This window comes from Cervus canadensis, chromosome 7 (genome assembly GCF_019320065.1).
Source record: "Cervus canadensis isolate Bull #8, Minnesota chromosome 7, ASM1932006v1, whole genome shotgun sequence".
NCBI lineage: Eukaryota > Metazoa > Chordata > Mammalia > Artiodactyla > Cervidae > Cervus > Cervus canadensis.
Window position 1 is genome coordinate 48332186 of NC_057392.1, and position 71519 is coordinate 48403704.

The 71519-nt window shown below is 46.9% G+C and overlaps 1 protein-coding gene and 1 long non-coding RNA gene across 4 annotated transcripts; one reads left to right on the plus strand and one right to left on the minus strand.

Moving 5' to 3' along the window:
- Nucleotides 1-10803: 10803 nt before the first annotated feature.
- BDH1 (3-hydroxybutyrate dehydrogenase 1) lies at nt 10804-46061 on the minus strand. 2 transcript variants are annotated; one of them, XM_043473306.1, is made up of 7 exons: nt 45687-46061; nt 38632-38758; nt 33134-33206; nt 32345-32455; nt 21448-21589; nt 13209-13361; nt 10804-11842 (listed from the first exon to the last, which is right to left on the minus strand). In XM_043473306.1, the coding sequence occupies exons 2-7, from the start codon at nt 38712-38714 to the stop codon at nt 11370-11372; spliced, it is 1035 nt and encodes a 344-aa protein (XP_043329241.1). In that variant the 5' UTR covers nt 38715-38758; nt 45687-46061; the 3' UTR covers nt 10804-11369. The 2 variants fall into 2 exon arrangements, with proteins under 2 accessions (XP_043329241.1, XP_043329240.1); XM_043473305.1 differs by having other exon boundaries at nt 45541-45724.
- On the plus strand, nt 45812-47289 carry LOC122444692. Of its 2 annotated transcripts, XR_006270336.1 has the most exons (3): nt 45959-46099; nt 46498-46538; nt 46734-47289. It is a non-coding gene; the product is annotated as an uncharacterized LOC122444692 (long non-coding RNA). The 2 variants fall into 2 exon arrangements; XR_006270337.1 differs by having other exon boundaries at nt 45812-46099; nt 46498-47289.
- Nucleotides 47290-71519: the final 24230 nt, after the last annotated feature.

Below are 71519 nucleotides of genomic sequence, written 5' to 3' on the forward strand. Positions count from 1 at the left end.
TGGAGGAGGGCGGAACGCACCCCAGCTGCCGGGCCGGGAGGCGGGGAAGGACGGGGTCTCAAGGCGACAGGAGGAGCAGCAAGGAGCCAAGGGGGCGACCGGGGCCAGCGCGGCGAGCCCACCCGGACGCCCCGCCTCCTGCTCCGGGCGAGTCCACGTGCCCGCTTGGCTGGGAGCTGCTGGGCGGACGCCGGGGCGCCGGGCCGCGGCCAGAGCGCCTCCCTCGCCCGCACAGACAGCAGAACGCCGCTGCTCTGGGCCTGCCCGCAGGAACTGGCTGCCTCTCTTCCTCTGTTCTAGGGGTGGGTGTTGCCCCTAGTTTAAAGCGGAGATGCTTTCTGAAAGGACCTGAGGTTAAGCAGAAGGCCCCAGCTTTTCTAGGAGGAGATTTTGCTCACCTGGAAAAACAGGCCCTTCTGGGGGGTTAATCACCCGGCAGGATAGCTCCCGGACAGGTGTTTATCAAGCCCTTAATCCCAGTGTCAGCTGGCAGAGGGCACGGCACCCTGCCTTCCCAATCCCAGTGACTCCTGGTCAAGAGAAACTCAGAATGTTCCAAGGAGAGGGACCCTTAGAGACTAGAGCTCTGGAGTTGTATGGTTTGCACACTGTTCTAGGTGGAAAGCGAGGACCCCAGGGTAGTGCATGGGAGGTGGTAGGGGTGAGAGATTAGAGGGCACCCCCAACCCCCTTCCTCTTTCATTTTTGCTGCATTAAAACTGCAGGAGACATCATTTGGAGAGTGTAACTAAGCACTAGTTTGAGGCCCTCTTTCAAATCTGTTGTTCTCTTATTTTTATTTTGTTGTGCGTGACCTGGGGCAACTTAAAAACCTGAGTCTCAGGTTCTTCACAGGTAAAACAAGAGTAAGAATAGTACTGCCTCCTTAACTAGGTTGTTGTAAGGATTAAGCGAATTAATGCATGTAGTGCAGTTTATAACCTGTCTTGCCTGGGTCACAGTGTTTAGGGGTTGCTATTAATATTATTGCTATCCTTACTATTATTTTTTAAATGAGGCTCAGAACAGAGAAGGGACTTGACCAGGTGACAAAGGAACTTGGTTGTAAAGTGAGAAGCAGTACTAAGCTTTCCTGTCTAGATGGAGTTCTTGATGTTTTAGACATTTTGAGATTGATGCTCCATGGAAATGTTTGAAAGTAAACAAAAGTCCATTTGGGGGAGGCCACACTGTATAAGGGGCCTCTGGCACAATCTCCTGGAGAAGGAAATGGCAACCCGCTCCAGTGTTCTTGTCTAGAGAATCCTGTGGACAGAGGAGCCTGCTGGGCTGCTGTTCATAGGGTCACACAGAGTCGGACACGACTGAAACGACTTAGCATGCATGCGTGCATTGGAGAAGGAAATGGCAACCCACTCCAGTATTCTTGCCTGGAGAATCCCAGGGACGGAGGAGCCAGGTGGGCTGCCATCTATGGGGTCTCACAGAGTCGGACACGACTGAAGCAACGCAGCAGCAGCAGCGGCAAGCACAATCTCCATGATCCTCAGGAAGTAAAGGAGGAGAGGGAGTGCAGAGAAAAGGAGGGAGATGAGAGGAGGAAGAAAAGAGAAAGGTGGGGAGAGGAGGAGGAGGTGGAAGAAGAGGTGTCTGGAGCCTTCTGAGCTCAGCTACTAGATAGGAGATGTCTTACCTCTGCTACTATAGCAAGATACCACAGACGGGTGGCTTATAAACAACAGAAATTTATTTCTAATAGTTCTGGAGGCTGAGAAGTCCAAGATCAAGGTGCCAGTAAGGTCAAGCAAGGGAGGGTCCTCTCCCTGGTTCATTGTTGGTTCACCAGCTGAGGACGCCATTCCTGAGGACTCCACCCTCATGACTTAAGCAACTCCCAAAGACCCCATTGTCCAACATACCATCATCTTTGGGGGTTAGGATGTCAGCATACAAATTTGGTGGCACACAAACATTCAGACTATAGCAGATAATCACATTGGGGGTGCTCTTGAGGGGACACCCTCATTAGGTGGAGGGACTAGACCTCAAAAAAATTTAGTCTGACTTTTGTTTGGAGAATACAGTCTAGAGTTTGGGTTGCTCAGGGTCTCAGCCTGATTTATGGTCACTTTTAGTTCAGTCACAGATTCATGAGTCTCTCCTCTCAATCTAAGCTGAGCCCAGCTTGAGAGGGACCCTGCTTAAAGCCTGAGAAACAGTCAGGGCTTGCGTCCAGCAGTTAAAGAGAATCTGGTTCTGAATCCTGTCACTTTCTGACTGACTGGGCAAGGATTTTAACCTAAGCCTCAGTTTAATCATCTATAAAATTGGGATTATAAATCTTGCCTCATAGTATCATCGGGAGGATCAAATGGGATAAGGCATATAAAGTGCTTAACCCAGGGCTTGGCACTAGGAAGTGTTCAATAAATGCTCATGACTATTATCATTAAATGTGTCTGCCTGCCCCCATATGTGCTCAATGACTTCCTCATCTTCTGTCTAGCTGTGGCCTACATTACTCAGAATTTGGTTTGCCTCCAAAGAAATAATCCCAAAGTACATAATTTAGTAGTAATGTAGAAAAGACAGAAGTTTATTTCTTCTCACATAAAATTTGAGTAGCTGATCAAGTGTGGAAAGTAATAGTTCCCTTGTATCTGGGATTCAGACATTATCTTATAATGCCATAAATGGCCTTGACCCCACGGTCTAAGATGGCAGTATCCAAGTTCCAGGCAGCAGAATGACAGAATGAAGGAGCCAAAGGGTGCTTGTAGGCTCTCTCATAAGAAAGGTTCCTGAAAGCTGTTGTACTACCATGTCTGCTCAAATGTCATTGGCTAGAACATAGTCACATGATCACCTATAGCTGCAAAGGAAGTTGGGACATGTAGTCTTTCTTATGGGCAGCCACGTGTCCTGCTAAACATTGATGGGTATAGTGCTATAGAAAGGGAGAATGTATAATATATATCAGAAACCTGTAGCAGGCTCTGCCCCAAGCCTCTGGCTTGTGTAGGAGAGCTAGGGAGCTTGAAGTCAGGTCTCAGACCACTAAAAAACAGGAATGGGAGCATGTTGCTTCTCCTCAGCTTTCCCTGGTGACTCAATCTGCAATGAGAATGTGGAACTCAGGTGTCCTGCTGTGGGTCAGAGAAAGTCCTTTCCTGTTCAACTACCTCCTGGGCCTTCCCAGGCCTCAACTCTAAAGGCAGGAAGAAAACTGGAGAGGCAGCTGATGCCCCCTCCTGGCCAAAGAGAGGACACTGAACGACACAGAGTTCCGAGGGGGCAGAGTGACATAGAAGGTGGGCTTGGCACAGCCTAATGGACTCTTCCCTGGTAGGATACACACCTGAAAATTGTGGGGAGGCTGGGCCCCCACTAGTACCACAATCCAGATGCCTAACTGGACAGACAGATCTGCACTGGGCCTTCCACCTTTCTTTTCCTAACAGGAACACTCCAGCTGGCCACCTGGCCTCTTCCAGGGCTCAGGCAATACCTTTCCTTCTCCTTCCTTCACCCCACAAAGGTCTCTGAAAAGGGGGGAGAGTTCACCAGCATCTCCCTACCCTGGTGCTTCTAAAACAAGCCCTCAGAAGACTTCCCTGGTGGTCCAATAGCTAAGATTCTGCACTGACAATGCAAACCCAAACACAGACAGCCTGGGGTGGGGGAGGAGTGGTGATGCGCTCCCAACGCAGACTCCCAACACAGACAGCCCAAGGTAGGGGGGTGAGGGAGGTGGGAGGAACCAGTCCGTCCTCCCCAAAGCCGAATGAATGGACTGATCTCCCTGGACAGTTTCAAAGGTTTGTGCTGGAGAAAATACCTCCTTCTTTGCCAGGGATGCACTTGTTATCCAAGGCTTTGAGGGCTGAAGTCCTTCTGGCAGATAATTTCTTAGCCCACCTGACATCCTCTTCAGGGGTTTCTGGCGAGGAGGTGATGTAGGGCTGTAGAGCTTGTTCTGCATTTAGTAATCAGAAAGAAGCACCTGGAGGAAGAAATTACCTCCTCTGTCCCAGGTCCCTGGAAGGAGCAGGGTGAGCGGTGAGGTGGGCTCTGGCTGCGAGGGTTCAACTATGAGTGTTTTCTGACTTCTGTTTCTGCCTCTGAACACCCTTGGAGTAAAAGCTGTGTATTTCTCTGAAAGGTTGAGGTGGCGTCGGCTGGGGAGGGGAGAGAGTTACTTAGGCCTGGCCTATACTAGCCAGGAGCCTCCTGAGTCCCTTCCCTGTGCTAGATGCTAGGGACCTTACACACCTAACAACCCTGCAAGGGACTCATTGTTACCCCCATTTTAGACATACAGAAACTGAGGCTTGGAGAGACTGGATTACTTGACATCATTGTGTTATCAGAAGGATGCAGAACAAGATTCAAAGTCAGGTCTGTCTGACTCCAGAGCTTCTGTTCTTTCTACCTAACCTTGCCCAGAATATTTCCAGCAAAGACTGTTTCTTTCCGCTCTTCAGTCTGGCTGCAGGCTCTCTGAGGTCCTTGCATCTCTAACAGGGCATCACTGAAGGGCTGTCTTCCCCAAAGGCTGTCCACTCTGGGGCCCCAGATTTGCCCCTTCTTTCTCTGCTGCATGAAAACAAGAGCTTCCCCGAGAGTATCTTCTTAGTGTTCTGCTGCATTTTTTTGTTGTACACTTAACCTCACACAAAGTTGACCCCCAAAACTGAAAACTCCAATTCATCACGTTCCTCGAGGTGGCATGCACCCCTCCTTGTCTGCCCTCAGCCTAAGCGTCTGGTCAGCCTCTACCTTCAGCCTCCAGATCAGTTGTCATAGCACTGTTGTCTTGGCCACTTCCTGTTGTTGGCATCTGGACAAGGCCCAGCAGTGTTCTTCCAGGGACACTCACTCTTTATTTTTCCTCTGAGAAAGTCAGGTGACTCCACAAGTAGAAAAAGACCCCTGCCCATTCCTGCCCCCTCACATCTGCTGTCACCTGGGTGCTGAGACTGTAAAAGGAAGAAGGCAATTTAGGTTGTGTGTAGACTGAAAATGACCAATACGGTAATTCGTTGCTGATAGAATAGGGCATTTAGTTCCTCCCCCAGATCATGGTATCTGTCAATGAAGTTTCCTAGGAGAGCAGTGAGTTGCCTGCCACTGGATGCCCTCTGCCCAGTACAGCACTTGACAAAGATGCAAATAATAAAGGTGGCAGAGAGGGAGCAGATGCTATTAAGCACACAAGTCCCAGGGGCACCTCTGAAGGTGGGAACTCGAAGGGCAAGTGTCTTATCCTCAGCTTGCTCCTCTATTCCCATCAGTTCAGTTCTATTGTTCAGTTGTGTCTGACCCCACGAACTACAGCACGCCAGGCCTCCCTGTCCATCACCAAATCCCGGAGTTTACCCAGACTCATGTCCATTGAGTCAGTGATGCCATCCAACAATCTCTTCCTCGGTCGTCCCCTTCTCCTCCTACCCTCAATCCATTCCCATCAAAGGCCCTGAAATCACATCATGCCTTCCACCGGTTTCTTCCACTGCAACAAGTCAATCCTGCCAGCCCTCAGGGAAGTTTATGGTGCCTTCATAATGTCACAGACCTTTCACCAATCCGTAGGGGCCTGCTGCTATTTACTTGTTTCCTTGAAGGTGCCCTTGAGTTTCCATAACATGTGTGTTTTCTCATCCAGCACCATTTTCTTTCCTTGTCTTTTAAGGCTTGTCCTGCACTACTTTGCACACTTTGGGTCAGACATTAGGAGCCAAAATATTTAGTCAGATAACAATATAAGTAGGAGAGAGAGGGGCCCTGGCAGAATAAACAACTCAGCAATTGAACAGAGATGGCCCAGCAGATCACATGCAGGCCCAGCCAGGTGGTGGTCAGGACAGGAGCATGCCTGACGCGTCCTGGCATATAGTTTCTTCTGAAATCTGAGAGTGGAGTTTAACAGCACTGAGATCTGGAAACAGTGGGCACTTCCTCCTGAAACCCAGGTGACCACAGCTGAAGCTGAGAAGAGCAATCAGCCCACTGCTATTTCTGAAGGCGCCCAGTGTGGTTACTCAGTGAACTGTAATTAAGCTCAATTTATAATTTGATAAGTGGGAGCAGCCTCGCATTTTATAGAGTAATTAAGTCTCATTGAGAGAACAGCACAAGGAGTTTCTGGACTCCAGCATCCCCAGAGGTCAGTCCCCATTCACACCCTCTCTCCTCTCATGCATGTCATCGGTGTTGAGTCCGGGATGGTCCCCAGCCACAGCCCTGGGAATACCTCCTGGCCCTGATCTCTCCACCTCAGGCCCTCTCTCAGAGTCCAGACCAGGGGCAGATCCAGGCGCAGTGGACACACTTGCAGTGACAAATGGGAAAGGTTTGGCCTCCCTCCCCCCACTGCTATCTTCAAAACTGGGCTGGGAGAGAGTTGAGTTTAATGCTCCCCACCCATCACTCCTTCACAGGTTATATGACCAGCCTTTGAGTGAGTGGTCCAGCCCAGCTCCAGGTCCTTGATAAGAGAAGCTGAGGCAGCCTGGGCATAAAGGAAGGGGTCCTAGAGATGGATGCCAGGCCTGGATTTCTGTCTTGGCTCTCCCACTTCCTGGCTTTGTGATTTTATGCAAAACATTCCACCTCCCTGAGGCTCAGTTTCCTTATCTGTAAAGTGGGAACAATAGCCTTGCCATTTATGAGGATCAGAGGAGAGATGAGTTGTGAGGGGGCATGTGTGGGTAAGAAATTGTCAGCATCTCAACAGATGTATTAAAACCTGCCTCAGATTTCTTGCTGCTTGGGGGGACTTAGGTGACCATTCAGCCTGCTGTGTGTCATCAAGAATGGGAGGCGGAATAACCACAGCTGGAACCTTCTGCTCAGACAGCGAGGAGTATGGAAACCTTATTAAGTGAGGGACCTTGGCTCTTGAACCTGACTTGGCCATTTCCAACCTAGTGTTTTGTGCAGTTCTGGGTCATGGCCAAGTGTCAAAGGACTTATGTCACAGATGGTAGATTTCAGCTCAGTCTTCAGGTAAATTTTCCCTAACCAATGAAATGCTGTCTTAGGAAGTAAGGAGATATTTGTCACTGAAAGGCTTCAAAGCCTGGCCAGCTGCCTGGAGGCTGGGAGTCATGCTGGATGATGGTTGAGTCTCTTTTCCTTCTCTGAGGTTCCCAGGGTCCTAGCAGCCTTCCCATTCCTAAGCCCAGGCTGTGGACCCAAGCCAGTAGGTGTTCACCCTAGACTTCTGAAGCCACAGACTTCACAAACCACCTTCCTTAGTGCCTACACACAAGACGGGCCTAGATGCTCTGGGTTTGCTTGGTCTACACCAGAGCACCGGAGCCCCACAGCCCTCCCTGACGCAGATCCGTATCTGAGGGTGCTCAAGCCTTGTGTTCACACCACCTCAAGCCCTCTGAAGGCAGCTCCTGAATGTGTTTCTGTTCAAGGTTAGGTGTTGGTGTTCTTGGAGCACATCCTCAGAAACGCCCAGGATGGGGCACCACTGTGAGCTAGGCCAGGCAGATTCCCTCGAAGGGTCACTGAGGGCTCCTCCAGCACAACCTTTCCAGAGAGCAGTGCCCGGAGCCTGGGAGCGGGAAGATGGGGGAGGGAAGGAGGAGATGGCTCATGGGGCAGCACTTGCAGTTGTACCGTGCATATGCCTACAGATCTTTCTCACTGTTACGTAATTGAGGTATTTTTTCCCCTCCTTATTTTAGATCTGGGTGCCATCTGCCCTGCTTTCCATGCATCACTAACTCCGGGCTGGAGGTTAGATCTGACTTGGCCGCCTGGTTCTATCCCTCCCTTGGTGAGAGGCTTGGGGTAGTCTGTTGCCTCATGTGTAAAATGAGATAATAACCCCACCCTGCCTACCTCCCAATGCTGCTGTGAGAATCAGAGGAGGGGAGGGGCTGAGCTGGCTGTGCACGGGGCTGGCACCACACAGATGGGCCTGCTTGTTCTGACAGCCCGGGCCTGGCTCTACCCAAGCTGAGGGAGCCTCTGCTTGCTCGCGTCCACACCTGCACCAGAAGAGCTTGGTTCAAGTTTGCAGAGCCAGGCCCCACTTGAAGTACAAGAAGTGAGCAAAGTGAGCAGGCCCCCTGCCCTGGGCAGCAGAGGCACTCCGAGCAGCTCATGGCAGGCGGGGCCAGGCCGGTCTGTCACCTGCTTGCACAGCCCTTGGCCCTGGGTGGAATGTTAAGCACAGCCCTTGCTCCATAATAAGGCGCTGTCAGGAGCATCTTGCAGAGAGCCCTCACCCAGTCTCCAGCCATCAAGGGAGGGGCAGTTGAAGGCACAGGCAAAGCCCAGTCAACACCCTGCTCCCTAGGGCCAGGCTTTGTCTGCAGCTTCCCCTCCTCTTGCCTCAGGCCCTCACTAAGGCTCGGGACCCAGAGCTACTACTGGCTCAAGGTTACACCATGGGATTGGGGTGCAGGACTTGCCCCCTTGCCCATACCTCACACCCCTTGAGGAAGATCCACTGAGACAAGAATGCCTGGTTCCTGGCCCAGGGCTCTGTGTGGGTCCCTGCACTGGTGACCAGTCCCTGCTGCTTGGGAGGTGGGACTATACTCCAAGAGGACCAGGACCAGAGCTTCGGGCCTGAACAGACAACTGGAGACACGTCCTCAGGCCTCACCGACTGAGCACCCCTTCCAAGAAGAGGGTGCCAGAGACAATGCTCCTATCCAAGGCAGCATTGGCAGACGTCATTAGTCCTCAGCAGCCCTGGAGAGCGGGAGCAGGTGGCAGCCCCACACCCCCAACCCCACAAGAAGGGGCAGCTCTGCTGACAGGCAGTGGGAGTCTAGGTGCCAGGTGCCCCTGACCTGCCCACCTAGTTCCCAGGCCCCTGGGGTCACAGGGTGAGGTGATGATGAACAGCACCGCTCAGGAGACTTCTGTGCTGGCCCTGGATCTGCTCAGACCACTGTGATACTGGGCGAGTCACTTCCCCTCTCTGGGTCTCTAATGTCATTTGTAAAAGGGGAACAGACCTCTATTCTGCCCACCTCAGCTGTCTCTTGTAAAGGATCAAAACTAGACCTGCCCCCAAGGAGGCACTCAGCCGCCAGAAGGTGAATGGTAATTGTGAGGTTTTAATTCAGTTCAGTCGCTCAGTCATGTCCGACTCTTTGCGACCCCACGGACTGCAGCACGCCAGGCTTCCCTGTCCATCACCAACTCCCGGAGTTTATTCAAACTCATGTCCATCGAGTCAGTGATGCCATCCAGCCATCTCATGCTCTGTCATCCTCTTCTCCTCCTGCCTTCAATCTTTCCTAGCATCAGGGTCTTTCCCAATGAGTCAGTTCTTTGCATCAGGTTTTAATTAGCTTTGAGATCTGGAGGAAAGTTGTTCTGTGTTTTTCAATCACTAGGATAAAAATTAAAAATCAGGGCGGCCTGCAGGGCAGCCTAGCAGTTCTGACATACCCCTGGGGGTCCCAGGTGCAGACGTGCTTCTCCAGTGACCGGTTTACTGCTGATCCTGACCCACAGAGTGTGACCATCACCCTTTCCCTCCAGTTCCCAGGCATCCATGCACACGAACAACTGCGGCATACATTTTTCCTTGATAAAATTAAGCATGGACACAAAATCTCCCAAGATATAAAAAATGAGACTCTGAAAAGCAAGTTCTGTGACTCAAAAAGCTCTTCTTGTTGTGGAAAGACAATGGCCATCAAGTGTCCCTCCCAGGGTTTCTGGAGGTGGTTTCAGCCTCCCTGCCCACCTGTCACCCACACAGGCCCTCTGGGCCTCACTCTGCACACAGTGAGCTGGGCAGGGCATCCCTGATTGACAGCAGAGGGCATGACTCCCTAACAGGTAAGCTGAATTCAAAGGCTGTGAGACCCCCTCTTCTTTGGCTTTGCCTGAGCCCTGTGGCAGGTTCCAGCTGCCCAGGTTCTGCCTTCTTCTGGAACCAGATTCCATGTTTAATCCAGGAAACTACTAGAAGAGCAGGAACATTGTTTCTAAAGTGGCTTTGTGTCTTTGTGCTTCCTAGGTGGGGAGCACCAGCCCTCTGAGACCTCAGGCTTGGGTGGAAGCTCCCAAATCGGGAGCTGAGGCCACTCCGGCTGTGAAGGAGGCAGGCCGCCCTCTAGCGGCAGGCCTGGCCCTTTCAGGGCGAGGCAGAAGGGCCGGTTTGATTTGCAGGGCTGGAACTCAGGGCCCTGTCTCAAGGTATGCAGCTACCTAGAGAAGGGTGTTGCCTGGTTCTGGTCCAAACATGCAGGTTCTGGACAATTTCAAGGATACTGTGAGTTTAGCCTTCAAAGCCAAACCCAAGAAGTGATAAGACAAACTACTTATCAGTGGCCTGGCTTAATTAAAAATAAGGCCATAGCAGGAAGGTGAGCTGTCAATGAAGGCCACGCTGGAGTGCCATAGAACAGGTGTGTGTGTGTGTGCAAGCACCACATGAGACAGACAGGGAACCTGGACCCACCCAGGGGAGAAGATGCCACAGTGCCTGTCCTATATATCACAGCTCCTGCCAAGGATGCCCCATCAACATGCATCCCGCCCTGGGCAGAACCAAGCGGATCCAAGCTAGAAACAAACTACCTCTTAGCCATTGGGCACCTCCACACATTTGTCCTAAAACAGGTTGGAGAAATCTCAAATGTAAATCTCCAGAATGTTGCCACCCCCTTCACTCAGCTCTGAATTGCCTGCTGCAGGCTGCACATAGCAACACCAAGGGCCTGCAGAGAGGCGCACGGTGGGCACGTGGTGTGCACGGCTCAGGCAAGGAGGGCACAGAGCTCATCACGGATCCTCCAGTGACTGGCCCCAGAGCCGCCCCGGAACATAAAACGTGAAACATTTCTACAGCAGTGGCAGGAACTTGGACCTTTATATTTTATAGAAATCAATATAAGCAAAATTGACTTATAAGCAATAAAAGGGCAATTCACGTATCTTCTTTGGGCCAAAAATGCTTCATGTACAAAAGAAAAAAAAAAAAAAACGTCCTTTTAACTTAGGAGGCTGGTTTAAGGCTCAAATGAGATATATTTTTTCAACTTGTGTTTGGCTTTAAAATATAAAGGATTTGTATTCTATTTGATAATAAATCTGTTGTTAACATAAAGATATCTACCTAAAATCTTTGTATAAAATCAACTCCAGAAAGACAGAGGCACCATGTTTATCCTGAGGTTTGGGGGCCCTGCCCACCATTCTGCACCCCAACTGAGAAGGCCTGAGCCATTCACTGGGTATGCAAATTGGGCTGGGCTACCTGCTCTAGTTAATGCTCAGACTGGTGGTGGGTCCTCCTGGGATGGGGCTAATCCACCAGTGAGACACCAGGAGGTGATGGCACAAGCCCCTCCCCCTCCCTCCCTCCATCCTCTTCCCCCACACCCAGGGCTCCCCAGCAGAGGCCAGCGCGAAACTTGTCAGTGAATATAGATCCTGTCGGAGATGGCTCCGGGGAAGTGGGTCATGATCTGCATCCGCAGCCACCAGTAGTAGTCCATGGGGTGGTAGCGAGTGTAGGGAGTGGCGGCGGTCAGGGCGTGGGTCACAGCCTTGATGACGGGAGAGGTGTCTGTGGAGCCGCTGGTGCAGTAGCTCTCCATCCTGGCGACCTTCTCATCAAAGTACTTCCTGCCGTAGTCCTGGCGCACCACCTCGGGCAGCTCCTCCCACATCTTGTTGGCGATGGCCTGGATGCGCTCAGTGCCGCCATAGAGGCTGGTGGCGGCGATGAAGTTGCCGGGTTCCACCACGCTGACCTTCACTCCCAGCGGGTGCATCTCATAGCGCAGGCAGTCAGAGAAAGCCTCCACCCCGAACTTGGTGATGCAGTATGGGGAACGGGCCACGTTGGCCATGCGGCCCATCATGCTGCTGATGTTAACAACGCGGCCTGCAGAGGAAGACGGCAAACACCTGCTCACGGGGCCCTGCCTGCAGGGGACCTGGGGCCTGGCATGTTTCTGGAGGCCTGGTTAGAACCCAGCCTCTTGGCCCGAGACCTCTTTTGCAGCCTGCGTGGCTGGGGCTCAGCCTTCTGAACCACCCAGTGTTGGGGGGTTTCTCATTTACAGTGGAGGCCAGCTCAGGTCCACACATTAGCATCAGCATCCCTGGTATTTCCTGGCTAGCCAGGTGGGTCCAAGCAGGATAGGGAAGGAGAAAAGAGAAGTAGGCTTGCAGAGCAGGAGGGCACAACATAAAGGACAACAGCTCTGTCTTGCCTGCCATGTTCTCTTATTGCCAGTAACTCCAAACTGTTGTTACCTGGCCTGGCTCTGTTGCCAAGCAGGCAGGGGCAGGGTTCCGAACATGCCTTCAGGTCTAATACAATAACCTGAGCGGAGTCTCAGGCACTAGGGGAGAGTGGGGGCCTAGAGGAGCTCTCCCACAGGCCCAGCCTGGGGACGCTAGGAGTTAGCACAGCCTCTCCCTGCCCTGGATCAGTGGGTAGAGGAGCCCATCCAGCCTTCCCCGGAAGGCCAGGCAGACCACAGGCCCCCTTGCCCTGGGTGTGCCCCCAGTAAGTCAAGGCATGGCCACACCAGGGCACTAGGGAGAGACACCTTCCAGAAACCTCCAACTTGGAAGTTGCTGAAAGGTTGGCGTTTTCTTCAAAAACCCCACAGCTGCTCTCTGGGTCCCTCTTGTCACTGCTGGGTCACTGGGACGTAGAGTATGGACCTTCCCTTTTTTGCCATATTGTTTGCTACTCTAGGGAGAAAATATGAGCCCAGGTCTTCTTAGGTGGTTTGCTTACATTTGGCTACCTAACCTGGTTTGGGCATTTTGTCTGTTTTGCCAATTTCTAATCTTGATTCTTATTATTTTCAACTACTACCACAATTGTCTCATTTTTAAACTATGGCATAGTAACCCATAGGATGGATATACAAACATTTACTTAAGCACACCTCTGTTAGCACGTGATGTATACACAAAGCTCTGTGCACAAGGGTGGTTATTTGTCTAGATTAAGTTCTCAGACTAGGATTACTGCTATAATCTTTTAGCCTTTGGTGTAGAATGCTGACCTCTTACCTGCTCTACTGTCTGAAAACCACACATCCCTTTCCACCCTCTGCCCAGGGCACCCCCATTGGCCACGATCCACAGGCCCTGTGTCACCCCTGGGGCTTATGGGCTCAGCCAGTGATGGTGGTGGGTAGTGGGTCTGCTGAGACCTATTACCATTCTGAGCGAAGATGAAAAGGTAGAGCAGGTCCAGGGGGCAGGAAGAAGGTCCCCTTCCACCTTACCTTTTGCCCTCCGGATGAGGGGGAGAAAGGCTTTCGTCACCCGAACGGTGCCCCAGAGGTTCACTTCCGCCACCTCCTTGTAGGTCTCCATGCTGGTGAACTCCACGTCTCCAAACGTCGAGATGCCCGCATTGTTAACCAGGCCCCACAAGCCTGCACCGGAAGAAAGAACTGGGTCACCGCGGGGCTCAGCCTCAGGCATCACCCAACAGCCTGCAGCCCATCCTCCTACCCACTTTCATTCCTTTCCCCCATAACTTGGCAGCTTCTTGTCCAAGTCTCTCAAGACATGTTCTAGAGACACCCAGGAATAACCAGAGATGGAGAGGTCTAAAGTGCCAGCTGTGACCTCCCTTCAGTCTCCAGTTTCCAATTCTCATCTCGCTTCTGCCTGCAGCCACTCTCTGATCCATCACGACCCAGCCCTGCTGGCGCCCCCAGTCTGGAGCCCCCCCTCACCTTACTCATTTCTACCCTCCAGTCTCACCCTGCACTCTGCACCTGTTTATTCGTTCCTACCTCTGAGCCTTTGCTTGTATTCTCCCTCTTGCCAGAAACCAGGGGAACCTCAGGAATCTTCCAGGCCAAGTCCTCTCTGGAGAACCAGAGAGGGGACACAGCAGCCAAGGTCACACAGCAAGTAAGAGACTCAGCCAAGCCTTGATGTTGGGTCATGCCCCAGTCCGACTCCACTGAGATGCTAACAACCCCTCCATCCTCTGATCTCCCCTCTGAACCACGCACTATGGGCAGGATATCATGTGGTCAACCATCAGCATGTCATCAGTCATCAATATGAACACTGAACACACCTGGTCCTTGCAGGTAGCAAAGACCCCTCAGCCTTGTGTGATCCCATGGGCCTTAGTAAATGATCAGAGCAAACTCTCCGAGTGTACTTGGGTTGTGTTTCCTGCAAGACCAACTTGAAGGATCATCCGAGTCCACTTAGTCTGATAATTACTCTCATGGGTAGGGAGACATGAGAGGGAAGCCTGGCTTCAGCAGGACCAGTGAGGCCGGGCAGAGCTGAACTGGGATGAGACAGTGAGGGTCAAGAGACAGTGAGAGTCAAGAGACAGTGAGGGATGAGAAAGTAAGGGTGAGACAGTGAGGGACGGGACAGTGAGGGGTGAGACAGTGAGGGATGAGACAGTGAGGGATGAGAAAGTAAGGGGTGAGACAGTGAGGGATCAGACAGTGAGGGATCAGACAGTGAGGGGCGAGACAGTGAGGGTTCAGACAGTGAGGGATCAGACAGTGAGGGGCAAGACAGTGAGGGATCAGACAGTGAGGGGTGAGACAGTGAGGGACGAGACAGTGAGTGGGTGAGACAGTGAGGGGTGAGACAGTGAGGGATCAGACAGTGAGGGGGCGAGACAGTGAGGGACGAGACAGTGAGGGGTGAGACAGTGAGGGGTGAGACAGTGAGGGATCAGACAGTGAGGGGGCGAGACAGTGAGGGACGAGACAGTGAGGGGTGAGACAGTGAGGGATCAGACAGTGAGGGGCGAGACAGTGAGGGGCGAGACAGTGAGGTGAGACAGTGAGGGGGCGAGACAGTGAGGGGGCGAGACAGTGAGGGGTGAGACAGTGAGGGGGCGAGACAGTGAGGGGCGAGACAGTGAGGGGCCGAGAGAGTGAGGGATGAGACAGTGAGGGGCGAGACAGTGAGGGGGCGAGACAGTGAGGGGCGTGACAGTGAGGGGGCAGTGAGGATGAGACAGTGAGGGGGGAGAGAGTGAGGGGGAGACATGGAGGGGGCGGACGTGAGGGGGCCGTGAGAGAGAGAGGGTGAGATGAGGGGATGAGACAGTGAGGGGTGAGACGCGAGGGGGCGAGAAGTGAGGGATGAGACAGTGAGGGGTGAGACAGACAGTGAGGGGTGAGACAGTGAGGATGAGACAGTGAGGGGTGAGACAGGGGGTGAGACAGTGAGGGGGTGAGACAGTGAGTGATGAGACAGTGAGGGGTGAGACAGCGAGGGGGTGAGACAGTGAGTGATGAGACAGTGAGGGGTGAGAGAGTGAGGGATGAGACAGTGAGGGGTGAGACAGTGAGGGATGAGACAGTGAGGGATGAGACAGTGAGGGGATGAGACAGTGAGGGGGTGAGACAGTGAGGGGTGAGACAGTGAGGGGTGAGACAGTGAGGGGCGAGACAGGGAGGGGCGAGACAGTGAGGGGCAGCCTTGTGCAGCAGGGCCCCCTCTGAGTTCTGTTTTTTCAGGTGCAAGGACTGGACACGCTGGAACCTCAGGACAGCTGGGCCCTGCCTCTTCTTTGTGGAAACCCTCAGGGTTCAGTCTCCCGTGGTCATGAAAGTGCTCCTTCCCTAGATGTAGCCTCGGGCAGAGCTGCCTTCTGGAGGCTGTCCCCTCCTGTAGGAACTTTGGCCTGCTTCACCCCAGTTAATCACGGAAGTGAGTTTGTGTAAATGACAGAGTAATTGGTCTCTAACTGCTTTCCTTCCGTGTTACCCAAATTAAAGCTTGTCAACTGACCTCTTGTGCTTTCTCCTTCAATTATGGAGAATTAAGAGCATTTATTAGAGAAAGGAAATTGCCGGTTAACAAAGTGCTCATGACGCTCTCACCTCCACTCCCCATGGCGACCAAGCCAAAGCCACCCCCTCAGCTCTCATGAGTGACCTCACAGTGACGCAGCCACTCCCCTCGACCCCCGACCCCCTGCAGACCTTCCCCTGGGAGTCACTGCCCCCTCCTCTTCCCAGGAGAAGCAGGAGGCCTCCCACCAATTGTCAAGACACTTCACCCTCCACTGGATTCCACATCATGAGCCATCCACCCTTCTTTTTATGCAACTTTCACTCTTCTCCTATCCATGCCTCCCTCCCTTCAACAGTATACACATTAGATGCTCAATAAATGTTTGTCAAGTGAATGAATGAATGTAAATATCAACACCATGTTTCATATCCCAAAGAACTTTCTCTTAGTCATGCTGCCCCCTCACACCACTGTCTGCTCTCCTTCCCTCCATGGCCAGGCTTCTGAGAACATGAGCTACACTCTCCAGTTTCCCATTTTCCTGCCAGTCTGGGTCCCAGCCCCACACTGCTCCAGGGTGTCCAAGGCATCCCCTTGCTAGGGATATCTCTCCCACCCTCATTCCCTGCCATCTTCTCTGGCCTCAGCCTGCCCCCGGTGTGAGCACTACTGATACCCACACACCTCCTTACACCTCCTTCATCTCCCCTGACCCCCGTCTTCCACCTGTCCTCCAGGATCCTGTCCTAGAGCAACTGTCCTGCAGTGACACGCAATGCTTAGGCAGCCTCATCTTCTTTATGCTCATGAAAGTTGCCAGCTGCTTTATGTTTGATTCATATGGACCATATATATGACATAAAATACATACCGCCCTTTTATCCACCTAAAAATTAATTACATCTGACTCCGCTATGAAAAAAGGTTAACTGCACTTGACCTGTGGATGCACAATGCTCCTAGGATTACAGCTCTGATGATGTGATAAGTAACAAGTGTGTGCACCCAGGAGATCCCTGGAGTCCTCGGTCAACATTCTGAATAGACTCACAACCTTCCTGCTGGTCTGGGTGACAGCTGCTTTCGTGTAACCACCCCATCGCCACCTCTGAGTAACTGTTCCCAGGCACCCCTCGAAACTCATGGCTCTCCCAGCCCCACCTCCTCCTCCTGATGGTCATTTTCATCTGAAGGTACCACAGGCCCCCAACTCACCCTAACTAACCACCAAGTGCTCAAGCCTGCTTTGCTAACAGTTTCCCTTCGCTATAGCTTCCCTGTCATCTTCGGCTCCTCTAGCCCCTTCATTTCTCCCCCATATAATGAGTCATGAGTACTTTATTATTTTTTTTTACAGCTCAGTGTTACAGCTCTATTTTATTTAGATAATAGCAGGAAAATCCATCTTCGAAGCATGAGGGCACATCGATCCAAAGACACGAAGAGAAGAGCGCCCATGAGTACTTTAATATTACCCAGAAGGATCAAAAGGATGGCTGCTGGGCCCTGAACTAAGTAAGCACTTTGTAACCATTCATTCACCTGATCCTTACAATCAATCAATAGATACTGAATTGTCCCATGTCCAGATGAAGCAACCGAGGCTCAGAGAGGTTAAGCAGCTTGTTCAACATCACCCAGCTAACCAGTGGGTAGGACGGCGTAGGACCTAGGTCTGCGTGAGGACATAGCTCTAGCCCTTAATCCCGTGCTGCTGTTGGCTTCCTCTGCCTTCTTTCTGGTGTCCACAGCATTAGTTTGGGTCCCTGTTGTTGGAGAAGCTCTCCCAGGTCTCCCTGTCAGTCGCTCTCCTCCTCCATCCTGATCCGACCCACTCCACCAGGCTCTCCTCAGTCAGCCACTTCCTGCTCCTCTGCTTCCCTCTGGAGTGGGATGTGCGAGCGTCCTTTCCCACACTTGTCATCCACTCCCCGCCAAGGACTCTGCCCTCGAGCCTGGACAGTCTGCCACTCCCCTGACATCACGGCCCCTCCTGCCTCCACTGTGTCCTAACTCTGCTCAGCTGCCCTGACCCTCAGCCTGAAAGCAGCTTCTGTTGATTTGCTCCTGCTGTGGTTGGATCGAGGTGTGAGCCTCACAGATGGGCACCCTGAGGCCCACATGGCTGAAGGTACAAGCCCAAGCTCACACCACTAGTAAGAGGCTAAGCCCAGAGCAACTGCAGCCTTCTCACTCCCAGACTGAGTACGCCCCAGATGTAGGGACCTCCCTGTCCATGGCATAAAGTCCCCAGTGTTGTAACCGATCCTCATAGGTCTCGTCATGAAGCCACTGACTTCCATTTTGCCCAACTACAAACTTCCTCTGCAAGCTCATACCCTTTCAGGTGCTCAGCACACTGCCAAACATACAGTAGGCACTCAGTAAATGTTTACTGAATGCAAGGTAAGTGGTGGTTTCAAGATCAGGCCATGCCCACAGCCTGCGGGTTGGTCCACTTGCTCGGCCTTTCCCTATGGTGGTGGTGGAGGAGGGGCTGGTCACAGGCTCTGGACGGCCAGTCCCTCAGGTCCCTGCGAGGGAGGCAAAGGGGCTGGTGGCAGAAGGCTCACCAGCTCTAACCTGACAATCCCCTTCATCTTACCACCACTGCTGGCTCTCCTGGCTTTGGCAGCAACTATTCCACAGAGCCCAGGTGAAGGGCATCAAACTCGCCATCAAAATGTGATGACTCGCCATCAAAATGTGCCTTCCACACTGGGGGAATTGGGGGTGGGGGGGGTGGGAAGAATGGACTGTCTCCTGGAAGGTTCCTGCCGAGGTAGATGAGTGTGTGTGTGTGTGCTAAGTCACTTCAGTCATGTCTGACTCCTTGCGACCCAGGGACTGTAGCCCGCCAGGCTCCTCTGTCCATGGGATTCTCTAGGCGAGAATACTGGAGGGGGTAGCCATTTCCTTTTCCAGGGAATCTTCCCAACCCAGGGATCGAACCCGTGTCTTTTATGTCTCCTGCATTGGCAGGCGGGTTCTTTACCACTAGCACCACCTGGGAAGTCGAGGTGGATGGGTGAAACGAGTCAAAAGTAGCCACAGGCTTAGGGAAGGCATCTGGTCTGCAAGATCAGGGAGGGTGCCACCTGGTGGTCAAAGACAGTATTGCCTGAGAAGGAGGGGAGGAATTTGCACAGTTTAACCCAGAAAAACGGGGCTTCCCTGGTGGCTCTGTGGTAAAGAATCTGCCTGTCAATGCAGAAGACGAGGATTTAAGCCCTGGGTCAAAAAGATCCCCTGGAGAAAGAAATGGCAACCCACTCCAGCATTCTTGCTTGGGAAATCCCCGGGACAGAGGAACCTGGTGGGCTAGAGCTTGGGGGTGTAGCCCAGGGGGGTCGCAAAAGAGTCTGACACAACTCAGTGACTAAATAATAAAGAACAACAGCCCAGTAAAATACGTCCATGAGGGGTTGCGGGGCGGGGGGGCACGCAGAAGGAAGGGAAAAGGGGAGAGACCTGGGCAGCCACATATATGACAGATTTATTTTCTTTTTCAGATCTAAAAAATCTTCAAATCTTTTTTTTTTTTTTTCCAAAAAATGCAGTACTGGTTAATTAAGGTGATGGTGAGTGGTTGAACAACCCTTGCAGGAATGTGTCATGTGGCAAAAAGGAACAGGGAAAGGTTTCTTCACCAGGGTTGGTGCTGGGATTTGAGCCCAATCCAAGGGCAGGGGGGAGCCCGGGGTCCTCCCCGACTTGTCCGGTTAGGCTAACTGGGCAGACTAGTATTGGGATAGAGTTGATTCCGCCGTGGTGGCTGAGCACAAGGACCTGGGTCCTGAGCAGCCCCCAACCCCAGTGCAGCCCTGTTCTGGGCTCAGTTCTACCCTGACCCTTCCTTCCCATGGCCATTTTATCACCACAAACCCACAGGCTGTGATGAAGTCGGTTTATGGTGCTGACTGCAGCTGTTTTCCAGCCTAATCGTTTATGAGGGCGGCCCAGGGAAGGCGGGCAGGAGGAGGATTTTACCACCAGGGAGGGGGTGAGGCAGGCTGTACCTTCCAAGCTGGTAATCATCCCAGTGGGACCCATCCTGCCTTCGCTTAATGGGGCAGGAGTCCTGGCTCTGCGTGTTCATTACCAAACAGATGTTCAGTGAGTTCAGGAACTCGTGGGCCTCTCCTCGGAGAGCAGAGGGCCTGGGAATGGCCTGCTGTGGGGGTGGGGGTGGCCCCGGGCTGACAAGGTGATGTATCAGTGACAGCTTCTGATAGCCACACAGCATGGGAGCCCCTGGGGTCACTGCTGGGGGGATGACAGCATCTCCACTTCACTGATAAATGCTCAGCAGAGTGGCCAGCACTGGCCTGGGTCACCCATCCACTTGCCTGCTCCCTACCACCGACTGAAGTAAGGGCTCAGGAGAGCCGCCCCACCCCACTCTGCAGGACGGCAGAGAGCTGAGTAAGGCACCCCCTTTTCGCCTGGGCTGACAGGAAGCGCGAAGGTAAATGTCCTGGAAGAAGCGACGCAACCAGAATGCAGCACCATCCTGCTGTGTGCCCCTCCCCTCTGCTATACGCAGAGCCTCTCCCACCAAGGTCCTCCGTGGGCTGGGCCGGGAGGGCACTCGAGTTCTTACGTTACGGAATTTTCTGCAGCATCTGACCCTGTTGGCGATGGGTCCCCAACTTTCTGTTACCTTAGCTTCTGGGGCACTGTAGCAAACCTCTCTGACAGTTGTCTTTCTCTTCTCTGGCCCCAAATTGCTTCTGTTCCCCAGGAGTCCCTCCTCGCATCTCCTCCACTCCTAGTCTCACTTCCAACCAGGCACACCTGATTTCCAGCCCACAGACTTCTGGGGAAGGGGGTGTGTGCACAGGCATTTCAGCACCTCCCATCCCTCGGCTGTCCTCCAGGGCGGGGCAGTAGGTGTCCAGGATACAGACCTCTCGCCTCTCCCTCACCCCCACACACAGTCCGGCCAGCTCTGTCTCCGCAATACTCCTCGAATCTGGTACCTCCTTTTTCCCAACACCCAGTGCCCTAGAGTTCAGGAGGCTCACACTCAAACGCTTTCCCTTTAAGCCCCCCTCCACGCTGCCACCAGCGTCCCCAGACTACCAGTCTGAGCAGGTCATTCCTCACAGCAAAGCCCCTTCAGTGTCTCCCCTCGCCCTCAAGAGAGCAACCACGCTCCTTCACGTGGGCCCCAAGCCCTGCACAACCTCCCTGCCTGACCTCATGTGCTGCCAACACAACCGCCAGCCTGACCCTGACTGGCTGCCCCTCAGCACAGCCCGTGTGCTCCCCACCACTGTTCACGGTCCCCCTCCCACTTGGAATGCCCATCCTGCGCTCTGCCAATCTGCCCTGGCTGACCCTCCCCCAGCCCACCCCAAGACCAGGCTTGTCCCTCTGTCCCATGTTGCACTCTGAGAGGCGATATGGCGATTATCTGGGTCAACTCCCCAGTGAACTGTGAGGTCCCTGGGGTCAGGGGCTGTGTTTTGGCCGTCTTTGTGTCCCCGGCATCAGCCCAGCACCCAGAACTTGCACTCCGTGAGGACTGGCTGGGTTGGTCTGTATGGCCTCAGTGCAGTGTGAAATTTAACCTATTTCCTCCACTGTGCAGCAGGAAGAAGAGCCCAAACAAGAGAGAAAGCTGTCTTTTGGCAGGATGTCAGCACATGGAAGGGGGTGTTTGGGGAGGGTCCCCTCAGAACGGCCAGCCCAGGTGCCACCCCCACTGCCCCAAGGCGCCCTTACCTTTCTCAGGGTCCTCCAGGCTCGAGCGGATGACCTCCGCCGCTTTATCCACCTCTTCGCTTTTGCAGACGTTGAGCTGGACAGTTCTTAAGCGATCACTTTTCATGCTGTCCAGCTCTTTGACCCCATCACTCCCTTTGTCCTGGGGAGAAGAGAGGAGCTGCTGCACCCGCCTCCTTCCCACCCAGCCTGCGGGATGAGGACCAGGGCCAAGGCAGGGAACTGCTCCCAGTCCCAGCCAAAGCCTGGGGCTTGTGCACGGCTTATTAACAGCCGCAGGTGGTGGTCTTTGGGGACCCACCCGGACCTGCTCCACCAGTAAATGGTTCTAGTCAACCCCTGAGCATGATGGCACATCAAATACCAAACTAAGCACCTCAGACACAAGCCCCCAAAGCCCCTTGGCAGGATGCTGTCTCCCAGCAGAGGTCACAAACACAGTACAGACCGGGGCCAAGCATGTGGGGATCAGACAGTGGGGAGGGTGGGGTTCAGGGACGGAGCACACGCCCTCTCACCCCGCCAGCTGTTGTCCATGTGGGTATGCAATCCCAGGGCAGCCAGACGCTTAGATTTTTAAGCTAATAACTAGGATCTCCTGATGTTTCAAGTGTTAGAAAAATTACCCTTTAAAAAAAAAAAAAACCACTGCATGCCAAAGCATACCCACAGCTGCATGTGACCAGCAGGCGGCCAGTCGGTCACCTCTGTTCTAAGTCAAGAGCCAGTCACAGCAGCTTGACCAAAGCCAGACTGTAACTGCAGCTGGGTCATGAACCAGGCTCTGTGCACTCAGGTGCATCCCTTAAGAGGGGCCCAGTTTTTCCAGACACTGCTATTTCCAAGGGCATTGCCACCTGCACGGACCTGCTCAGGTTAATGGCATGAGGAAATCGCTTAAAAAAAAAAAAACCTTGCTAAATGTCAAAGCACTATGCAAATTCAAGTATTATTAAACAAGAGAAAAGTGTCACTCACTCAGCACTCATGTCTTGGGCCTCTATCATGTTCAAGCACTGTGCTAATAACACAGACGTGAAAATAAATAACAGCCTCTGTTCTCAGAGAGTCATGTTTAAAGGAAGGAGGCAGATATGGGAGCAGACAAGACTGGGCAACTATGCTGCAGGAAAGCCTGTGGGAGGCAGGAGGCTGCACAGAAAGTGGGGCGGGCAGGGAAGGTCCTCCAAGAGCAGTGCCAGCCGAGGACATGAACCAGAGGGGGACCCGGGGACCAGGCACTTCCTGAAGAGGATAACTCTGGTCCTACCACAAGCCATTGAAGGCACAGCAGAGATAGAGGAATGTGGGACGTGAGGCTGGAGAGTCAGGCAAGGGCCTTCTTGGGGGCAGCAGTGAGCAGATGCAGGATCTGAATAAAGCAGACATCATTTATTGTTTACTGTGCTTCACTGTGCTGTTTGAAATGCATTATCTCATTAGTCCTCCCATCCAGAGCAGGGTGTATTACCATACCGCCTATATTCTACGACACACACTTTTCACCACAGGGATGAGCTACAATCAGTGTGAAATGAGACACTGTCAGTCATAATTTGACTGGCAGTGACTTTTCTCAGTGGTCCATGGAACAGTGATGCATCTGAGGAGAGGACAGGAGTAGCTGCCTGAAGACGAAGGGACGGAGACAGGCCTCACTGTTCCACGGACCACTGAGAGAATCACTCGGCCGAGGGCTGGTCTGGGCTACATCTGGGGCTGGAAAGAACACCCCCAGCCAGGCCAGAGCTGGGAGCATGAGGATGGCTGTGGTGGAAAGTTCTCTGCAAGATGGGCTGAGTGTCATCAGTGGTTTGAACCAGGAGGCCCCTAGCCCCAGGCCTGAAGAACCCACATCATGCAATGTCAGAGGGACCTAGGGGAGAATGGGGGAGACTCTCTATCACGTTGGATCACCGGTGTTAGAGAAGACTGGAGAGGATAATCTCTCTGGAGAGGACTTGGGAGAACGGGATGGTGAGGGGGCCTACTTGTCCTGTGCAGCCCGGAAAACAGAATTAGGGCAGGGAAGTCAAATTCAGCTCAAAACGAGGAGTGACTCTCACCGTCTGGAGATGGCATGGGCTACCCTGGAGGTGTTCAGACAATGAGGGTGGATGTGGGGTCTGTCTGGATGGGATGGAGAACATGGTACAGAGAAGACTCAGGCATCAGGCAAGACATCAGGCTGACCCCCCCTCTAATATCTCTTCCACCCCTAAACTGTCAACTTCTCCAGGGAGCCTCCCCAGAGGCCCTGGGAGACTTAGAGGCATGGCTCCCTGAGCCTCTGCCCTGCTTGGCACCAGGAACACCAGATACATCAGTCACCTCTGCACAGAGCAGCCAGGGTGAGGCTTGGTTTGCCCAAGACTTGGCCCTGAGGATCCCTGGATGTGCCGGTCTTTCTAATCGACATGGTGCTCCAGCTCCAGGGGAGCAGACAGGCCTGAGCACCTACTGCCGTCCCCCCGGGGTTCACCAGAGAAGAACTGCCCGGACGCCATCTTCAAGTCCAGAGGCTGGAGGGGCTGCCCACAGACACCTCTCTTTCCCACGGACGGGCCTCAGGAAAACACCTGTCTTGTTTTAATTCAGTCCTTGTAGCGGGGTTCCTCAAAAGCCCCTCAGGATAGAGTCTGCGTGGCCCAAGTCTCCGAGGGCTGCTGATGTCTGCTCCAATAGAACGATTCCAACTGAGGTGACCAGGCACTGAGTGTCCTTCCTCCTCTGACCTCTGTTAATCCTGCGGCCATCAGGCAACAAACAACTCCCAAACCCCACACCGGACCTCTCCTGTGCCTCTCGCCAGCATCAAGCCGACGCCCCTGCAGTCCCTGGGGGGAGCCCCACCCCACTCTGGGTTAGGGTGCCCCCCAATCTAGGTTAGGGTGCCCACAGGAACATAGTTTGGCTGCTTGACAGCTAAGAGCCTTCTCAGAGAAAACCACAGCTTCCAGCTCAGCATTCAGGCCCCCAGGAGAGAAGCCACACCCTCCCACCTTCTCCTGAAGCCCCCCCACACCCGCCATCCCATGTCCTCGTCGGCCTCTGAGCAGCCTCCACGTCCTGCTTCCCTGACTGTCGATTGGCCTCCAGCTGTTCAAAGGAGCCTTTTCCCAACCCCCTCAGCCCACAGCCCACAGCCCTTGGCAGTCTGTCCTTCTGGATCCTTCTGCCCCAGGGCCCAGGCTGCACTGTCTGGGTCATTCCACCTCCTCGCTCCAGAGTTTCCGTGTGTGTCCACATCTGTCTTGCTGCTTAGGGACAAGCATTTGGTCCTTCAGTGTTGGTGCCTGTGTAACCAGTTTCTTGATAAACCCATTTCTTTTGTTATCCCTTTAAATTTCATCTGTAAGCTATTTTTCCACCCCTGGATGAAATTCAGACAGACTTGTAACTTTTTACCAGACTTGTCTGGTAACTTTTGCATTCATTCCCAGATTAACTTTTTTGTTTTGGCAGAGTCCGGTTCAGTCTACTGATCCACTAACTCCAGTACAGCCTGGCTTGAATGCCCAAACCCTCAAACTTATATCCAGCTTAGAGCCTGCCTTGACCCGGGCCTGGCAGGATAGGGGTGTGGGAGTGGGGTGCCAACTAGCAGGGCTGGAAGCTGGGTGTCTCACTATTTTTGAGCTTGTCCTTGACTCCTGTTCCTTAATCTCTGACCCTTTCAGACTTGGATGCAGGGACTGGCCAATGAAAGGGCAAGACCTGAGTCTTCTAGGGGGCGGTGGTGCCGTCGTCGTCTGCTCCTGGTGCCCTGGGACAGCAGACGCACCAGAGCTGGCCCTCCCTTTTTGGGACACTTTTGTGATTTCCACAGAGATCCCTCCACTGGACCGCTCCCTCCTCTACAGAAGGGTCTCCTCCCTCAGCCTGGGCTTCAGTGGGACATCGCTTTGTCTGGCATCACACACAGCCTCTCAGGAGTCTCACTGCATCTCATACCCTTAAGGTGTCTCCAGGCAGCTCTCCCACTGTCCACATCCAGGCAGCAGTGTCCTGGTTGGGTGGAAGAACAACCCTCTCTCACTCGGGCTATGCTTGCTCTGCTTCCAGATAAGCCACTCTGGCCTTATCTGGGGGCTTTTAGACTTGTTTTGCTAAACAGTAACACACCATTTTGTGACCTCTAATCACCAAGGCACAAAAGGTAAGCTCTCCAAGTAAGCTCCCTGAAGCCCACCTCGTTTTACTTGAGACCAGAGGGAAAATAAACCAACACTCTAACTACCCTCTCTAAATTTCCAACCTCTTTTATCTCAATTTATTACAACATTGAGGCAGGTAGGTCATGGGCTAATCCCAGCAGAAAGCTTTCATGGTTTCTCAGCATTTTACTGTTAGGTGGCCTAGCACCTCAAGGCAGAAGGTGAGGACACTTGGCACATGTTATACGTGAGCACCTATCACATATATTAGAAACATGGAGACAAGAGGAGCAAACCTGGGCCCCTGTAATATGACAAAACGAGCCACAGGAGAAGCCAGCAAAGGAGATGAAGAAAAACCTAGAGAGTAGGGTGTCCATGAAATCAAGAAGCAAAGCGTTATAAGCAAGAGTGGTTTGTTCAGTCAAAGCTGCTGATGGGTTGGGTATGATAATGGCTGGAGAAGTAACCAATGGATGTGGCAAGACAGAGGCTGCTGGCATTCCCTGATAAAAGCCCTATCAGAGGCATTCCGAGCCCTTCCTTCACCATTAGAGGGAGTAGCACTGGTATAGCTTTCATGGGGAGCAATCTGGCAGATTTGAATAAGTTCTAAAATCTTTCCACCTAGCACTTTCACATCTAGAAATTTTTTTTAACAATTACTAATAAAAGCCTGCAAAGACAGGTACAAGACTATTCACTGTGGCTTTGTCTGTAATAACAAAAGTGAGAAATAAAGGGCACAAATGGATTGCAGTTACCATGGGGCTGCACAGTTGGACACGACTGAGCACACATACCCAGGTGCACATGGGTGAGGCAAGACACTGAAATGAAGACTTTAATTTTTTATATCGCACACTTCTATATTGTTTGAATCTATTATGAATAAGTACTACTTTCAAAATTCAAAAGAAATAAATGTTGAAAGGACAAACTCTTCTCTGATCTGGAAATATGTTCAAACCATGACAATGCAAATTATTATCTGTGCTTGCTACGTCATTGAAATTTTTACATTGCATGGATATTGTTTTATAGATATTAAACCTAGTGAAAAAAACTCCTTCCCAGGGTTCCTACTGCCTTCAAAATGAAGAAAAATATTTCATCCCCTGAACAGAGGACAGTGAGTTGTCCTTAATACCCATTATTCCCTTCTTCTATAGCAGTAAAACCCCTGACTTAAAGCAGGGTACATATTGTTTCAGAATAACGACTACATTTACCAGCCTCCCCAGCAGCCAGGCAGGCTATGTGACTAAGCTCTGGCCAATAGAGAGAGAGTACATGTGCCATAAATGCAACTTCTGGTAAGAGAAGCACTCATTGTAAAAAAAAATACAAATTACAACTATACTGAGATACATTTCTCATCTATCAGATTGGCAAAAATCAAAAGTTTAAAGCATAAAGTATGTAGAAACAGGTATTTTCATACATTACTGGTGGGAATGTAAAATTACACAACCCTTATGATAGGAAATTGGGGGATATCTTTTAAAATGATGACATACTTCATTAACCCTTTGACTGAAGAGTCACCTTACTCCTAGGAATTTACCCTAAAGATAAACTTCCAACAATATGTGAAAAAATACCTATTCACAAAGTTCTTCATTATGGCATTATTTATAATTGCAAAATATTGGAAAACAACCTATATGTTAGTAAATATATAGGAAACCATTGCAGTAAACTGTGGTCTACCCACACAATGGAGTATTACGATGCTGTTTAAAAAAAGTGAAAAAGATCTCTGTGAACTCACATGGGGTGGTTTCCAAGATATATCAATAAGTTTTTTAGCTAAAAAAGAGCACATACAGTATGCAAACATTTGTGAAGGTGGAAATGAAAGAATAGAGTAGAAAAAATAGGAGGTGGTGGAGTAACATTACTTTGAGTTTACCTTTTTATATTATTTTAGCTTTAGATCCTTGTTAATGTCTGCATCTTTTAAAACTAAATAAATCAAGAAGAATAGGGAGGAACAAAATACAAATAGATGAATCAAACTATTTTTCAAATAAATAATATAATAATGTATGTATATATGCTCAGTTTCTCAGTCGTGTCTGACTCTTTGTGACCCTATGAACTGCAGTCCGGCAGTCTCCTTTGTGGGATTTTCCAGGCAAGAACACTGGAGTGGATTGCCATTTCCTACTCCAATTTAATAATAATATTAATTAATCCAAGTAACTTTTAAACACAGTAGTTTGTATACCTTTGATCAACAGATTAAAAAACACTTAAAGAAATCTTAGGCTACACTGTGGTGACCAGCGCAGACTTCCCTTCAGGATAACCTTCTGCGGGAGCAGCTAAGAGAAGGCCTCATGCTGCTGCGCCTTCAGATCTATTTTGGCAGGAATGTCACGGCCACGGCCACGTGTGCCTAGACTGCTCTCCGCCAATGACCAAGCATGACAGGAAGCTACTGGGCCATTCCTGCCTGAGGCAGGTCTCCTCGAACAAATAACCTTTGCCTGGGGACTCCCCATCATCCCAGCTGAGACTCTCAGACTATTCTGCAGTCTGAGCTCGGCCTACCTAATCCTCTTCCTTCCAATTTCTTTTCAAAGACCTGCACTGCAGTCTAAAGGACTTCCCTGACTCTTCCTGCTCCGTTCCCTCTAGCCATCACAGGCATTTCCTAAATCAGTTTCTTAACACATCTAATCCTATTTTGGCACCTGCTTCTCACAGGATACAAACGGACACAACAACTTAGTAGGTTTGCTGTTTGTAGTATATGAATGTAGCAATTCTGAAGCATTTGTGTATGTATTGTAGGATTTACTAAATTAGTTAATATATATCCACATAGTTGGGAGTCAGCATTCTAACTACAGGAAAAGAAGAAAGAAATATGTAATAAGGGAAGTAGGAAGAATGCTACTGTGATGAATTGGAATAAGTCAGGACAACCTTACAAATTGTGTGTGTGTGTGTGTGTGTGTGTATTTATACGAAATGTATGTAGGAGATAGATACAGTATATGAATATATAAATGTATGTATGATTATATACACATTCCAGTTTTGGTCACTGAGACGATCAAGGAGAAGCAATGCCCCATTAGCAACGAGCGCATCTAATACCAGATGTTGCTGTCCAAATTCCACCAAAAGGAACCAGGTAAAAATACATCTACATGGAGACATGTATGTGAACATTCATAGCAACATTATTCATAAAGGCTAAAAGTCCAAACACTTTTATCCAAATATTTATCAATTTGTAAAATTTTTAATATAGCATATGCCATGCCTGCATGTTTAGTTGTGTCTGACTCTTTGTGACCCTTTGGACTGTAGCCCGCCAGGCTTCTCTGTCCATTGGGTTTTCCAGGCAAGAATACCAGAATGAGTTGCCATTTCCTTCTCTAGAGGATCTTTCCAACCCAGGGATTGAACCTGTGTCTCCTGTGTCTCCTGCATTGCAGGCAGATTCTTTATCTGCTGAGCCATCAGGAAGCCCTTAATGTAGCATATTCATACACTAAAATAATAATCAGTAGTAAAAAGAAATGAACTACTGATACAGTCTACAATTGGATGAATCTCAAACACAGTATGCTAAGTAAAATAAACCTGGCACAAAAGACTATTTTTGTATGATTCTATTTATTTGAATAGTCCAGAAGGGCAAATTTAAAGAGACAGAAATCAGTGGCTACCTAAGACTAGAGAGAGAAGTGGATAGGTGTGCAGATAATCAAGAGGGAAAATTTTGAAAGTTGGAAATGTTCTAAAAATGGATGGTAGTAATGGTTGCACAACTGTCTCCTAATTACTTTTGCAACTTCATGTCCCATTGCTTCCTTTCATGTCCCCTAAATTCTACTTTATGAGTCCCAGTGGAGCCTCATGCTTCCAAGCATATGGTTAGGTTATTCCTTCTGTCTGACTAGTCATTCCTCTTAGTCTCCACTTATGACAGCATTATTCATTCTCCATGGCCCAGAACAAATGTCACTTCCTTCTGTCACTAATTCTGTCACGCCAGAATTAATCCTCTCCTTGCGTCTCCTCCGTCTCCTACATGGGCAGGCAGGTTCTTAACCACTAGCGCCACCTGGGAAGCCCCCCCTTCCTTCTATGTATTCTCATTAAGCATTCTTTGCACAACACTGAGAATACTCTCCACTCTAATTCTTCCAGCTGTGTCTGGGCATGACTGTCCCATCACTGGACAATGCTCCTTGGGGACAGGGATCAGGTCTTACTCTTCTTCAGCATCTAACAAAGTGTCAGGCATATCATTAGCATTTGACAAATGAATGAATGAACGAAGCTATGAAGAATAAGGGACAATGAAGAGAATGGAAAAGATATCAGCTGTTTTAAGCAACAGATGAGCCAGTTGTTGGCAAAGCAATTAAAACCAACCACAAACACTGGCCCAGGTTCTGGGCAGTACTGATATTAAATACACAGGTTGAAGTAAGATTCTGGGAAGATGGCAGAGTAGGAATCACCAGGAATCTGTCTCTTCACCTAGACAGTGCACTTGCAGAATCTGTCTGATGTAACTTGTCTGTTAGAATCTAGAATCTGTTAAGGCTTGCAACTTCCAGGAGAATGCGTGGATGGTAAACAGCAGTCGATTTTGGCCAATCTAACCACCTCTATTCAATATTACTGAATATTATTCTACATTACTGGAATTTGTAGCAATTAGGCAAGAAAAAGAAATGAAAGATATCCAAACTGGAAAGGAAGAAATAAAACTATCTGCTTGCAGATGATATGATCTTACACGTAGAAAACCCTAAAGATTCCACAAAAATATAACCCTGTTGGAACTCAAAAATGAATTCAACAAAGTAGCAGGACAAAAGTCAACACACAAAAATCAGGTGCATTTCTATACATAAACAAATGAACAACCTAAAAAGGAAATTACAAAAACAACTCCATTGACAATAGCATCAAAAAAGAATAAAATACTTAGGAATTAAATTAACCAAGAAGGCGAAAGACTTGCACTACGAAAACTACAAAACATTTATGAATGAAATGAAAGATAATAGAAATAAATGGAAACACATTCTGGGTTCATGAATCAGATGACTTAATATTGTTAAAATGTCAATACTACTCAAAGCAATCTAAGATCTAATTGAATACCTGTCAAAATCTTAATGATTTTGTCTTTTACAGAAATAGAAAAACCCATCCTAGCATTCACAGGGAATCCCAAGAGATTCCAAATAGCCAAAACAATCTCAAAAAAGTGAACAAAACTGGAGGACTCAGACTCACTGATTTTGAAACTTACTACAAAGCTACAAAATAGCCTAGTATTGGCATAAGGACAGACATATGGATCAATGGAATAAAATAGAGAGCTCATAAATAAACCCTAATACATATGGTCAAATGATTTTTAACAAGGGTGCCTTGACCACTTAAAGGCGAAAGGACAGTCTTTTCAACAAATGGTGCTGGGAAAACCAGATATCCACATGTAAAAGAAAGAAATTGGACCCTTACCTAATACCATATACAAAAATTAATTCAAAATGGATCAAAAACCTACACGTATGTAAGACCCCAAACAATAAAAGTCTTAGAAGAAAACATAGGGCAAAATTTCATGACACTGAATTTGGCAATGATTTCTCGGATATGACACCAAATGTGCAGGTAACAAAATTAAAAATAGGTAAATTGGACTTCATAAAAATTTTAAAATTTTGTATATCGAAAGACAATATCCACAGAATAAAAAGGCAACCCATAGAGGGGCAGAAAATATTTACAAATCATGTATCTGATAAGAACTTAATATCCAGAATATATAGAGAACTCCTAAGACAACAACAACAAAAACATTCCATTAAAAAAGGACTTCAATAGACATTTCTCCAAAGAAGATAAGCACATCAAAGATGCTCAACATCAAAAATTGTGAGGGAAATGCAAATCAAAACTATGATGAGGTTATCACCTCACACACTTTAGGATGAGTATTATCAGAAAAAACAAACAAACAGAAGACAAGTATTGGTAAGGATGGAGAGAAATTAGAACGCTTGTGCACTGTTGGTAGGAATGTAAAACAGTACAATCACTGTGGAAAACAGCATGGCAGTTCCTCAGGCAACTTAGGATAAATTCATCATATGATCTAGTAATTCTACTTGTGGGTATATACCCCCAAAGAATTGAAAGCAGGACCTTGAGATATCTGTACACCCATGTTCACAGCAGCATTATTTACAATAATGTGGAAGAAACCCAAGTGTCCATCAACAGATGAACAGATAATCAAAATATGATATATACATACAATGGAATATTACCCAGCCTTAAGAAGGTAATTCTGTAATATGCTACAGCATGGATGAACTTTGAGGACATTATGCCAGGTGACATAAGCCAGTCACAAAAAGGCAAATATTGCATGAGTCCACTTATATGAGGTACTCAGAGTAGTCAAATCCATAAAGACTGAAACTGTAATAGTGATTGCCAGGAGCTGGAGGGGAGGGGAAAATGGCAGTTAATGTTTATATTAGGTGTAGACTTTCAGTTTCACAAGATGAAAAGTGTTATGAGGATGATGGAGGTGATGATTGCACGATAATGTGAATATATTTAATACCACTGAACTATACATTTAAAAATGGTTAAGATGGTACATTTTATGCTATGTGTATTTGACTGCAATTTTAAAACTCTACAAAAAATAACAATGATGATGAAAATGACTCATCTCTTACCTTCATCAAGCAGCCAGCAAACACAAGGAAGCCTTCTGAATGCAGATGCTTGGCCAAGGAGAACCCGAATCCCGAGTCACAGCCCGTGATCAGGACAGCTTTGCTGCCAACCTGTTTCAAAAGGTCAGACTCCACGTGAGGAATCCAGGATCCTGGGGGCTGAATGACCAGGCGTCCTCTGGGCAGCAACAATTAATTAGGGCTTCCTGAGTGGGCCAGGCCTGGTCCTCCCCACCTGTTTTTTCTGTTTGGAGAATCACCATGGTGTGGTAGAAATGCTTGGACTCAGAATCAAGAGACAGGTTCTAACCCAGACTCTGCTACCAACTAGTATTGTTGCTTGAGAAAGTCATCTCCCTTCTGGGCCTCAGTTTCCTCATCTACATTCATCATCATCACCATCACCGTTATCACTGACATCTTCCTCATCAAGTACTGAGTACTTATCATGCAAGGCACTGTGCATATGTTATGTTAAATCTGACAATATCTCCATACACTAAATGTGATTATTACATTGTGTTTCAAGTGAGGAAACAGACATTTTAAAATACCCAACATCACTAGTGATAAAGCCAGAACTGAAACTGGGCCTGACAGATTTTGGAGTCTAAACTCTTAACCCCAACTTCATTTGATGGGGTTGGGAGTTGTTCAGCAAGTGACAGATGGCTCTGAGTGCCCTGGAAGCACGGAAGCCCGTCCTCTGAGGGTGGCTTAGAGCCTGGGAGCCCAGAAGGAGGCCTCTGACCACCTGGCTGGTTCCTAAGTAGCCAGGCTGCCACTTACCGGGTTCACTGAAGCAGCGTAAGTCCGATGGCCAACAGGGACGAAGGGGGCAGAGTAAAACAGCAGCGAGCCTCTGAAAGAGGAAAGAAAGCCATGACCAGAGGCTGCCGTCACACCACACCTTGTTCTGAAAGTGAAAGTCGCTCAGTCGTGTCTGACTCTTTACGACCCCATGGACTGTATAGTCCATGGAATTCTCCAGGCCAGAATACTGGAGTGGGTAGCCTTGCCCTTCTCCACGGAATGTTCCCAACCCAGGGATTGAACTCAGGTCTCCCGCATTGCAGGCAGATTCTTTACCAGCTGAGCCACAAGGGAAGCTGAAGAATACTGGAGTGGGTCTTCTCCAGGGGATCTTCCTGACCCAGGAATCGAACCAGGGTCTCCTGCACTGCAGGTGGATTCTTCACCAACTGAGCTATGAGGGAAGCCCTTGTTCTAGAGCAGAAGCAACTCAGCAGACCCTCAGGCATCAGTGAGCACTCCACTATTCCTGCCCCAAACCCCTGAGGACTACCTGCTGGTACCACTGAGGAGGGTGGCCTGTTTCCTCCTGGGTTATTAGTCTGGGAGAAAGTGGGCTAGCAGTCATAGTGGCCATTTTTGTCACTGTGTAGGAAGAGCCTTCCAGCAATAGACCTTTGTTAATAAAGCCTTGTACAAATTCAGGGTCTTAATCCTTAGGTTTTATGTGGCTTCCTGATAGTTTTTTATTTTGAAATAATTTTAGATTCACATAAAGTTAAGATATAATAGAGAGATGTCCTGTACCCTTTATCCAATTACCCCTACTGGTAGCATTTTGCACATCTCTAGTACAGTATCATCACCAGGACATTGACACATGCCATGAAAATACAGAACAGTTCCATCACAAGGATCCCTTGCATTATTCTTTTATAGCCACACATTCCAATATCCTCTAACTACTGACCTGTTCATCTGTTCTCCACCTCTGTAATTCTGTCATTTCAAGAATGGAATCATACAGCATTAACATTCTAGGGTTGGTTATTTTCACAGAACATAATTCTCTAGAGATTCATCGGATTGTCACATTTCAATAATTTGTTTCTTTTTATTGCTAAATTGTATTCCACGGACCAAGGTCATCCGGGTTGCTTCCAGTTTTTAGGACTATTACAAACAAAGTTTCTAGGAACATTCCTGTATAGGCTTTTGTGTGAATTTGTTTTTCTCTTGGGTAAATGCCAAGGAGAGCAATTGCTGGGTCATATGGTAGTTGCATGTTTAGTTTTTTAATAGACTTTCAAACTGTTTTCCAGAATGGCTATAGCATTCCACATTCCAAGCAGTAACATATGAGTGATCCAGTTTCTCTATATCCTCACCAGCATTTAGCAGTATCACTATTTTTCATTTTAACCATGCTGGTAACTGTGTAGAGATATCCATTGTGGTCTCAATTTGTATTTCTCTAATGGCTAATGATGTTGAACATCTCTTAACGTGCTTATTTGCCATCATTATATCCCTTTCGATAAAATGTCTCTTTACGTCTTTTGTGCATATTCTTATTGAATTGTTCTTTTACTACTGAGTTTTCAGAGTTCATTATGTATTGTAGATGCTAGTCCTTTGTTGCATATGTAATATGCAAATATTTTCTCCTAGCTCATAACTTCTCTTTTCATTCTCTTAACAGGATCTTATGTAGAGAAATGGTGTTTCATTTTGATGACTCTGATTATCTAATTTTTCCTTTTAAGGACCAAATGTTTGGTGTCAAGTTTCAGAACTCTTTGCCTATGCCCAAAACCAAGGATTTTCTCCTATCTTTTTTCTAAAGTTTTATAGTTTTATTTTACAATTTAAATCCATGATCCACTGTGAGTTAACTTTTGTATAAAATGTGAAACTTAAGTCAAAGTTGGTAAGCCTTTGCCTGTGAATATCCATGCTCCAGTATCATTTTTTGAAAATGTTATCCTTCCTCCATTGAACTGATTGTGCAAATTCTTTGAACTGATCTTCGTCAAATTCTAGTTGAGCAAATCCGTGTGGGTCTATTTCTGGATTCTGTTTCATTGAACCATGCACTCCCCCCTTATTTTTCTTTTTCAAAATGGTTTTTACTATTCTATTTTCTTTACCTTTTCATATAAGTTTTAGAATAATCTTGCCTTTATCTATAAAAATCCGACTGAAACTTTGATAGAAATTATGCCAAACTTGTGTATCAGTTTGGGGAAAATCAATGTCTTTATTCTTTTGAGCCTTTCAATTTCTAAACATAGTGTGGGTCTCCATTTATTTAGATCTTTGATTTCTTTCATCAGTATTATATAGCTTTCAATGTACAAATCGTGTATAATTTGTTATATTTATATCTAAGTAACTCATTTTTTTTTAAAGTAACTCATTCTTTTGAGCACTTATGAATGGTATTGTTTTAGATTTCTATATCCACAAGCTCATTGCTAGGATATAGAAAAAGACTGATTTGTGTGTTTTATCACGTATTCTGTGTCCTGCTGAATTCACTTATTAGTTCTAGGAGTGCTTTGTGGATTCCTAGGGATTTTCTATGTAGTCAATCATATAATCTGCAAATTAGGGACAGTTTTATTTCTTCTTTTACAATCTGCATCACTTTTATTGCTTTACTGTACTTCCTTTCTGCACTATGGTGAATCAGTTACCTTGCTGCTCATCTTAGGGGGAAAGTACTCAGTCTTTCACCAGAAACTATTAATACAATGCTAGCTGCAAGGGTTCTTAGAGATGCTCTTTGTCAAGTTCAGGAAGTTTCCTTCTATGCCAATCTTTCTGAGAGTTCTTAATCATAAATGAGTATTAAATTTTGTTTTTTCTGCACTGATAGATTCATATGATTATTCTTCTTTGACTTTCAATTTGGTGGATTACATTAATTGATTTTCAGTGTGAACCATCTTTGCATCCCTGAAACAAATCCACTTTTTCCTGGTTTATAATTCTTCTAATATACTGCCTAATTCTATTGGCTAATATTTTAAGAATTTTGCATCTATATTCATGAGGGGTATTGGTCTGTAGTTCTCTGTTTTGTATGGTCTTTGTCTGGTTTTAGAATCAGAGTAATACCAGCTTCATAAAATAAATTGGAAAGAGTTACCACTGGATACGGATGGGAGTTCTGGCTCCCCACTGGGTCTCCACCAACACCTTCCCGACTGTGAGGGGATAGTGTCTCATTGCTGCTCCCCATTGTATGAGGGGGGCGGTGGTGTACGGGTTACTGCTGAGAGGTGGAGGAAGTCCTGATTCTCTTTCTCCACTAGATGTCCTCTGACACTCCTCCACCCTCACCTCAGGCAGGGAGGGTGCCTTATTACGGGGGTGTGGGGGTTGGGGGTGGTTAGGGAGGAAGAATGTAAGTCCTGGCTCCTACTTGGCTTTCTCTGACACAGCCTCTGGTGAGGACACTGGTCACAAGTGAGTAGAATGGTAAGGTTACTACACCCAAAACTAGTTAAATGACCTTATCTAAATAATCACTATTTTATCATAATCCCAGGATTTGCTGTACAAAAAGGACAAGGTGTCCCTGGCAGAACTGTGCTTGTCCTCTGCCATCCCTTTGTACTATTTGATATTTTAGAAAGTTACAAAAAGTCACAGCAAGAAAATAATTATTTCAAACTGACTTGTCACCAGATTTTCTCTAACTCACTTCCCCATATTCAACTATATCCACTCAAAGTTGGGGGTTGTATTACACCAGGTGTATCATACATATCATATATATGGGTGTATTATACCAGGTGCTACTGCTCATATCCAGCTGTCAATGGCAAATTTCTACTTCACCAGAGAGCACATGTTGGCATGGAAAATAACCATCCATTTTAGAGTTGCTGGGACTCTGAATTTAAACTGCCACTTGATTTCACTCCTCTCAAATATAAAAGAAAGAAAAAGGCATTATTTTTCCCTCGCTCTGACTGCAAAAGAAGAAAATGAGGTAGCAGAACACATGAAATCCTCTTGGAAAAGGCAATTTCCAGAAGCTCTCAAAGAAGAGTTGCTTGTTTAATTTGTATTGAATTGGCAAAAAAGTTTGTTCGAGTTTGTTGTGAGCTGTTACAGAAAAACCCAAATTTGCCACTGACAGCTGGGTATGAGCAGTAGCGCCTGGTATAATGCACCCAGGTGTAATATATACACACATTATACCTGGTGTAATACAACCCCCAACTTTGAGTGGATATAGTTGAATATGGGGAAGTAGTTTAGAGAAAATCTGGCAACAAGTCAGTCTGCAATAATTTTTTTTTTTTGGCCAACTCAATGCTTTCTCTAAATCACACAATTCAGTGAAGTCTTGTGACATTTTAGTTAACTGGTTTCACGAGTGAGATTTTAAAAGGACTGGTATCTAAGTGAATCCTAACATGAGGACAGCACACAACCCACATTGAGAGACATTTTCTTCCAGGGTATCAAGGTCATGAATGACAAAGACTGAGGAACTGACCCCGATAGTGAGTGGGTAACAGGTAGGAAGGCCAGAGGTCCCCAAGAGGCAGAAGGAAATAAACTGCAAGTGACAGACTTTTTTTACCCTTCTCTGTTGTCGAAACTGGTTCTGCCTAAGACTAACCTTTTTTTTTTTCTTTTCTCAAACCTTGGACTGATAATGGCTCAACAAATCAGTATTCATGTCAGCTGTTTCAAGGCCGGGGATGACACACCTTGTTCGATCCTATCTCACAACTGCATACTGCGGGAGGGGCCTGGTGAAACTCCCTCAGCCTTTAAGTGTCTCTGTTACCTGATAATAGCTTTCTAACAGACATAAAACACCTTGCTAAAAACTAGCAATGGGGCACTCTTTCTGTTCCCTTCTTATGTCTGTCAGAAGCTTTCCCTATCTCTGTTATACTTTAATAAAACTTTGCTACACAAAAAGCTCCAAGTAGTCAAACCTCATCTCTGATCCTGGATCAAAATCCTCTCCTCTGGAGGTCATGAATCCCGGCATAACACACGTCTTGCAGCAGCAACCTTTCAATAGGAGAAGAGTACGGGGACATAACAACTAAATGCAATGGGAATCCTGGTTTGTATCCTAGACTAGGAAAAGCTGCATTCGTGAGCTATCTGATGAAATCTGAATCAAATCTGTAGTTAATAGTATGATATCAGTGGTAATTTCCTGGTTTTTATGAATGCACTATGGTTCTGTAAGACATTAACATTTGGGGAAGTTAGTTTCAAAGGGGATACGGAATATTTTTGTACTATTTTTGCAACTTTGTACAAATATAGAGTTATTTTAAAATAAAAAAAAATCTGATGAAAGATATTCTTCTATGCTTTGTGTGCCCTGTGGGAAGGTGTCTGTCTTCCAAGGACACCACTGCGTGTCCTTTGCTGGTAGACGGTGGGTACTGAGAGACACCTTTGAGAGTCAGACATTATTATGTGTGAAGAGCTCTGCTTTACCCAGAAAGTGTAACCATCAAGGCTCCCTCCACCCTTCATTTTCTTACCTTGTTCCATTTTCTCTATCAGAGAAATTCAGGGTTTTCCTTGGGAGCTGTGACAGGGGTCTGGAGAGGCGGGCTGTCAGCATTGTGGCCACAAAAGGCAGAATGGTCAGGCTCCTCCTGGTGGCTTCTGAAACACAAAAAGCACCCTCATTGCCTGTTGCCTTCAGGGCTTTGGGCAGGAGTGGCCATTTTCCTTCCAGGTTGTAAAAGTCAAATTGGGCTCTGTTCCACCCAGGTCCAGTTATGGCACCAGACAGTCCCTGCCTGCCACCCTCCTCTCAAGCTACAGCCTCATCTGATAGAAAGAGTCAGATGGCTGAAACATCTAGGAACCTGGGTTCTGGCTCTGGCTGTGTACAAACTCATGGGGCAACCCTGGATGAATCATCACCCATTTGTAGCATGAGGAGATGGGGCCAGATCAGTGACCCTCAAAACAGACTGTGCGGCAACCAGCGGGGCACTTGGGGAACTGAGCCCTCGGCGAGTCCAGCTCCATGAGTCCCATTCTCTAGTCTGTGTTCCCCATACCTAGCAAAACATCCAACTCAATTTGTCCACGTGACCCCACAGGCAGTTTCTCCAGCCTGGGGCCACATACCATTTGATTCAGCTCTCCACCTCTCTCCCCACCTCACCACACACAGGGTCCAGCTCTGGGACTGAATGCATCCAAAACTCATCACAGCATGGAAACTAGAGCTACAAAATGAGACATGCTCTAATTAATCTAAATTAAAAAACGCACAGAGTCTCTCCCACCACCCTACCACTCCCTTTTCAGGTTAAGTCAATCTTGCTGCAACAAGACCATGTATCCTTGGTGTCACCTTTAGTCTACTCAGCCACAGTGACTAGGTGGGCATTATGAACTGTTGATCAGCGTGTGCACTAGTTACCCTCATGTTCTGCTTACTTCCCCTCTAGTGACCCCTCCTGGCCTAAGGGAAGGAAAAGGAGGTAGGGAGGGAATTGAGCCAAGCAGTCACATTCAGGGGAGCTGTTGCCCTTTTCCTGGTGAACTGTCCTAGTCTCTTGGCACACCTGCCTGTGTTGGGTTAGACTGCCCTTATCAGTAACAAGGCTCTGCCTGAGATGCAGCTCCTCCCCTGCCTTCTTGCTGCCACCCTAATCTGATAACCAGCCACCTGGTTCCAGGTCTGAAATAAGCTCATTGACTGGCCCACAGTGTTCACTGTAGGAGGCAGGTGGAGGTGTTCCACCTGTTTAATCCTTGGAAGAGCAAAACATGGGGCTTTTTGTCTTGTGTGATCCTTCCAGACTGTGCAGTAGGCTCTTGCTTCCACTCCTGCCCTTATTTGCCACACAGCAGTCTCAGCATTGCAGCCAGAAAGATCTTTCTAACACCAGTCAGGTTGTGTGACTCCCTGGCCTAGAAACCTCCCTCCTTCCCACGCCTTCTGGAGTCTGCCTCTGCCTCCCTTCCTATTCGATATTCCCTCCCCTGCACACGCTGTGCTGCCGCCACGCTGACCTGAACACACGCCAAGCTCTTTCTCGCCTCGAGGCCCTGGACTTTGCCTTTCCTCACACTGGATGACTGGGTCCTTCTCACCCTTCTGACTTCGGAGAGGCTGCCCCAACCCCCCATGCAGCACACAGGGATTGCTCTCCGTAAGATCACTCTTCAATCCAACATTCTCTTGTTTCGTTACTTGATCTCTCCCTTCCAGCTCATAAGCTCAGTGAGGCCAGGCACCTGGTCCATCTTGGTCACCACTGAATGCCCCGTGCCTGGAAGAAACCCGACACGAAGGAGGCACTCAGTGAGTGCTGAGTGGGGGTGCGCTGTGGGCTTGAAGCCCACCCCGCCATACACCCACAGACTAGCCCTTCATGGAAGGCACAGGCCCATGCTGGGCTCAGATTCTTTATGGGGGTGCCCCTACCTGCTTCCCAAGTACTGAGCAGCTGGCTGAGCAAACACATCTCCACCTCCTCCCGCCAGGACTGGAGTCTGAGGTCACCGCCACTGGGTAATTTTAAATCCAGTTGTTTATAATTCAAGCCCTTTCCATCCCTTCTGCTCAATGCCTGTGGCAGAGAATGCCTCAATGTCATCTCCAAATAAAGGGCTGCTTTTCAACTTTATTTTCCTTCAAGTCAGCCACATCTAAAAGTGCTGGCATCAAAATAGCTTAAAGTCTATAAAAACTCAGCCCCTTTAATAATGCACTATTCACACTGTAGTCTTATATACAAAATACTAGAATTTTAGATCTTTTTTCTTCTGGACTTTTACATTTCTTAAATATGTTCCTATTTTCATTCCAAACACAATGCTACAGGCAGTGAAATTGCTGCACACTCTTCAGGGTAGTTTGTCATCTTAGTGTCTTGTGCTGGGCTTTAGCCTCTGTAAATACTAGCTTCTCAAACTTGAGATGCCCCTCATTTGCTTTTTGGTTTGGAAACAGAAATGGCTGTAGGAGGGAGGTGCTGCAAGGGGACAGGCAGAGCCCCTGTTGGGGGTGGAGACCACCTCTTTAGCTTTGAATTCGTTAGCTGTTCCAGGGTAACCAAATTTATAAAATAAAATACAGCTGTAAAATAAAAATGGTCAAGTATTCTGGAATCTGGGGAAAACTTTTCTGAGAACACTTAGGTCTACTCTCAAGGGTACCTCCTTTCCACTGTCAATGCAAAACCCATGTGTAACCCATGGAAAGCATACTGTCTCAAAAAAACAAAAAACACCTGCCTGCATCCTTGTCTTGATGCTGGGCTCACTTGCTACATTCTGACAGGAGGATCTTGCAGAAGACACAGCTGGTTGCCCTCCTGTGCTCAGGGTCAAGGTGTCTCCTGCAAGTGGCAAACATTTCCGGTACTGACATCCTCAGAAAAGGCAGGGCGTCAGCAACAAACAGGAATTCAGGAAGCAATACTTAGGCAGAAAAGAGAACCCAGAGTTCTGGAACTCAGGGAACTTCCAGACATGAGGTCTGGATGCACGCTGGTACTAACAAGTGGGAGGGGGAGGTCCTGTTTCACTGGGGAGAGCAAGCTGGGTTTAAGCAAAGAACCATCCTATGCAAGGACTCCACACTGAGGCGCTCAAAGTCAGTAAGTGGTGTGAGACTCCAAGGTCTGACAACCAGCAGCCAGTTTCTAACATACTCTATTTGGCTATTTTGTTTGGCCAGCCTGATGTTTTAAAAGGCAATGTAAGAAGGCAGCTATGTTATGCTTGAACTCAATACAAAAAGTTTGTACTTACTATTTTAAGCCTACCCATATCACCTCTGTTAACTGCCTGGCCACTGTGGGAATCAGAGTCTGAGATCTCACCAGACAAGTGTCTATTATCCTTTGGCTATTTTCCTTCTGATCACTTTTAATGTAATCTTGCCTGAAGATTTCAGCTCAGCTCAGCTACACATGTTAACTACACAGTTAATGGGGGTTTCCTTGACGTCAGGCAAAAAGGAAACATGACAAGTTTTAAAGCCCTTATTTTAAAAAGATGCCTATTATTCCTTAGAGAGATAACTATTCAGGAACAAAAGCCTGAAGGAACACTAAACGATATTATAGATTATGTTCTCCCTATCATTTTATCATAAATGGAGAAGTGACTTTTATATAGCTGCCTTTAACAGAGACCTTCAATAAAAGCCAAAGATTTAACTTTAACGCTCAGTTCAGCAAAGGCAAACCTAACAGACACTTGGATTAGTCCAACAAATTCTAGTCACCTGATTAGACTTAGGTGATGGCCAATTCTCAGAGAATACATCACACTCTCTGCAGTGGCCAAATTTTGGGTGTCCATCTTGCTCACCTGATCCCTGTCCTTCCAGACTTGCCTATTGTTTCCAGTGTTTAGCCTCTGATACTGTAGTTGTGCAGTGAGGACCACCCCACCCCCCACTCTCTGGCCATGAAGACTATATCAGGGAGAGACACCCGACCCTAGATGAACCCATTATTCTGTTTCCTGGCACTGTGAAAGCATACAAATCAGCCTCGTGGGGCACAGACATGTGACCTGACTGCTGGAGCTGGAGAAGGCAGATAGGCAGCTATGTGACATTGAGCCTGAAGCCAGAAAGTAAGAGATGGAGAAAGCCAATCTGCAAGGAGAGAAAAGTCAGGCACACATGTAGATAGAAACAGAGATGGAAGTGAAGAGAGAAAAAAAAACTAACAGAGCCTCCTGGGGGCAGTCCTGAGACCAGGCTGCCCTCCAGTCTTCAGCTCTGTAAGGCAGGTGATGTCCTTACTCTCTGTGTTGATTTAAGCATGCTTAAAATCAGTTTCAGCCAAAACAATATTGGTGAAAACACGCTGAAAGCAGGTTCTTTCTGCAGACACTATCATCAGTTCTTAAGCTTGCCTGATATTCTGAGAATGCCACACTGCAGACCTCGTAATCATAACAGGAACATGAGCCTCTCCCTCTTCACATCTGTCAAGGAAACATCTGTCCTTCCCCAAAAGAAAGTGCTACCAGAGCTGTCAAAATGGCCATAATTACATCCACCAGATTAAGCAGGCATTCCATCCCTAGGAGAACAGGGCTTGTCTACCAAATTCAAGTCAGACTGGTACACAGTAGGCACAAGATATTTGAATGCTTCAAGAGAGTCTGCAGCAGAGGAATACCATATTGGGTTTATATTTTAACATGATAACTCTCACTGGGTTAAGAATAGATTGAGGATGGACAAGGGCAGAAGCAGAGAGACCATTTAGAAGCTATGGCGATAATCCAGGACCACAAACAGCCATGCAGTTTGTGTACTGCACAATTCCAGGAAAATGTGAAGAGGTACTCCCTGGAGATATATATATAAAGGGCTGCCATGGAGGAAACTATGCTGGTGGAAACCACGGAGCCAATTAGACGAGGTCAAAGTCTGGCTGTGTTTTGAACGGAAAGCCCACTGTGATTTACTGACAAATTAAATGTAGGATATGAAAGAAGGAAGAATCAAAGATATTTCCAAGATTTTTTCGTGCAGATTAAAAAAAAAGGCATTAGTACAACTGATAGTTTAAGGAGCATCCTATTCAGAAGTGTTAACCACATTTCAAATCAGAATGTACAAGCCCGACACCCTAGTCCTCACCAGGCCCCTCCAAATTCTATCTCCAACTATGCTTTTCTCATCTACTCATACCATTTACTACATCATCTCTCAATAAGCCTGTACTTTCCAATTTTCCTGCCTTGCTCATCCTACACCTAATCTGAGGTCTCCTTCATCCATCAAGCCCTGATTCAAATAACCTCCTTCAAGAAACCTTTCCTGATCCCCTAAATCAAAAATCAATTTCATCCATATTTGCAGTTCACTCTTTCCTTATGCGTCTCTGAAACTGCACTTAACCTAGGCTGGGTAGCATTAAAGGTATCTCTGTTTATAACCATTCACAGCCCCCATCTGACCACCAGTCTCAACCTGGCCTGTGACTGCCCCACAAATAGGACCTACGTGTTGTTTCATTGATCTCAGGTTCCTCCAAAATGACTACTCTGGTGTCTGACAGGAAGCAGCCACTCTTTAAATGTGTATTGAGAGAATACTAGAGCTACACACATTTCAAAGGTCAGCTTCCTCGCCCGCCACGGGTATATGCCCTGTACAGGGCGGGGCTCCAATGCTCTGGTAGAAAGGAAGATATTTGATGCGTCATAAAGGATCCTGGCAGTCGGAAGCCCACCGTAACTAAATGTTTGCCTCTGCAGCCTCTCGCAGGGTTAGAAGGTGACTTTACATCAGCTGACTTGGGGCACACTTTGGCAGACGGGTTGGAAAAAAACACGCAGAGATCAACGGCGCTTAACGTGGCGCGCGGCAGAATACCCTCCCCCAGCCGGGCGCGGCCCCGAGGCGCGCAGACCGCCCTGAGCCCTGTCTCAGACGAGCCCCAGCGCGCTGGGAGAGCGTGGGACGCCAGAGACGCGCAGGCGCCAACTCGCTGCGCGCGCTCTGGCCGCGCGTCCGGGGCAGCTCGGCCAATCGCAGGGCTGCCGCACCTTCCCGCCTACCAGAGGCGAGCAGCCGAGGGGGCTCGGCCCAAGCCTCGCTCCCACTGGCTGAGACGGCACCGCCCAGACCCAGCTGCGCTGTGCCGGCGCCAGCAGGCTGCTGAGGCTCCCGGCCTTGCCCCACCGGGGCCCACCACCAACCCAGCATCTCCCGCCGGCTCCCGCGGCGCCTCCACCTTGCTCGGTCCTCCTCCTCCCTCGGTCCTGCGGCCTATGCGGTCCTCCAGCAACAGCCGGCTCAGCTCGTGCTCGAGGAAGCTGGACCGGCGGCCCGACTGCTGTCCAGCATCCTTCCCGAGGGCGCCGCGGGAAGGGAGGAAGCACTCCCACCACCAGCAAGTCCCCGAGAACAGAGCCTGGTGGAGGACGTGGAAGGAGGACGAGGGATGCGGGGCAGGCCGGGAGAGATGCGGGGGCTCGTGCTAGAAAGCAGTTCTACTGGCTTCGGTCCTGGCTCGGTCTCCGACTACCATGTGACCTTGGACCGGTTTCTTCCCTTCTTGTGGCTGCGCTCGCCTTCTGTTAAATGCGGCGGCAAAGAAGAATAAGTGCTGAGGGTTTCACTTGGGAGACTCAGCGCCACATGGTCAACCTGGGTCTCCTCCTACGGAGCACACTATTCCGAATAATAACCTTCAGGCCGGGAGGGCGGAGAATGACGATTAGCTAGGGTTGAGGCAGGTCTGGACGAGATCGATACATCTTTTTACACCTTTACCCCGGCCGCGTTCGCAGGGCCCAGCCTACAGGATGTGGTGCCCCTTCTCCACCCGCATCCCCGCGACCCGGCTTAAGAGCAGCGCAAATCCAAACCAAGCCTAGCATCACGCCAATTTAGGGGAGCCCGCTCGTCACCCCCGAGCTGCAGAGGTGCAGACCCCTCCTCTTACCCCGAAACAAACTGGCGCGGGGGCTCCAGTTACAGAGGGCTCAGCTGGTGCGTTCGCTATAACCTGGCGCTTCGCAGGCACCCGTGCTCGCGTCCCGTACCACCTAGTGGGGGCGCTACCGCCGTTTCCTTCTCGAAGCCCCTTAACCGCTCTCACTCCTGCGGCCTCCACCCTCAGTGGCCGGGGTGCGCCTCCAGACAGTGGCTCAGCCTCAGGGCTGCGCGGGGCGGAGCCCGACGGCGGGCGTTGCCAGGGCGGGGAGCGCGCAGCGCCGCGCCGCCTTCTTTGTCCTGGGGCGTCAGGCACAGCCCCCTTCCCGCGGAGGATAACTCTATTCTTTAGGCGCCTAGCCCGGGATTAACCCCTTGCTGACCGTCCTTTAGCCCTAAACCTCGCTCAGATCTCCACCGCCATCCTGGTTCTGGAGCGAGCAGGGAAAGACCACCCGGGGGGTATGGGTAGGGAGGTGAAGGTGCCGCCCCAGGAAGTGAGGAAACCTGGTGAGATTGAGGCGCCTTCCAGGACCTATGCCTATTTACTGTCTCTGGAGCTCTTTGGGGTAGGTGGATTGGTTGGTTGGTTTTAAAGTTTGTCTTTTGATCAGATGAAGTTAATTTAAAATTTTTTTATTCCAATGGGTTAAAAAAAAAAAAAGATTTACGAATAGCACAGCTTCCCAGAGTTTCAACAAAGGAACGCCGGAGGCTGATCTCCACAAGTCAAGCTTCCCTGCCAAGTTTCCTGGAGGAGAAACCAACTGAGGAGAAGGAAGCTGTCTTGGCAAATTAGTGGCAGACCTATGTTTAGGTCAAATTACGGAGAACTGATTGGAAAGGGACCAGGCAGATGAAAACAGGAAGGAAGTGAGGGCCCTGTGGTGCTTTAAAGAAACCTCTCAGCTCCACCTTATGTGAGCTTCTTGAGGGCTGAGTCTATGTCTTCTTGCTTTATCTCCAGCTCCTGCAGGTAGAGCTTTGAGGACCCGGTGAAAGGTGAAGGTACGGTAGTCTTGTTTTTCTGTACCCATTTCATAGACAGACTCAAGCTTGCTTCGATGGTGTTTTTTAGAGTAGTCACTGGTACAGCATGCCACTGCCATAACCTAGATCGCTACGCTGGGACACCAGGTTATACTTTGACTGTTATTCATTGCTTCAAAAGCAGTTGACTAAAGAGTTAATATTTCCACCCAGGAAAAACAGACTTCCTTCCTACCTTTGGACTGAGGATTTATGGAAATGAAGTTCTATTTATGGAAGGCAGGACAATTGCTGTGTCTATCTGATTCCATTTGTGGCTGACCTCACACCTTCCCAGCCCATCTTTTTATTCCAGCTTTGCTGTGGCAGCCTGCTACATACGGATGTAACCGGAGAAGACCTTGCTTCAGCTGTACTTGATAATCTCAGGGCCTCTCTGTCACTGCAGTCTGGACCCCTGCAAGAAGCCACAGCCCATTCTGACATAAACCTCGAAGTACAAAGGAATTAACACGTCCTTGGACAACCTCTGACCAAAGTGAACAGAAGCTAGTGGAGAAATGTTCCACTCTTACGTGGGCAGTTACGAGGTACATTTTGTACAACACCTAAGATGACAGAACCCTGGCTGCCAGTGGTAGTGTCCAACTTAATCAGCTCAGTAGTCCACCCTCGGATTGCCTTTTTCTTTCCTGCCTTAACTGTTTGACTCTTACCAGTCCTCCAGTCCTGTTCCTTGGGATTCATTCCCCAAATAAACTACCTGATATAAATTCTTGTTCAGAATCTGTTTTGGTGGGGGCAGGGACATGGGGGTGGATCCCAGACTAAGCCAATGGTTAGTGCAAAAGAGGCATCTCAACAGGGAACTAAATTCAATATCCTGTGATAAACTGTAATGGAAAAGAATATGAAAAAGACTGTAACCACTTTCCTGGTGGTCCAGTGGTGGTTAAGAATCCACCTTGCAATGCAGGGGACCCTGGTTCAATCCCTGGTCAGGGAGGTAAGATCCCACATGCCACCGAGCAACTAAGCCCGTGTGTCAGCTATTGAGCCCACGCACCACAACTAGAGAGTCCATGCACAGCAGCAAAAGATCCCTCATGATGCAGCAGAGATCCTGTGTGCTGCAACTAAGATCCAATGCAGCCAAAGAAATATTTTTAAAAAGAATATGTATGTACAGCTGAATCACTTTGCTGTACAGTAGATACTAACACAATATTGTAAATCAACTATAAGTGAAGTCGCTCAGTCGTGTTGAAGAAGGAATTCATAGGGCCTGGACTCCATCTCAGGCCTGTCCGTGCTGATCGTGCTAGGCCGCCTCTCCAATGGACTCTGAACTCTGTGCTTAGCACCTGTGGGAATGACCATGGAAGGATAAGACCCCATCTGGGCAGGGGAATCTTGAAGATCACATCCAGGTTACTCGTTGCCTAAGAGAAAACAGACACTAATCTCCCCTGCCTCCGGACAGTATCTATTGGAATGTAACCACAGGCTTATTGATTATTAACTGTTTGAACACATAACACATGAATGATGGGGTTATTGTGATTGTATTTACCCTTCCTTTGTAAGCCTCAAGGGATTTGGGCTGGTGGCTTTGGACACGTACACATGGGGAATAAAAGATTTTCGCAAATGTTGGTTGGGGCCCTTGGCTAAGAGGAGACTCTGCCTTGGGCCCGCCAGTGTAATAAACTGCACTCCACTATCTGCATTGTCCTTCTGAGTGAGTTTGTTTCCTGGAAAGCATGGCTATAACAGTGTCCGACTCTTTGCGACCCATGGACTGTAGCCCTATCAGGCTCCTTTGTCCATGGAATTTTCCAGGCAAGAATACTGGAGTGGACTGCCATTTCCTTCTCCAGGGGATCTTCCCGACCCAGGGATAGAACCCAGGTCTCCCACATTGCAGGCAGACAGTTTACCATCTGACCGTTAATAAGCTCTTGGAGGCAGGCAGGAAGTATCAGACTCCCAAAAGACAGACCAGCTGATGGGCGGGATCTAGGATAGGGTTGAACAAAGCCATTCTCAGCTCCACCTTACACCTTTTCCCTTCTTCCAAGGGAGGTCCTGACTGCTGACCTGCAAATTGGAGAAACTTTCAGCTCTGGGGTTGAACATGGAAGCAGAGACAGGGTGGGGCCCAGGTCATTCCCAACACAGCATGTTGCCAAGATTATGTCAACTTTTTGCCCCACGCCCACTGTGAAAGCAGTTCCTCTGCTCAGATATAAGGTCTCAGGCCAGGGTCTTTGGCACCTAGCACACTTCATCTCATTTCAATATCAAGAGACTGCTGTTGCAAATTATCAAACTAGGTTTGCGAGGAAACAGTCCTTAGTCCCAGCCCTCAAGAAGGGAAATGAGACATGTACGTAAGCTAAATGAATCCTCAGAGGCCCTGTAAGGCTTCTAAAAGAGGGGCTTGTAAGTGTAGTTGAGTGTTCTGGTGAGGCTTCAGGACAGGGTCTATAGAAGGGTAGCATCCTGACTCTCAGGATGAAGCCCCCTCAAAAATCCACCTCCTAATGGATTCCTTGTTAGCATACTCGGGAAAGGTCTGCTGAGAATGACCCTGAAAGGTGGGCTGAGATGCTTCTTTTGGATTAACCATTGGCTTAGTCTGGGTTCCCTGCCCAGAGAGCCCCAGTGTTTGCTCCTGTCCCTCTATCAGGTCCCAGTTGCTTCCATGTTCACAGTTAGGAGTTTTTTAAATCCCAGCTCAGGCTAGTTATTCATCTTCCCAAGCCCCAGCCCTCCTCTGGTAGACCTGGCCCTGCCCCATCTTTGAATGCCCCTGCTTTTCTCTTCCTTCAGTGTTAAGTGTCCAAAAACAAACAGATGTTTGTGTGTGTGTTAGTTGCTTATTCATGTCTGACTCTTTGCGACCTTATGGACTGTAGCCCACCAGGCTCCTCTGTCTGTGAGTTTTTCCAGGCAAGAATACTAGAGTGGGTAGCCATTTCCTCTTCCAGGGTATCTTCCTGACCCAGGGATGGAACCCAGGTCTCTGGCATTGCACAGGGATTCTTTACCATCTGAGCCACAAGGAGCCCCCAACACTAGATGGTGCAGGTTAAACCCTGCCCTTAGCCAGCCACCTGGGAGCCCTCCAGGAAACCCGGAGGGCAGTGCTCTGTGCTGAGTTCTCCTGGGCGATAGAGAATCAGCACAACACCATTTACTCCCCCAGATCCTGGAGGCCTCCCATTTGTTTGATGCAACTGAATTTTCGTTTTTAAAAAAAGTTATTTTTGGCTAGAAATCATGTCCTTAATCTGCAGAATTTTAGAAGTGTCGAGTAGCTTTCTCTATAATTGACAGTGAAGGAAAGAAAAAACCCAATGTACTATTCTAAACAAAGCTGTGGTGCTCAGAATCTAGTGTGCAAGAGAGCCCTGATCCTAACGTGATGGTAACACTGAATTCTACCCATGGATGAGAACCGGAGGCCCAACCTTCTCCCTGCAATGAATGAATAAGTAAGTAAAACAAGGGCTTAGACCTTATGGGGAAAAAAAGGGTATATCCCCACTCCCTTTCTGTCTCTTGACATTAAATAAATAAATAAAATTTAATTAATATATTTAATTAAAATGATTGTTTAAGCCACAGGTTTGTGAGATATTCTCTTCTTTTTGTGTGTGTATTGCGGCGGCGGGCGGGGGAACAGTTTGGAAATTTAGCCAAAGTTATTTTGAGGTAATTGGGATCTTTGAAGAGGGAAAAGTATGAGGAAATAAAAAATGACTGTGTTTCTCCCTCTGCCTGTCTACCCCAAGCTACAGTACTGCTTGAAACTCCTTCCTTCATGCAGCTTAGTTCAACTGAGCCCTTAGCTCCCAGGCATCCTGCTTTGTGCTGGGAACACAGTTAAAACACAATAATGGGGTCCTTGTCTTCAGTAATACAACTTAGCAGCTGATGACTGATTGCTGGACACCAAACACTATACCAAGTGCTTTGTATGCATTATTTCACTTAATCTCTACAGCAGTCCTAAAAGTGACCCAAGGTTATCCCCATTTTCCATCCAAGAAAGTTGAGGCCCAAAGAGGTCAAATAATTGCCCACAGCAACACAGCTAGAAAGTGTCAGAGACAGAGCCCACACAAGTCTGTCCTACTCAAAAGACTCTTAGCACACCACCAACTCTTCTAAGGTTCTTGCTTTGAAAAAAGGATAAAAATCCCAGTTTATAAAGTCATTTGGAGTACAGAAGTTTTTGTAACCGGTTGGGCATTGTTTTGTGAGTAATCTTAACAGAAACTGGAATTGCTTTGTTCCACTGAGATTTCTATCAGTGAGTACAATACAGATGCCAAGATCTCATGCCCTCAACTAGGAAAAGAAATTATAGGTCCTAACTGATCATATAAACTTTGAAAGACAAAAATATGGAACAAATTCTCAACCCTTAAATCTGATTTAATTTTCTGAACTTCAAATTCTATTTTTTAAAGAATAGTTAATATGTTACAACAAATTATTTTTAAAACCACAATAGAAAACCATATGCTTATTTTATTAATATCTTTTCATTTCCCACCCTCCCCCAATGAATGTGTATTATTTATATTTTCTGTTTATTGCTTCTAGGCCAGAGCCTACCATTTCAAAAGGGAAATTAAATTACCAAGTTGAGACCTTCCATTTTGGGGTTGCCAGCACCTCTTTCCAAAGGCCTATTTGTTTCTCCCCAACCTCCCCTCCCCTCACACCAGGCTCCTCCCAAGACTTGCAGGTTTTCCTTCCGCTGCTAGTTTTCACACACAGCATTTGCTCACCTTGGCAGACTGGAGTAAGTCTCCCTCAACCATATCCGCAAGCAGGATCCTTTCCAGGCAAGTTACAAGCCAAATACACCTGGAATTCTCTTAATTCTCAGTTGATAGGGTCTAATAAACACCCCCTGGAAACCTCTTCCAGGTATATTATTCCAATGCTTGTCTTTAACTGGGGAGGGGAATTCTCACATTCATGTGATAAGCAAAGCCAACTAATGCTAAAATAAAATATTCAGATTTGAGATGTGTTTTGTGTTTGTCATTGAATAAGCCAAAGTTCATTTTTATAACTGTTTGCTTTAAGCTTAAAATGTCTGTAAGTTTGGCTCTCTGACAAGTGGAGGGTCATGGGTGGATGCTGCTGCCTAGGGATGAATAAGAAAAAAGGTGCCAAAGGGCAGCTCCAGCTGACTGCATAGTGAGCTCTCCCCACCAGGGGTGTGTGGGCATGAATGAGCACAGGAACTGGTCTGAACAGAGTGAGAAATATCCAGAAAGTGCCCTGAGCATGGCCCAGAATCAGGACCTGAGAAAGACTGTAAGATGGCTTTGGACAGGGTCAGCTGCAAGAAGGTGAGACCAAAAGTTACCTCTTAGACATCACAATCAGGTGAAGAAGAGTACGTCTGCAATATAGGGGATTCCGTCATGGCGTCTTAGTATTACCATAACTTATAACTAAAGTCAATGCAAAATAAAGCTGTTGAATTCAGGCAGCACTACTAATGGTCTAGACTCTTCATAAATGAAAGTTTGGGTCACCCCACAACGCAAGAGACCTGGGTTCCATCCCTGAGTCGGGAAAATCCCCTGGAGTAGGAAATGGCTTCCCACTCCAGTACTCTTGCCTGGAGAGTTCCATGGACTGAGGAGCCTGGCAGGCTACAGTCCATGGGGTCACAAAGAGTCAGACACAACTGAATGACTAACACTTTCCCTTTTTCACTTCACCAGGTAAAGACGTACTGAGGGCAAAGGGAATATGGAATGGGCAGTGGAAAAGGTAATTAAAAATACCAGCTACAACCATGTGACCAGTTACAGAACAAGGACTATAACTGTTATGAGTATTTCTTCATTTTGTTGTGAATATGTGTGTGTTATCTTTCTTTCCTCTCTTATCCCCTTATCATGTAACACAGGGATCACTAACCTTTGGGATCTAATGCCTGATGATCTGAGGTGGAGCTGATGTAATAATAATAGAAATAAAGTGCACAATAAATGTAATGAACTTGAATCATGCTGAAACCATCCCCCCAACCCCCATCCGTGGAAAAATTGTCTTCCACGAAACCTTTCAGTCCCTGGTGCCCAAAAGTTTGTGGACCACTGGTGGAACATAATATGTTTAAGTTTGACTTTGGTTTTGACTCTGTATTATATATCATACTATTGTTAACTTCACATCATAGTATTAAGTTATGGGACATCAACAACAGTGACTATCACCCCAGGACTTTGCATCCTGTTTTGGGGAAACAGTTAGTGCATTTTTAGTTGTATACAGGATAGTTGTATCATGAAGGTTGAATTATGACCTTGTTATTGTTTTTATTTGGAGAATTAGTATTGTCTAAGGAGACATGTATGGGTGCCAGGTTGACAAGGAGTGAACTGCGATGGTTAATTTTATGTGTCAATCTGGCTAGACCGCAGAGCCCATATATTTGGTCAAACATTATCCTGAATGTCTCTGTGAAATTGTTTTTGAATGAGGTTAGCATTTAAATTGGTGGACTTTGAGTAAAGCAAATTACCTCCGCAATGTGGGTGGGCCCCATCCAACCAAATGAAGGCCTTAGTAGAAAAAGACAGACATCTTCAGAAGGAGAAGGAACTCTCTGGACAGACCACCTCTGGGCTTGAACTGCAACTCTTCCCCAGGTCTCTACCTTGCCAGATTAACCTAGATTTTGGACTTGCCAAGTCTCTACAAATATGTGAGCCAGCTTCTCAAAATCAATCTCTTTTTGTTTCCCTCTCTCTTGCCATCCACACACAGCCTGTTGGTTTGTTTCTCAGGAAAACCCTCACTAATACACCCACTCAGAGTTGTCTGCTTCCCTGATTGGACCCTGATACTGCATTGAAATAGATCCTTCTACACTGAGATTGGTCTCTCTTTCTGTCTGGAGGGCAGGACTCAAAGGAAGAGCCCTTACTCATGGCCCTGAAGCAGAGGTAGGAGGGGTGGTCCCCAGCCAGGGAGGAACATGACAAAGCTTGTTGTTTTCACCCTCCCCATCCCTGGGGGTCTCTGCGGTCACTGCCCTCCAGGGTCTCATAGCCCAGGGAGGTGGACAGACACTTCTGTAGTTTACTCCCTTCAGGGTGGCTTAGGTCAGATGATGTAACAAGCAAAACCAGGAGGCTTTGGCAGGATGGAAAAGGGAGCTGTTCCCTAAGATTTGGGCAAAAAAACAGGCTCCATGGAGGAAGTGACTGCCTTGGATTTCAGATTATAAGATAGATGGGATATTTTTTGCTTCAAATTATATTTTGAAAAAAGTTTAAACACATAAAAAAAGATGAAGGAAGAGCATAGCAATCACTCATATAGTCATAATCTAGATACACCAATTGTTAGCAGTTTGTCATATTTCCCTCCTCTCACTGTATGTACACATACACATATATACTTCACTGAGTCATTTTAAAATATGTTGTAGACATTATAACACATTATTCCCAAACATTTCACCATGTATCTCAAAAGAAAAAGGCAATTCTCTCACACAGTCATGACACTACTGACACATTCAAGATATTAAACATTGATAACAATATGACTTAATTAATCTATACTCCAAATTCCTTCAGTTAGCCCAATAATGCCCTTATACTTTTGTAGTTTTTCCACCTTAATCAGGATTTTAATCAGGGACCATAACTTACATTTAGTTATCTGTCTCTTCAGTTCCTTGTTTATTTAAAACAGTATCCTGCCTTTTCTTTTTTGGAGGGGAGGATTTTTCATGACATTGACATACTCCCAAGGCTGGATTTGTTTGATCATTTCCTCATGATTGGATCCAGGCCAAATATTCTCAGTAGACATACAATAAAGGTGATTCTACTTACTATATAGGTAGAATTTGGACAAACTGAGATAAGAAGGATACACCAGACAGAAAACAGTAAAGATTTTCTCATAGGTGTGAGAAAGCCCAGCATGTCAGGGAATAGCTGTGACCCCAGGGAGCTGTGCTGTGGCGTGAGGCATGGGGGCAGAGGGCAGGGAAGGATAAGTGTTAGGATGATCAGGGAAGTCTGGTCTGTGTTCACTGGCCTCTGTTCAGAGGGCACCGTGGAATCACAGCCTCTGGAGGCATATAAACTTTTCATAAAAGCAAGAACAAAAACAGATTGGAAATAAATCAGCTGATTTGACAGGAGGTACCAGTCTGTGACCCAGAGGCTGGGGATGCCTGCTTGAGGTTACACAACTAACCCAGGAGCATGTCTTTTTTCAGGAGACCCTGGTCAGTTGGGGTATCTCTGGGTGATTCTAGTACAATGTTTCCGCATAGCTGGAGACTCCTTGAGGCAGACCAGGGGTTTCTGTTCTTGCCTCTTCATCCCTCCCATCTCACCAGGTTCTGCAGCCAGCCTCCAGTGCAGGAGGAATCCAGTTTACCAGCCACAGCATGCCAGCTCCTCCCTCCCATCACTGGGAAAGGTCTGGGGTGGCAGAGGACAGAAGATACAAGTTGGGGTCCTACTAGGCCAATTAGAGGAGAGTTGAGGGAAGCATAGGACATGAGAGGATGTGCAAAGGGTAAGCTGGAAACAAAAGACCAGCAGACTTAGCCCAGTCTTCCAGTTCTTTTTTTTTTTTTTTTAATAAAGTTTTATTAAAGTATAAAGGAGATAGAGAAAGCTTCTGACATAGGCATCAGGAGGGGGCAAAAGAGTACCCCCCAGTCTTCCAGTTCTGACCGAGCTAGAAGGAAAGGGAAAACTGGCAGTACAAGAAGAAAGGAGCTGTGATGGGTCCAGTTGTGTACTGGCATTCAGGGCACACCAGGTCATCCTCGGAGGTTTTCCCTTGAATGGCCTCTTAGTTTTGTGCATGATGTGAGGCTGCAGTGCCCACGACAGAGAAGGGTGAAAGCCTTCTCTGGGAAGGGAGAGTATGTTCCCAAAAGAACAGGCTGCCTCATGGCATGAGTCCCATGCCACCACCCCACCCCCCGCACCACACATAATTAATTAATAACAGAGCTCCATCCACGGTGGAGGAGTCACAGCTGGAAGGGGGGTCTAAACATCACATCCCAAAGAGTTGTCTAAGACAGAAACTACATCCAGACACCTCAAAGGTGAGGCTGAAGGCAAGAAAAAGAAAGTTTAAATAAAAGGAGTCAAAACTACCATGATTCCAGGCATATAATTATTAATCTAGAATATTTAGGGTATTATTAGAATAATAACGGGTTCAGTAAGTTGGTTGACTACAAGACAAATATAGGGAGAAAATGAAAAGCTTTCCCATTTAGAAAATGTAATGTTATTTATTTTCTTTTTTCCTCTCTCTCCCTTCACGAATTCCATTTCTTAAATTGACAGCGCGGGTCCAAGCCTGTAGCCCCAAATCGGATAATCTCTGCAGCTGATAACAAGCAAAAGAGAAGCCAGGCAACAGCCATATTAAAGAAGAAAACAATCAACTCTGAGGTAGATATTTTACTTTGTCCGGTCTAATCACATTTAGAGATGATTGTGCTTTTGATCTTAGAAAATGTAATGTTAAAATAAAATTCCTAAGACTCACAATACAACAAAAACTATGAAGAACTCATAGATAACAGGGAAATGCAAAGTCTTTATAAAGAAAAAGCAAACTGTAAGTCTTTATTGAGTACCATGAAACAGACTGAAAATTAAGAGAACATACCATGTTTCCAGTTTGAAAGGCAATATTAAAATGATGGATCTTTCCCCTACATTTATCTAGAATTCAATTCAATTTTTCTAGAATTTGGTTCAGGGGAAGGTAGAGGTACAGGAGGGAGAACCTGACCAACTGATTTTGAATTGAGCAGGAAAATTTTCAAAAATGCCTCACAGATTAAAACATACTACAAAGCTAAGCTAGTTAGCATATGGTGTTGATGCGTGAATTGAAAAAGCAGATTAATGGAACAAATAAGCAGTATAGAAACAGAACCACAAATTAGTGGAAATTTAAGACAATAAGAATGGTACTGCCAATCAAAAAGGATGAATTATTTAATGGTATAGGGACAATTATTTACATATATACCACATACACAAAAATTAAAATAGATTAAATATCTAAAATGAAAACTGAAACTATAAAAATACTAGAAGGAAATATGAGACTATCTCTATTATCTTGAGTTTGGAAAAGGATTTGCTAACCCCAACACATTGCTCTGGAGACATAAAGGAAAAGACTAAAAGATGAGACTACTTAAAAATATAAACTTTCATACAAGGAGAGCCAGCATTCAAATCATTGGCTGAGAGAAAACATCTGTAACATATATAACATATAAATAAGGGCTAAAAACCCACAACATATAAAGTGCTCCTACATATGAGAAAGAAAAAGATAAGTAATCTACTTGAAAAAATACACATAAGATAAATAAAGCACAATGAAGAAAATCAAATGCTTAATAAACATAAGAAGATATGCTCAATTATGATAATAAACCAACTTTAAAAATGCAACTCAAAAAAAGGTATATTTTAAATCCATGACATTGATGAAAATTAAAAGGCTGAAGAGACACAAGGAGGCAGCACCCTCATACACTGCTGGCAGGTGTGAAATTTTTTGAAAATAATTTGGCAACATGCATGATGCCCCTTGACTCAGCAATTCCATTCTAGGACTCAATTCTACAAAATAACATATTTCACAACCTATTTCACAAAGATAACATATTTCACAAAGATGTATGTATGTGGGTATTTGGTGCAACATTATTTATAACATTAAAAAATGGGTAATAATCTAAAATTGGAATTTTAAATAAATTATTTAATTTTAATTAATTAGTTAAAGTGATAATTTACTTAAAAGTAATTAAAATCATTACTTTATTAATAAAAGAAATAATTTTAAATTAATCTTATTATTTTAATCAATTGATTAATTTTTATTAATTATTTTAAAAATTAAATAATTTTATTTAATTTTGGTCCACCTATTCCCAAAATATTGTCTAGCCAGAATGGCTGCTTTTCTGGGATCACACTTCCTCATGTCCTGGGCTTCTCTATCCCCTGAAACATGACTCTTGCTTGTTTGTTGTTAAACCTACTGTGCATTCAGTATTGGTCTAGAATGTCTGTTCCATAAAGGTACACCTTTGCTGTATTTCTATTGTCTAAATCAGGGGCTGGTACTTCCCAGAGAATCCAAGTCTGCTATCCTGGCCACAGTTGATTGATTTATGGTGCTCACCTGATCCGTGGCAAACCAATCAGAACCCTTCTCTGAAATTTTTGAACTGGAAGTAAGAAAGAGAGCTAGTCCAAAGATGTAAAATCTTAACCTCAGGGGGTAGCTGGGGAGTCCTCCCAGAAACGTCATTTCTGCCCTGCGAAGCTGACAGATACAGCTGACTGGGCCACGGAAAGAATGAACAGAAAGAGAGAGAGAAAGAGAGAGAGAGAGAGAGAGTGTGTGTGTGTGTGTTAGTTGCTCAGGTGTGTCCGACTCTTTGTGACCCAATGGACTGTAGTCCACCAGGCTCCTCTGTCCATGGAATTCTCCAGGAAAGAATACTAGAGTGGGTTGCCATTCCCTTCTCCAGGGGATCTTCCTGACCCAGAGATCGAACCTGGTCTCTTGCATTGCAGGCAGATTCTTTACTGTCTGAGCCGCCAGGGAAACCCATGAACAGAGTAATGAAGTGGAAACACAGAGAAGACCTGCAGATAGAGAAGGTGAGAGAGACTCACCTGGCTCTGGTGTCCCTCTTTCTCACAAGTAGAGACATCCTGTTATTATTCTTATGCTCTATTCTCCTTGTTTAAACTAATTCCAGCTGGCATTCAGTCACTTACAACCAAACAAGTACTATGTTCTATGGCTTCCCACCGTGGAACACTGTGCAGCCTTTAAAAAGACTGACACCAAGTACATATGTAAAGCCAAGAAAAGATATGCAGGATATATTGTAGTGTGAAAAAAATAAAGGTACAGACAATGTTTATACCACGAGTCCACCAAAAGATTTCTTTTAATTTTAAGAGAACCATTTGTTTGTATAACATACAGAATTACAAACCTTTACTTAGGCATGGAAAAAGATGTGGACTATTGGATACCAAACTCCCAATAGTTCTTATTTCTTAGGGATTAGAATGGAAGAGACAATGAGGAGCTTTTACTTTTTGCTTTATTTACAAATTGTTTGAATTTTTTCACTCTAAGAATATATTGCTCTTTTGTGCTTTAAATAAACTTTTTATTTTGAATAGTTTTAGATGAATAGGAAATTTGCTAGATAGTGCAGGGTTCCCATATACTCTTCGCCCAACTTCTCTAATGTTGATATTTTATAAATCATAGTATATTTGTCAAAACTAAGAAACTAAAATTACCACATTGCTATTAACCAAACTCCGGGATTTAGTTGGGTTTCACTAGTTTTTTGTTTTTTTTTCCCACTATTGTTCTTTTTGTGTCCCAGGATCTGATCTAAGACACCACATTGCATGTGGATGTCACGTATCCTAGTTTCCTCTAATCTACCGTAACTCCTCAGTCTTGCCTTGATTTTCAGGACCTTGACAGTTCTAAAGAGTTCTGTGGAATGCTCCTCAATTTTTGTTTGTTAGAAGTCTTGCTCATGATTGTTGTTTTTGTTTAGTCACTTAGTTGTGTCTGACTCTTTGCAACCCCATAGACTGTAGCCTGTCAATCTCCTCTGTCCATGGGATTTCCCAGGCAAGAATACTGGAGTGGGTTGCCATCTCCTTCTCTAGGGGATCTTCCCAACCCAGGGATCGAACCTGAGTTTCCTGCTTGGCAGGTGGATTCTTTACCACTGAGCCACCAGGGAAGCCCCTTTCTCATGATTTGACTGTGGTTTCAGGTTTCATAGGAAAGATACCACAGAGGTAAATTGCTTTCCTCATCACATCACAAAAGGTCGATATTATCAATGTAAATTTTCACTGATGATGTTAACCTTGATTACTTGGTTAAGGAAGTGACTGCCAGGTTTCTACATTGTAAAGCTCCTATTTTTCCCTTTCCGTATTATTCTTTGGAGGCAAGTCACTAAGTCCAGCCCACACTCAAGGGGATGTAATTAAGCTCCAAAGTCCAGGTGTATTACTTTTTTAATTAAAAAGACTTTGAGAGTAGGGGTGCTGCCCTATACTTTTTTTTTTTTTACAGTTGCTTCAATATTTATTTATACATTCTACAAATATATATTGAGCCCTTACTATGGGAAGTACTAGCCCCTGATCTAGACACCAGAGATGCAGCAAAAGTGTACCTTTATGGAACACACATTCTAGAACAATACTGAATGCACAGTAAGTTTAACAAACCAAAGGCTAAAGGATCCAAGGAGCTACAATACAGAACCAAAAGTGTGAGTGGGGCGTGAGGCGTGGGCAGGGCACGGTCCCAAAGGCAGGAGAGTGAGCAGAATTACTCAATGCTACAGACATGGCCAATGCCCATGGTGCAAATTAAAAGCCCTGTCACGGACTTCCCTCGTGGTCCAGTGGTTAAGGACCCGCCTACCAAGGGCAGGACACACGGGTTCGACCCCTGGTCCAGGAAGATCCCACATGCTGAGAGGCAGCTAAGCCTGGGCGCCACAACTACTGAGCCCATGCGCTCCAGAGCCCATGCTCTGCAACAAGAGAAGCCACCGCAGTGAGAAGCCCACACACCCAAACTAGAGAAAGCCCGTGCACAGCAACAGACTCAGCACAGCCTAAATCAAGAATCTTTTTTTAAAAAGTCCTATCGCATGGTTGAACGGGTGAGCTGAACTTACATGAAGGGGCTGAGCCAACTGAATAGCATATGAGAGAATATCATAAGCAATTCCAGGCACATAATAGGCACTTCCTAGGTATTTTTTAAATAAATAGATGATTTGTTAAGTAAATAGATATTTGTTAAATAAATAGTTATTCAACTACATTGAATAAGCACATTCCCACTTGTTCTCTTCAGCACTAAGAAAATCCACCAAGACCTTCCAAGGTAATCCAGGGAAGAATTTCAACACTGGGGAGTGTGGCTGCCCCTCACTGCCCCAAGTCCTGCCTCCCCTTATGCCCAAGGCTGCTCCCCTTTAGCTTCACACTGAGGAATGGGCACAGAACTTTTCCCTAATTCTAGCAGGGCCAGGAGGGCAGAGTTGTTCTGAAACCAGGCTAAAATGTTTGCCCAGTCTTGCCTAGAGGTTCAGAGAAAACTGAAGGGAATATAGGTAGGTAACAGGCAGCCTGTTTCCAGAGGTGATACCAATGGAGTCACTCAAGGGATGCTGTGATCCCAGTTAATGTGGGGGAGTCCCTGGAGACCACTGCTCAGCTCGGTGCCCGTCTTTACTTCATCTTCTGAGTTCTCCTCAGGGAAGGAAATGGCAGCCCACTCCGGTACTCTTGCCTGGGAAATCCCACGGACGGAGAAGCCTGGTAGGCTACAGTCCATGGGGTTGCAAAGAGTTGGACACGACTGAGTGACTTCACTTTCACTTTTCACTTTCACTTTTCACTTTCACTTTCTGAGATCTCCTAGCATTTTTTCTGTCTGAGGTTCAATGGGACAAAAAACAAGTGTTCACCGATTCCCCTTGTCCTGAAGGCAGACAGTCAAAGAGGAGCCCCCCAAAAGGGGGAGTCCGCTCCTCTTGTTCTGTTCCTGCTGTTGTCACTATACTCTGAGAGATTGGATTGTCAAGGATAGCCTGTGTCAAAATGACAAAGCCGTGAAGAACTCTGACTTTGTAATAAATTAGCAATGCAGCAGGTCTGAACACTTTTCAGAGTCAAAAAACCAGCATCTGGTTTATGCCACTATTTTGCCATGTGACCTTACAATCTCTCCTTCCTGGACGTCCATCTCTGTATAATAGAATGACAAAGTGGGCTTGGGTAAATCTGACGATGGCTTAATACTCCTGTGTTCCATCATTTTTATCCAGGGTGATGCCCTCCTGACTCCTCCATGAACTTCACTGCCCTTTCAAGTGCCCAAGACCTATGATTCAAGGCACAGAAGCAGGAGCTAAGGTAGAGAAGCAGGGAAGAGGCCAGTACCCTTCCCAACGGTAGTTCCAGCGTGTATGCAAAACCACAGTGAACGAAACTGCCTAGAGGTGGAGCTCTCTGCTTAATGGAGAATTAAGCTGTATGTTGACTTGATGGTTTAATTACATATTATCACCCAGCCATGTATCACGAGATATTTTAGGTAAACAATACTCCCTCAAATATCAATAAACCTCTGCCAGCAAAGAGTGACTCACCATGGGTACACTCATAATTGCCTTGCTTCTCTTCCAGGAGAAATTAATCTGAGTGTGACAACTTAGTTTGGGCCAGAAACAGTAAGAAATTCAATTTAATGGGCTTAAAGTAATTAAAAGAAGGCTTTAGAAGATGCCTCTAAAATCACGGATTGCACAAATATGAATTCTGCACAATTGTAGATATTTATCCTCTTTAATAAAATTATCATATAGAATGCATGATTTTCATTTATCTCCCAAATGCTCAATGACATTTAAAGCAACCTCAGTCCTTAGAGGACTTTTCAAACTTTGCCTTCCTGATAGTTGCTCTCTCTCTCAAACCCTTTGGATACTCCAAGTGAAGTTTTATAGATCTTTGAGACCCAGACCAAATGACTGCCTTAGAAAAGCAGTGTGACCTTCTCAAAAATCCAGGTCAGCTGATGATGGGTCCTTGGTGGCAGAAACAGCTAGCAGGAGATTTAGCCCTTGGCATCTCCAGCAAGATGCACCTGTACTTCCTGACACCACCAAGCCTCCTGGCCCCTGCTCCACACAGCCTGTATCACTCACTGTGGAGCCTTGAGTACTCTTGCACAATTCACAGCATTTGTCCAGAGCCATTCACCTTGACCCATGATCAAGTCCACTCTGACCTGTCTTGGACTTCCCCTCTGGGTCTTATTTTCCTGTCTTTAGGATAAGCTTACCTATCCTTTATATCTAATGCTGACATCCTTTCTTTACCTCAACCCACTCCTTTTAGGGGTTTAGTGATCCCCGGGAGCTAGCAAGTGTCCTGAGGCATTACTGTGAAAGAGGGACTTCTTATCAGGGGAGAAGTCCCTGAATCAGAGGGATTCAGAGTGGAGCATCCTTCCATGGAGAGATGCCTTAAAGGTAATGGAGCAGAAATGGGCCCTCAAACTTCCCCCTGCCCTTAGGTATCTGCCCCTTACAGAATACTCATACCCTATCGGCCCAAGCACACCATAGTGTCAGGCCCTGGGTGAACGCCGAGTCATCTGACTTTCCATTCCTCATACTTCTGCCCTCCTCTTTAAAGATGCTTCCCTACTGTCTTGCTTGCTTTTTTTTCTCCCAGTGGGAAATTTGCTGTCATCCTTGTCTTTGTTCCTCTATTCATCCTCCCATTGGCCACTTCTAAGATTTTCTCTTTATCATTGATTTTGAACAATTTGATTATGATGTTCTTTGATGTAGTTTTCTTCATGGTTCTTAGGCTTTGGGGTTGATTGAACTTACTGAATCCGTGAGTTTATAGTTTTTTATCAAATCTGGGGAATTTCTGGCCATTATTTCTTCAAATATTTTATTCTGTTCTGCCTTCCTTCTCCTCTCTCTGAAGGTGATCTTTGACTGGTCAGGAGGCAGTATATGTGTCCAAATTTGCTGGGGGTTGGGGGAAGCATATGTAGTTTTTTTATCTTAGGTCCAGGAACCCAGGGCATTCCTGTCCGGGGCTGCAGTGGCTGAGGGAGCCCAGTGGAGGTGCCCTGCAGAGGCACTATTTCTCACGCTGACTACCCAGCCCTCTGGTCGTTGATTCATGAGTATCACCACAGTCCCAATGCCTGCCCCTCCTGCCCCAAGTCAGCAGTGACTTCCTGGTGGCCTACATGTGGGTGCCTTTCTTCCCCACCCTGGTTGAGGTGGTAGGGGCTCTGGTAATATATTTCCAGGAGAAAAAGCAGGTGGACAGGCTTCATCATCAAGGGCCACCCCTGTGCAGCTACAACCCTGTTGAGATACACGAGGCTGAACAGGAGCTCTTCTCTGACGTGGGGGACCCCAAGGTGGTACATGCCTGGCGGAGTGGCTACCAGCTCAAGCCAATGCCTTGCTGGTGTGAAGACATGATCTGACCACCTTACCCCGATCTTCAGAACACTCTGGCCTGGAACGCGCAAGGCTGAATGAGCTGCGGCTTCCCTCTGCTGCTTGTACGCATCCAGCGCCCCCTGCTGGATACTGGGTGTCCCCTCCTCCTCCCACCCGTTCCCAGCAGGATCCCAAGCAGCCAGCCTCACCCTCCTACCCCCGCATCACCTCACTCCTCTCTAGGCCTTCAGTCCAGTGGGCTCTAAGCTCATCGCCCGCTCCCAGGCGCTAGTGGGAAGTTTTCCTTCTGAGTTGGGAGGGTGGCTGAGAGACAGCTCTGCTCTTTCTCTGGGCATCACTTTTTTTTTAAAGCCGGGCCTGCCTTGGCTTTGGGGTTATTTCCATGGTGATAGGGTGATGTGTAGTATTCAGCACATATATTTTGTAAATAAAGTGTTTTGTGGCAAAAAAAAAAAAAGCTTACAGTAAGATAGGTTTTAGAAAAACATAAATAGCATGTAAACAACAACCATTAAAAAGAAAGAGGAGAAAAGAAAAATGAAAAGTACATATGAAAGCAGAAAATGTCTAAACATTCTAGACATTGGCCAAAAAAAAAATAAAAGATAAATGACAAAAAGAGAGACAAACATATGCAAAACAGGTGATAAAGAGCTAATTAGCTTCATACACAAGAGAACATTTACAAATAAAGTGAGAGAGAGAAAGAAAAAGAAAGAGGAAAGGAGTAAAGATATAAAAATGGCTAAGAATCATGTGACTGTGTTCAGCATTACTAATTTTAAAGATATGCCCATCACAGTTACATATACCATTTCTGTCCACCCCCTCCAGTAGACTAAGCGGAGTCTCTCAGTTGTGTCTGACTCTTTGTGACCCCATGGACTGTAGCCTACCAGGCTCCTCCGTCCATGGGATTTTCCAGGCAAGACTACTGGAGTGGGTTGCCATTTCCTTCTCCAGGGATTCTTCCCAACCCAGGGATCGAACCCAGGTCTCCTGCATTGCAGACAGGCACTTTACCATCTCAGCCACACATTTAACATGTATAGGGTTAGAGCAATAATACAAATAATACATCAATTATTCAATACATAAAGGTTATAAATCAAGCAAACTGTTAAATAAAATATGTTATTTTCTCATAATAAATATATCTCAATCACAACCTGAAAGGCCAGGTTTCAAGTTTATACTTCTTACACCCCTCAGACTTCTGCATCAGCGATAACTCCCAGCCCCTAGTTCAAAGCCTGTCTCTTTTTTTCCCACCCCAGCTCCATCCTCCACTGTGAGATACCTTGGGCCTGTGTGTGTGTGTGTGCACACCCAGCCCGCACATCCAAGCTCCCTCTATACTCCATATAGTACCTAGGGATGAGAATACCAGCCATATACATTCTGGAAGATGGATCTTGGAAGAAGACTGTGCTTACCCCAGAGGTAGGCTTAGGGCTCTTTGGGAAAGAAATCCTAGGGTCTCAGATACCCAAAGCATATCAAGAAGTGGAGGGGGTGCAGGCTCTAGGTCGACACATACCCTTGACCCCATACAGCCCATTCCCTTTGGGAAGGGCACAGTCAGAGAGAGCCAGAATGGAGCTTTCCTCAGCTTAGAGTCCTTGGCAGGGATCCCTCTGGCCCTATTTCCAGGAGGTACTATATGTAGGGAAATAGCTTTATATACTGATTGGTTCAAATTAATTTGGGGGAGAGATCAATGTGACAATATCCTCCAAAATCCAACCCAGCAGTTCCACTTCTAGTCATGAATCATCTCGAGTTATTTGCAGAAGTGCTTAATGGTGTTTGCATAATTATGTTCACTAAAATGATATAAAATCAAAAAGCTACAAATATAAATACCTAACAGTGAATGGGTAACTAAATTACAGTACACTCATGCATTGAAATATATTCTGCAGCTATTAAATAGGTTGGGCTGGTATGAAAAGTCTTCAGTACATATATTTTAAGTGAGAAAAGCAAATTGATATTTATGTATGACCAACTGTGTATGTGTGTGATGCTTACATTTGCTACAAATTTTTCCAGAGGAATTACAAGAAACTACTATAGGTGATTGCCTCCAATTAGAAGAGCGGGGATTGATGTGTGTTAGTCACTAAGTTGTGTTCGACTCTTCGTGACCCCGTGGACTAGCTCACAAGGCTCCTCTGTCCACGGGATTTCCCAGGCAAGAACACTGGAGTGGGTTGCCATTTCTTTCTCCAGGGGATCTTCCTGACCCAGGGTTGGGTTTGAATCAAACCTGGGTCTCCTGCTTTGCAGGCAGATTCCTTACCATCTGAGCCACCAGGGAAGCCCTAGGGATTGATGGTGGAGGTTTTTCACACTTCTTTCTGTCTGAATTTGTTGTCAGTGCATTTAGTACTTTCATAATTAAAACAATAACAAAAAGATACTCTGTAAACATTTCTCAGATGAATCCAATAACCACCGAGAATCCATTAGGTGTGCAGGGAGTGTGTGGGGACTAGGGCAACACAACCAAGAATCTCCTGTCCAGTTTGATGGAATTTTGTTCAGCCATTTGCTGCCAGTTCTTCCTCCTTCTTCATTTTCAAGGTGGCAGAACCCTTAGAGAAACCCTAGAGAAAACATGTCACATGGGTTCTTCCTTCATGGATTTCCTTAGAAGGCTGCCATCTGGGCAGCAGTGAGTCAGCAGCTCCTCTCGCTGCTGGTTCATGCACAGGCCCCTGCAGGTTTCGGGACAAGCTCTGGCCCCAACGTTACCTAGTCTCACCATGTGGCCAGTGGATCAGAGGGACTCTCTGTTACCTGGAAAACAACTCAAAATCAGCCCTTCCAGCAGTATCGACCCCCCCAGATCTGAGAGAGGCCCAAAAAGATGACCTCTACCGAGGCATGACATCCTCCATGGCAAGGTCGTGATTACTGATCTGGGAGCTCCTGGACCTCAGAGGTACAGACTGCCTCTGTACTGCAGGCACCTAGGTGATGCTGTACAGTCATTTGCTGAACTGACCTGTCTCTTGTCTGTCCGGCCTGTCCCCTCTCCCGCCACATCACACATCCTCTGTGGAGAGTTGACTGTTCCTGAGCTTCATTCCTTTGCATTTGGAGCACTCAGCTCCTAATGGTGGGCCATCCTCTTGCAGAAGCTGCCCTGTGCATCTGGGAAAACTCACCAAGGGAGGAATTTTTTTAAAAATTTAACTAATTTGTGTATTGTAAAATTTTTGGCTGTGCTGGGTCTTCACTGCTGCTCGGGCTTTCCTCTGGTTGTGGTGAGCAGGAGCTACTCTCGAGTTGCGATGTACCAGCTTCTTATTGTGGTGGCTTCTCTTGTTGTGGAGCATGGGCTCTGGGGTGCTTGGGTTTTAGTAGTTGCAGCTCCTGGGTTCTCTTGTGGTGCATAGGCTTAGGTGTGGAATCTTCCTGGATCTGGGATTGAACCTGTGTCTCCTGCATTGGCAGGTGGATTCTTTACCACAGAGCCACCAGACTGTGGTGGCTCCCAGAAAGCTTCCAGTGCCTCCCAGGTAGCCCCTGGGAGGAACTCTTGATGACTTGCTCACTTTAATACTGAGAGCTTATTCTCGAAAATTTAGAAAATAAAAATTTCTAGTCAAATAAGATAAAAATTTCATTTCCTTCCTCCTTCCTCCTCCAGCAGAAACCCCTGTGCAACATACTTCCCTTGTGGAACTTCTGGCCTTGTGTTATATATCAATTCCATGTGCCCACTTTCCTCAACCTGTTTAATCCCTCACTACCATCAGCCAGGCTGTCAGGCATGTCCACTCCAGCACTCAGCATTGGCTATCACTGTCTCCAGGCTTCTAGGAGTCACCCTAGAGTTTGCCTCATCCCCTGGGGTCCTTGCCAGGATGTTAAATCTGCCATCTTGAGAAAGTGTCTGCCAAGTCAGCTCTTGCTTAGCTGCTTGGGAGCACTTATATACCAGCCTCTTGGATCAAGCACTGTTCCCTAAGCAACCAGTTGTGTTTGCTTAAGAAGCTGAGGCCTGTTTAGTAAGGAGCTACCTTGTATTGCTTGGTCTCCTCACTTCCCTTTCCCCCTTACTCTTACTTTCTTGGAACTCAGTCCCTTTCCCCAGTAGAGATTTAGCATGCAAGCTTGGCCTCAGGCTCTGTTTTCTGGGGAAACTAGGCTGAGGCCAGGATCTTCATGAATTTACCTGTTCTGAGAAGAGAAGATTTCTTCCTGGCCCTTGGACTGGCGAGTGTCCAGAGCAGGTCTGTCTAGCCTGGGGTTAAAGCAGAAAAACCGACTTTTGTAGACATATATAAAACATTAGGAAGGGTAACATAAAGGTTGAATAGACATTTAACAGTTTGAAAATTTAGTCCCTCCCTGTAATGATGGAGCATTTTTTCATTGAAAGCAGCTGGGGATGGTACTTAGCTCCAGACAGCAGAGGGGAGTAAAGGAGAAAGGGAGAGAGAACCATTTGCTCTCTTGGTTCACAACTGGTAGTGTATTTCTCCTTTTCTCATGGTCCATGATGCTCCAGATCCTGACAAAAGTATGGTGAGTCAGTGTATTGGGGAGGACGAGGGGTTAGGGGAGGGAGTAAGGGAACCTGTTTAAGAATTTTAAAAAGCCTTTAGTATAAGAGCTACATTGCAAGAAAGGAGGGGAGTGTTTATTAGGCAAAAACTGGTGACCACCACACCTAGGTACCTTAAGATTCAAAAATCACAGGCTTTATTTTGCATACAAGTTCAAGAACTCTTCTAAGAATGGCTTTATAGTCAGTAAGGTGGGGGAGGGACTTGTAAAAGAGAAAAGACCCCACCATGCCTGGCAGGGGAGAGGGAGGAAGATCTTTTGGTCATAAGTTGGCAAACTTTAACATGGTTGTTAGGAAGGGTCTCTGGTGGTATACCTTTGGAAGTATCACTATATTTGTCCAGTAAAACATTGAGTCTATTCTGTTGTTGAGACCCTACTTTTCTGTAACCTATTACCATGAAGCACTGTCTCATGGAGAGGCTCATTTGTTCATCACACTCGATGGGAAGTGACCAGAAGTTCAAAGTCCAGTGAGAAATCTATCTTTATATCTCATTTCTGAATCATCCCAATAATTTCTTCTGGGACTCCAGCTGTTTAATAACAATGCGCTGTGCTGAGTCTCTCGGTTGCATCTGACTCTTTGCAACCCCATGGACTATGGCCCGCCAGGATCCTCTGTCCATAGGGATTCTCCAGGCAAGAATACTGGAGTGGGTTGCCATGCCCTCCTCCAGGGGATCTTCCCAACCCAGGGATCGAACCCAGGTCTCCCACGTTGCAGGCAGATTCTTTACCATCTGAGCCACAAGGGATGCCCAAGAACACTGGAGTGGGTAGCTTATCCCTTCTCCAGGGGAACTTCCTGACCCAGGAATTGAACCAGGGTCTCCTGCATTGCAGGTGGATTCTTTACCAGCTGAGCTCCCAGGGAACCCCATTAATAAAGATATAAGATCCAAAGGGAAATAAGGGGTCCAAGCAAAAGAAATTCAGATTAAACTTTCACTTAGCATAAGATGCCCCTGATTCTACATCATGGTCCTCAAAGCCAGAAGAATGAAGAAATACAAACAAGACAAATGAGAAGGGGCCCTGACCTGAGATAAGGCAGGAAAGCAGCAGTTACTGGAGGAAGTGGATGCTAGAAAGATGGTTCTCAAGCCTGGCTACATATTGGAACTGATAGCCACTGAGTAAAGAGACAAAGTAGGTGATTGAGTAGTTAATCCCACTAGAGAATTACAAGTAGAAAAAATACGGGAGATCCTTATAAGTTAATGATTACTCAAAAAAGCAGGTTTGCTTAACCACAAAACCAAGCAGGCTTGCTTAGCAACAAACCATGTAGTAGAAGCATGAGACATGCCCCAAATAATAAAACAATGGTGGCATGAGACCTACAGCCTGCCCAGTGAGCTAAATAAGTTAATGATCCCTAGGACACATTCTCTGCACACATTAAAAAACAATAATTTGTGGACCTGGCTTGACCACGTAGGGACAAGAAAACTCTCCTGCTCAACCTGGAGGAGGAGCTGATGATGGAAGCATGATGTCTACTCAAGAAAGACAAAGAAGTTCTTCTCCCCCTCTGCACTTTTTCTTTGATTATAAAACTGTAGCCCCGTAAGTTCTTGTGGTGCAGCACCACCAACCCGTTTGAAAGCTCACAAGTGTCCTATTCTAATAAATCACTTCTATTGTTTCCTTCTCACTGAACTCTTTTCTATGCTGAGACATAAAGTACTTTAGTACCAGAGCACTTCAGAGCCCCTGGAAAGATACCCAGCAGTTTCAGAACCACTCAGGGAGCTTTAAAAAAAAAAAAAAAAGCTGTTGCCTGGTTACCACTCCCAGAGTTTCTGATTTAATTGATCTAGGGTATGACCTGGTTGGTAGAAATGCTAAAAGCTTCCCAGGGTGATTCTAATGTCGACTCAAGGCTGAGAATCATCATTCTGGAGGAAAGATACTTCTGTCTTGATTCTGTTTACTTGTCTCCATCTGTTACTATCCCTGTTACCCAACCAAACTTGGGTCGGCTCCCCTGTGCACGGTGAAGCCAATCTGCTGATACCTGGTTGTGGTGAAGGAAAGGGCAGCATTGGTTGCAGCACACCATGGAAGGAGTCCAGGCAGCTATTGCTGAAAATACCTGAACTCCTAGATGACTTTCAGGGAAAGGTCTTTAAAGACAGGGTGAGGGAGAGGGGTTGGGAGGTGCTTGATCAGCTCGTGGATATCCTTCTGATTGGTTGATGGTGAGGTAATCAAGGGTCAATTTCAACGTCATCAAACTTCAGGGTCCAACTGATCTGGAGTCTTTGTGCTTGTGGGCAGCATACAGTTAACTTCTTCTCCCTGGTGGGTGCTAACTCCAAACTGGTGCTTGCCAAGGGTATTTGCCATCTGTCGCTGTGGAGATTGAACCCTGTGCTGCTGCAGTTGCCAACCTTCAACCCCAAGATGGGAATTCAGGGTAGAGAGTGAGGCACTCTGATACAAGGAAACTGGTGGAACAGGTCTTTAGATAGATATTTTCGGGAACTAATTTCACGATCCCAATCCTTGCATATCTTCGTATCTAGAAAAGCACTAAATCCCTTCATGGTGACATCAGCTCCTTGTGATTAGACAAAAAACTTTTGTAAAATAAGTGCTTGATTGCGCTGAACTCCCCCTTCACCAAAATCTTATATATTGATCCCCCCACTACCTTTTTGGAGCAGTTTCTCAGAGCTATCTGAGGTGCTGTCTCCCAGGCTGCAGCCCTTCCTCATTTTGCCCCAAATAAAACTTAACTTGCAACTCTCACGTTGAGCATTGTTTCAGTATGGGGGGTTCGACATGGGGGTTTCAGTATCTGCCAGAGAGTTCAAAGGATATGACTCGGGATATTGTCTATAGCCCGACAGGAAGAACTAAAGTTCCTTAACTTTAATTGCTAAACTATTATCATTTTGCCTTCTTTGACTATCCCCTCCCCTCACCCCCTTTTTTTGCATTTTCTCACTTCTCCAATTAATTTTGCTCTTTGGAACTTGGGGAAGACCTAGGAGGCTAAAGTTTTCTACAGACAAGAGGCAGGTGGAGGACACAGGGTGGGAGCTCTGTCCCAGGAAGTTCCCAGAGGATCCCACCCCTTATTTTTAAGAGACTTCCCGCTTGCTATTGGCCAAGGCAGCTTGCTCCAGAGCTCAGAGGGTGTGCTCAGGACAGGGAACGGAAGTCGGCGCTGAGCTGTGCCCTCCTTCCTGCTTGGGCAGAGACTCAGCCCCACCCTCCAGCCTCCAGCTTCCCCATGCCTCAGGAGTAGGAAGTTTCCACTC

Excerpts from the sequence above, each read along its gene's own strand:
- BDH1 (XM_043473306.1), bottom strand. The coding sequence starts at position 38,714 with ATGCTGACAGCCCGCCTCTCCAGACCCCTGTCACAGCTCCCAAGGAAA. Across the intron at positions 21,590-32,344 it reads TTGCTGGCTGCTTGATGAAG|GACAAAGGGAGTGATGGGGT; the intron begins GTAAGAGATGAG and ends TCTTCTCCCCAG. Across the intron at positions 11,843-13,208 it reads CCTCATCCGGAGGGCAAAAG|GCCGCGTTGTTAACATCAGC; the intron begins GTAAGGTGGAAG and ends CTTCCTCTGCAG.